Source organism: Canis lupus, chromosome 17 (genome assembly GCF_003254725.2).
Source record: "Canis lupus dingo isolate Sandy chromosome 17, ASM325472v2, whole genome shotgun sequence".
Classification (NCBI taxonomy): Eukaryota; Metazoa; Chordata; class Mammalia; order Carnivora; family Canidae; genus Canis; species Canis lupus.
Window position 1 is genome coordinate 61,134,968 of NC_064259.1, and position 72,089 is coordinate 61,207,056.

At 40.5% G+C, this 72,089-nt stretch overlaps 1 protein-coding gene and 1 pseudogene across 4 annotated transcripts; both read right to left on the bottom strand.

The window, feature by feature from the left end:
* Nucleotides 1–5,727: 5,727 nt before the first annotated feature.
* On the bottom strand, nucleotides 5,728–22,665 carry FLG (filaggrin). Of its 4 annotated transcripts, none has more exons than XM_049095751.1 (5): nucleotides 22,618–22,665; nucleotides 17,305–17,464; nucleotides 13,825–16,600; nucleotides 11,170–12,177; nucleotides 5,728–9,522 (listed from the first exon to the last, which is right to left on the bottom strand). In XM_049095751.1, exons 2-5 carry the CDS (start codon nucleotides 17,440–17,442, stop codon nucleotides 6,320–6,322), a joined length of 7,125 nt encoding a protein of 2,374 aa, XP_048951708.1. In that variant the 5' UTR covers nucleotides 17,443–17,464; nucleotides 22,618–22,665; the 3' UTR covers nucleotides 5,728–6,319. The 4 variants fall into 4 exon arrangements, with proteins under 4 accessions (XP_048951708.1, XP_048951707.1, XP_048951706.1 ...); XM_049095750.1 differs by having other exon boundaries at nucleotides 12,430–16,600; XM_049095749.1 differs by having other exon boundaries at nucleotides 5,728–7,236; nucleotides 7,363–9,522; nucleotides 11,170–16,600.
* A 48,032-nt stretch (nucleotides 22,666–70,697) lies between these two features.
* LOC112665038 (alcohol dehydrogenase class-3-like) lies at nucleotides 70,698–71,826 on the bottom strand (annotated as a pseudogene).
* Between the last annotated feature and the right edge of the window lie 263 nt (nucleotides 71,827–72,089).

Genomic DNA, 72,089 nt, shown 5'->3' on the forward strand with positions numbered 1-72,089 from the left:
AGAGAGGCAGAGATGCAGGCAGAGGGAGAAGCAGACTCCATGCAGGGAGCCCAATGTGGGACTTAATCCTGGGACTCAGGGATCATGCCATGAGCTGAGGGCAGACGATCAACTGCTGAGCCACCCAGCATCCCTATTATCTTGCATTCTATTTTTTAAAAATATTTTTATTGGAGTTCAATTTGCCAACATATAGCATAACATTCAGTGCTCTTCCCGTCAAGTGCCCACCTCAGTGTCCATCACTCAGTCACCCCCACCCCCCATCCACCTCCGCTTCCACCACCCCTAGTTCATTTCCCAGAGTTAGGAGTCTTTCATGTTCTGTCTCCCTTTCTGATATTTCCCACTCATTTTCTCTCCTTTCCCCTTTATTCCCTTTCACTATTTCTTATATCCCCAAATGAATAGGACCATATAATGTTTGTCCTCCTCCGATGACTTACTTCACTCAGCATAATATCCTCCAGTTCCATCCACGTCGAAGCAAATGGTGGGTATTTGTCATTTCTTTTTTTTTTTAATTTATTTTTTATTGGTGTTCAATTTACTAACATACAGAATAACACCCAGTGCCCGTCACCCATTCACTCCCACCCCCCGCCCTCCTCCCCTTCTACCACCCCTAGTTCGTTTCCCAGAGTTAGCAGTCTTTACGTTCTGTCTCCCTTTCTGATATTTCCCACACATTTCTTCTCCCTTCCCTTATATTCCCTTTCACTATTATTTATATTCCCAAATGAATGAGAACATATAATGTTTGTCCTTCTCCGACTGACTTACTTCACTCAGCATAATACCCTCCAGTTCCATCCACGTTGAAGCAAATGGTGGGTATTTGTCATTTCTAATAGCTGAGTAATATTCCATTGTATACATAAACCACATCTTCTTTATCCATTCATCTTTCGTTGGACACCGAGGCTCCTTCCACAGTTTGGCTATCGTGGCCATTGCTGCTATGAACATCGGGGTGCAGGTGTCCCGGCGTTTCATTGCATTTGTATCTTTGGGGTAAATCCCCAACAGTGCAATTGCTGGGTCGTAGGGCAGGTATATTTTTAACTGTTTGAGGAACCTCCACACAGTTTTCCAGAGTGGCTGCACCAGTTCACATTCCCACCAACAGTGTAAGAGGGTTCCCTTTTCTCCGCATCCTCTCCAACATTTGTTGTTTCCTGCCTTGTTAATTTTCCCCATTCTCACTGGTGTGAGGTGGTATCTCATTGTAGTTTTGATTTGTATTTCCCTGATGGCAAGTGATGCAGAACATTTTCTAATATGCATGTTGGCCATGTCTATGTCTTCCTCTGTGAGATTTCTCTTCATGTCTTTTGCCCATTTCATGATTGGATTGTTTGTTTCTTTGCTGTTGAGTTTAATAAGTTCTTTATAGATCTTGGAAACTAGCCCTTTATCTGATATGTCATTTGCAAATATCTTCTCCCATTCTGTAGGTTGTCTTTGAGTTTTGTTGACTGTATCCTTTGCTGTGCAAAAGCTTCTTATCTTGATGAAGTCCCAATAGTTCATTTTTGCTTTTGTTTCTTTTGCCTTCGTGGATGTATCTTGCAAGAAGTTACTATGGCCGAGTTCAAAAAGGTGTTGCCTGTGTTCTTCTCTAGGATTTTGATGGAATCTTGTCTCACATTTAGATCTTTCATCCATTTTGAGTTTATCTTTGTGTATGGTGAAAGAGAGTGGTCTAGTTTCATTCTTTTGCATGTGGATGTCCAATTTTCCCAGCACCATTTATTGAAGAGACTGTCTTTCTTCCAATGGATAGTCTTTCCTCCTTTATCGAATATTAGTTGCCCATAAAGTTCAGGGTCCACTCCTGGATTCTCTATTCTGTTCCACTGATCTGTGTGTCTGTTTTTGTGCCAGTACCACACTGTCTTGATGACCACAGCTTTGTAGTACAACCTGAAATCTGGCATTGTGATGCCCCCAGATATGGTTTTCTTTTTTAAAATTCCCCTGGCTATTCGGGGTCTTTTCTGATTCCACACAAATCTTAAAATAATTTGTTCTAACTCTCTGAAGAAAGTCCATGGTATTTTGATAGGGATTGCATTAAACGTGTGTATTGTCCTGGGTAACATTGACATTTTCACAATATTAATTCTGCCAATCCATGAGCAAGGAATATTTTTCCATCTCTTTGTGTCTTCCTCAATTTCTTTCAGAAGTGTTCTATAGTTTTGAGGGTATAGATCCTTTACATCTTTGGTTAGGTTTATTCCTAGGTATCTTATGCTTTTGAGTGCAATTGTAAATGGGATTGACTCCTTAATTTCTCTTTCTTCAGTCTCATTGTTAGTGTATAGAAATGCCACTGACTTCTGGGCATTGATTTTGTATCCTGCCACGCTACCGAATTGCTGTATGAGTTCTAGCAATCTTGCCCAAGACACAAGAGTCCAGGGCCAGATGGCTTCCCAGGGGAATTTTATCAAACGTTTAAAGAAGAAATCATACCTATTCTCCTAAAGCTGTTTGGAAAGATAGAAAGAGATGGAGTACTTCCAAATTCGTTCTATGAAGCCAGCATCACCTTAATTCCAAAGCCAGACAAAGACCCCACCAAAAAGGAGAATTACAGACCAATATCCCTGATGAACATGGATGCAAAAATTCTCAACAAGATACTGGCCAATAGGATCCAACAATACATTAAGAAAATTATTCACCATGACCAAGTAGGATTTATCCTTGGGACACAAGGCTGGTTCAACACCCGTAAAACAATCAATGTGATTCATCATATCAGCAAGAGAAAAACCAAGAACCATATGATCCTCTCATTGGATGCAGAGAAAGCATTTGACAAAATACAGCATCCATTCCTGATCAAAACTCTTCAGAGTGTAGGGATAGAGGGAACATTCCTCGACATCTTAAAAGCCATCTATGAAAAGCCCACAGCAAATATCATTCTCAATGGGGAAGCACTAGGAGCCTTTCCCCTAAGATCAGGAACAAGACAGGGATGTCCACTCTCACCACTGCTGTTCAACATAGTACTGGAAGTCCTAGCCTCAGCAATCAGACAACAAAAAGACATTAAAGGCATTCAAATTGGCAAAGAAGAAGTCAAACTCTCCCTCTTTGCCGATGACATGATACTCTACATAGAAAACCCAAAAGTCTCCACCGCAAGTATTTGTCATTTCTAATGGCTGAGTAATATTCCATCGTATACATAGACCACATCTTCTTTTCCATTCATCTTTCAATGGACACCAAGGATCCTTCCACAGTTTGGCTATTGTGGACATTGCTGCTAGAAACATTGGGGTGCAGGTGTCCCGGCATTTCACTGCATCTGTATCCTTGGGGTAAATCCCCAGCAATGCAATTGCTGGGTCGTGGGGCAGATCTATTTTTAACTCTTTGAGGAACCTCCACTCAGTTTTCCAGAGTGGCTGCACCAGTTCACATTCCTACCAACAGTGCAAGAGGGTTCCCTTTTCTCCACATCCTCTCCCACATTTGTAGTTTCCTGCCTTGTTAATTTTCCCCATTCTCACTGGTGTGAGGCGGTATCTCATTGTGGTTTTGATTTGTATTTCCCTGATGGCAAGTGATGCGGAGCATTTTCTCATGTGCATGTTGGCCATGTCTATGTCTTCCTCTGTGAGATTTCTCTTCATGTCTTTTGCCCATTTCATGATTGGATTGTTTGTTTCTTTGGTGTTGAGTTTAATAAGTTCTTTATAGATCTTGGAAACTAGCCCTTTATCTGATATGTCATTTGCAAATATCTTCTCCCATTCTGTAGGTTGTCTTTTAGTTTTGTTGACTGTATCCTTTGCTATGCAAAAGCTTCTTATCTTGATGAAGTCCCAATAGTTCATTTTTGCTTTTGTTTCTTTTGCCTTCATGGATGTATCTTGCAAGAAGTTACTGTGGCTGAGTTCAAAAGGTTGTTGCCTGTGTTCTCCTCTAGGATTTTGATGGAATCTTGTCTCACATTTAGATCTTTCATCCATTTTGAGTTATCTTTGTGTATGGTGAAAGAGAGTGGTCTAGTTTCATTCTTCTGCATGCGGATGTCCAATTTTCCCAGCACCATTTATTGAAGAGACTGTCTTTCTTCCAGTGGATAGTCTTTCCTCCTTTATCGAATATTAGTTGCCCATAAAGTTCAGGGTCCACTTCTGGGTTCTCTATTCTGTTCCATTGATCTATGTGTCTGTTTTTGTGCCAGTACCACACTGTCTTGATGACCACAGCTATGTAGTACAATCTGAAATCTGGCATTGTGATGCCCCCAGCTATGGGCATCTGGTCCAGTGTATCATTTAACACTCTCGTTTCTTTGGAGATGTTGTGCTTAGAAGACCTATTGAGTGTAGAAAGTGCTAGATTGAAGTCACCAAGTATAAGTGTATTATTATCTAAGTATTTCTTTACTTTGGTTATTAATTGATTTAAATATTTGGCAGCTCCCACATTCGGGGCATATATATTGAGGATTGTTAAGTCCTCTTGTTGGATAGATTCTTTAAGTATGATATAGTGTCCCTCTTCATCTCTCACTAGAGTCTTCAGTGTAAATTTTAGTTTATGTGATATAAGGATGGCTACCCCTGCTTTCTTTTGAGGACCGTTTGAATGGTAAATGGTTCTCCAGCCTTTAATTTTCAGGTTGTAGGTGTCCTTCTGTCTAAAATGAGTCTTTGGAGATGTTGTGTTTAGAAGACCTATCGAGTGTAGAAAGCACTAGATTGAAGTCACCAAGTATAAATGTATTATTATCTAAGTATGTCTTAACTTTGGTTATTAATTGAATGATATATTTGGTAGCTCCCACATTCAGGGCATTTATATTGAGGATTGTTAAGTCCTCTTGTTGGATAGATCCTTTAAGTATGATATAGTGTCCCTCTTCATCTCTCAGTACAGTCTTCGGGGGTAAATTTTAGTTTATCTGATATAAGTATGGCTACCCCTGCTTTCTTTTTTCTTTCTTTTTTTTTTAATTTTTATTTATTTATGATAGTCACAGAGAGAGAGAGAGAGAGGCGCAGAGACACAGGCAGAGGGAGAAGCAGGCTCCATGCACTGGGAGCCCGATGTGGGATTCGATCCTGGGTCTCCAGGATCGTGCCCTGGGCCAAAGGCAGGCGCCAAACCGCTGCGCCACCCAGGGATTCCCCCTGCTTTCTTTTGAGGACCATTTGAATGGTAAATGGTTCCCCAACCTTTTATTTTCAAGCTATAGGTGTCCTTCTGTCTAAAATGAGTCTTATAGACCATATAATGTTTGTCCTTCTCCGATTGAATTATTTCACTCAGCATAATACCCTCCAGTTCCGAGAGTGCATTTTCTTTATTGTTTTTCCTTTGTCAGGATATTTCAGCACAAATTCTCTGCTTTCATTAATCTTCATTGTAAAATAACTCCTAGTGCCTTTGGAAGAAGAGCCAGTGGTTAGTAGTTTCTGTTTACTAATCTTGGTTTGACTTGGCTAATAGACACTTGGGTTTAATGTTTGTCCTATTCATGTGAGCAAAGCCTTTTTTCATCCTAAAGGTGACTATGTGGGACAATGATTATGTTATTTAAATTCTTTCTTCTTTGGACTCCTCATTACTTTTGCATGGTGTACAATTAACATTTGGTCATATAGTTTTCCAGTGACAAAAAGATGTAATTTTGGCTATTGGGGGTAAGTCTTCCGGAGTCTATGAGAAATAAACACAAAAGGACAAACTATGGTATGTGCTTAATTGTTTATTTTGAAGCTTTATGCAATTCAGTTTTTTGATTTAATGAATCCACAATAATATAGAGTCCCATTAAAGAATAGTAGAGGAATATGGATCGACCCCTGATATTAACATCGCAGCTTTGGCCTCTAGAATGACAATGTTATATTTTTGACAAAGATTAATATACTAATCTACAAAGATTCTAAAATGTAACCTCTCAAAAGACAAATCCAAGCTTGAAAACTAACAACACCAAATACTGTGTTTTCTAAAACTACTGACACTGATTTTGCACATTCACCATCCTAACTGAAGATTTAAATATGAGAAATATGAAACTATCACCAAGGAAAGAAAGAGTGTAACTTACTTAAAATAAATGAGATAAATTCTTTGGAAGTATATTTGGAAATTACTTGAATTAAAGTTATGTGTGGGTTCATATTCCTACAATTTGGATTATTTTCTTATCAGATTATCATCATCATAATTAAAAATTTGTGACTGAAAAAATCCCAAACATTGAGAATTGTCATGTGAAAGGCAATATATTCCTGGGTGCATCTTACTCTGTTATATTGGATACCACAGAATCTTCTCAATATTCACAGAAGTCCTTGAATTCCACATGGCTGGAATCATGACTTCTACTACCATTCTGAGACTGAACAAACACTGAATCAGACGGCCCAGGATTTTCTCTCTGATCCTGAAGATACCCTGGATGTCTAGAGGTATCTAGAGAGTGCCCATGACCAGATCCCTGTCTTCTCCCAATACCAGGGTCTGACTGTCCGTGACCAGACTGAGACTGTCCATGATTGGTTCTGTGCCTCTGTTGAGACTCAGAGTGTCTAGCGCTGTCTCCTGCATGGCCACGGGCAGATCCCTGTTGGTTTCCTGAGCCAGATCCATACCGTCTCTCGGAGTCTTCTGTGAGTCCTTCACTGTCACTGTCCTGACTAATGCTGGACCCCCGGTTGCTGACTGGCCTGAATTCAGATGACGATTGTCCCTGCCTGGCCTGCGATGGCCTGGAGCCCTGTGCCCGAGTGGACGATTGCTGGTGGCGAGATCCTGACTCAGAATGTCCAAAATCGGCTGCCTGACCCTCATGGGAGCCTGAGTGCCTAGAGCTGTCATGGGCCTGGTCATGGCGGGGTCCTTGTCTCCCCCTGGTACTGGATTGGGACTGTCCGTGGGCAGAATCAAAGTGTTCTTGGGAGGCTACCTGGTAGAAATAAGATGCTGAGTGCTCAGAACTGCCGTGTGCACTACTGCCACGTTGTCTCCTCTGACTGGACCTGGACCGTTCCTGGACTGACCCTGACTGAGTCTCTGAGTCTAGTGATTGTCCTTCACTGTCGCTGGCCTGACTGACACTGGATTCCCGGTGTTTGCTGTTACCAGATCCATGTCCAGTTCGCGAGTGTCTGGAGCTGTCCTGTGACTGCTGATGGTGGCGCCCTTGTCTGTCTACGGTGCTGAGATCTGAGTCTCCATGGGCAGAGTCAGGCTGCCAACGGGTGGCCTGCTGTCCTTGATGTGACCCTGTGTGTCTGGCTCTATCTCCTGACTGCTCGTGGCGGCTTCCTTGTCTTTCCCTAGTGCTGGATCCCGAGTCTCGGTGGGCAGAGTCAGGCTGCCCACGGGTGGCCTGCTGTCCTTGGCGTGACCCTGCGTGTCTGGCTCTGTCTCCTGACTGCTCGTGGCGGCTTCCTTGTCTTTCCCTAGTGCTGGATCCCGAGTCTCGGTGGGCAGAGTCAGGATGCCCACGGGTGGCCTGCTGTGCTTGATGTGACCCTGCGTGTCTGGCTCTGTCTCCTGACTGCTCGTGGCGGCTTCCTTGTCTTTCCCTAGTGCTGGATCCCGAGTCTCGGTGGGCAGAGTCAGGATGCCCACGGGTGGCCCGCTGTGCTTGATGTGACCCTGCGTGTCTGGCTCTGTCTCCTGACTGCTCGTGGCGGCTTCCTTGTCTTTCCCTAGTGCTGGATCCCGAGTCTCGGTGGGCAGGGTCAGAGTGCCTGTGAGTGCCTGTCTGCCCTTGACGTGACCCCAACTGTGTGGATCTGTCAGTTGACTGACCATGGGTAGACCCACGTTGGTTTCTTGCCCCGGACCCAGAATCTCCACGGGTCGTTGATAATTCTCTACCTGAATCTTCTGAATGTCCTTCACTCAGGCTGGATTCCTGATGTCTGCTTGTCCTGGGTCCAGAGGACAATGGTCCGTGTTCAGAGCCTGAGCGTCCGGATCTGTCTGTTGACTGCTCATGCTGGGTTTCTCGTCTTCCTCCTGTGCTCGATCTTGACCGGCCATGGACGGAGTCAGCGTGTCCCCGGGAGAGTGACCCTGCACGATGGGACCCTGGAAGTCTAGAGGTATCTAGAGAGTGCCCATGACTAGATCCCTGTCTTCTCCCAGTACCAGTGTCTGACTGTCCGTGACCAGACTGAGACTGTCCATGATTGGTTCTGTGCCTCTGTTGAGACTCAGAGTGTCTAGCGCTGTCTCCTGCATGGCCACGGGCAGATCCCTGTTGGTTTCCTGAGCCAGATCCATACTGTCTCTCGGAGTCTTCTGTGAGTCCTTCACTGTCACTGTCCTGACTAATGCTGGACCCCCGGTTGCTGACTGGCCTGAATTCAGATGACGATTGTTCCTGCCTGGCCTGCGATGGCCTGGAGCCCTGTGCCCGAGTGGACGATTGCTGGTGGCGAGATCCTGACTCAGAATGTCCAAAATCGGCTGCCTGACCCTCATGGGAGCCTGAGTGCCTAGAGCTGTCATGGGCCTGGTCATGGCGGGGTCCTTGTCTCCCCCTGGTACTGGATTGGGACTGTCCATGGGCAGAATCAAAGTGTTCTTGGGGGGCTACCTGGTAGAAATAAGATGCTGAGTGCTCAGAACTGCCGTGTGCACTACTGCCACGTTGTCTCCTCTGACTGGACCTGGACCGTTCCTGGACTGACCCTGACTGAGTCTCTGAGTCTAGTGATTGTCCTTCACTGTCGCTGGCCTGACTGACACTGGCTTCCTGGTGTTTGCTGTTACCAGATCCATGTCCAGTTCGCGAGTGTCTGGAGCTGTCCTGTGACTGCTGATGGTGGCGCCCTTGTCTGTCTACGGTGCTGAGATCTGAGTCTCCATGGGCAGAGTCAGGCTGCCCACGGGTGGCCTGCTGTCCTTGATGTGACCCTGTGTGTCTTGTTCTGTCTCCTGACTGCTCGTGGCGGCTTCCTTGTCTTTCCCTAGTGCTGGATGCCGAGTCTCGGTGGGCAGAGTCAGGCTGCCCACGGGTGGCCTGCTGTCCTTGGCGTGACCCTGCGTGTCTTGTTCTGTCTCCTGACTGCTCGTGGCGGCTTCCTTGTCTTTCCCTAGTGCTGGATCCCGAGTCTCGGTGGGCAGAGTCAGGCTGCCCATGGGTGGCCTGCTGTCCTTGGCGTGACCCTGTGTGTCTTGTTCTGTCTCCTGACTGCTCGTGGCGGCTTCCTTGTCTTTCCCTAGTGCTGGATGCCGAGTCTCGGTGGGCAGAGTCAGGCTGCCCACGGGTGGCCTGCTGTCCTTGACGTGACCCTGCGTGTCTGGCTCTGTCTCCTGACTGCTCGTGGCGGCTTCCTTGTCTTTCCCTAGTGCTGGATCCCGAGTCTCGGTGGGCAGGGTCAGAGTGCCTGTGAGTGCCTGTCTGCCCTTGACGTGACCCCAACTGTGTGGATCTGTCAGTTGACTGACCATGGGTAGACCCACGTTGGTTTCTTGCCCCGGACCCAGAATCTACACGGGTCGTTAAGAATTCTCTACCTGAATCTTCTGAATGTCCTTCACTCAGGCTGGATTCCTGATGTCTGCTTGTCCTGGGTCCAGAGGATAATGGTCCGTGTTCAGAGCCTGAGCGTCCGGATCTGTCTGTTGACTGCTCATGCTGGGTTTCTCGTCTTCCTCCTGTGCTCGATCTTGACCGGCCATGGACGGAGTCAGCGTGTCCCCGGGAGGGTGACCCTGCACGATGGGACCCTGGAAGTCTAGAGGTATCTAGAGAGTGCCCATGACTAGATCCTTGTCTTCTTCCAGTACCAGTGTCTGACTGTCCGTGACCAGACTGAGACTGTCCATGATTGGTTCTGTGCCTCTGTTGAGACTCAGAGTGTCTAGCGCTGTCTCCTGCATGGCCACGGGCAGATCCCTGTTGGTTTCCTGAGCCAGATCCATACTGTCTCTCGGAGTCTTCTGTGAGTCCTTCACTGTCACTGTCCTGACTAATGCTGGACCCCCGGTTGCTGACTGGCCTGAATTCAGATGACGATTGTCCCTGCCTGGCCTGCGATGGCCTGGAGCCCTGTGCCCGAGTGGACGATTGCTGGTGGCGAGACCCTGACTCAGAATGTCCAAAATCGGCTGCCTGACCCTCATGGGAGCCTGAGTGCCTAGAGCTGTCATGGGCCTGGTCATGGCGGGGTCCTTGTCTCCCCCTGGTACTGGATTGGGACTGTCCATGGGCAGAATCAAAGTGTTCTTGGGGGGCTACCTGGTAGAAATAAGATGCTGAGTGCTCAGAACTGCCGTGTGCACTACTGCCACGTTGTCTCCTCTGACTGGACCTGGACCGTTTCTGGACTGACCCTGACTGAGTCTCTGAGTCTAGTGATTGTCCTTCACTGTCGCTGGCCTGACTGACACTGGATTCCCGGTGTTTGCTATTACCAGATCCATGTCCAGTTCGCGAGTGTCTGGAGCTGTCCTGTGACTGCTGATGGTGGCGCCCTTGTCTGTCTATGGTGCTGAGATCTGAGTCTCCATGGGCAGAGTCAGGCTGCCCATGGGCGGCCTGCTGTCCTTGGCGTGACCCTGTGTGTCTGGCTCTGTCTCCTGACTGCTCGTGGCGGCTTCCTTGTCTTTCCCTAGTGCTGGATCCCGAGTCTCGGTGGGCAGAGTCAGGATGCCCACGGGTGGCCTGCTGTGCTTGATGTGACCCTGCGTGTCTGGCTCTGTCTCCTGACTGCTCGTGGCGGCTTCCTTGTCTTTCCCTAGTGCTGGATTCCGAGTCTCGGTGGGCAGAGTCAGGATGCCCACGGGTGGCCTGCTGTCCTTGATGTGACCCTGCGTGTCTGGCTCTGTCTCCTGACTGCTCGTGGCGGCTTCCTTGTCTTTCCCTAGTGCTGGATCCCGAGTCTCGGTGGGCAGAGTCAGGATGCCCACGGGTGGCCTGCTGTCCTTGATGTGACCCTGCGTGTCTGGCTCTGTCTCCTGACTGCTCGTGGCGGCTTCCTTGTCTTTCCCTAGTGCTGGATCCCGAGTCTCGGTGGGCAGGGTCAGAGTGCCTGTGAGTGCCTGTCTGCCCTTGACGTGACCCCAACTGTGTGGATCTGTCAGTTGACTGACCATGGGTAGACCCACGTTGGTTTCTTGCCCCGGAACCAGAATCTCCACGGGTCGTTGAGAATTCTCTACCTGAATCTTCTGAATGTCCTTCACTCAGGCTGGATTCCTGATGTCTGCTTGTCCTGGGTCCAGAGGACAATGGTCCGTGTTCAGAGCCTGAGCGTCCGGATCTGTCTGTTGACTGCTCATGCTGGGTTTCTCGTCTTCCTCCTGTGCTCGATCTTGACCGGCCATGGACGGAGTCAGCGTGTCCCCGGGAGGGTGACCCTGCACGATGGGACCCTGGAAGTCTAGAGGTATCTAGAGAGTGCCCATGACTAGATCCCTGTCTTCTCCCAGTACCAGTGTCTGACTGTCCGTGACCAGACTGAGACTGTCCATGATTGGTTCTGTGCCTCTGTTGAGACTCAGAGTGTCTAGCGCTGTCTCCTGCATGGCCACGGGCAGATCCCTGTTGGTTTCCTGAGCCAGATCCATACTGTCTCTCGGAGTCTTCTGTGAGTCCTTCACTGTCACTGTCCTGACTAATGCTGGACCCCCGGTTGCTGACTGGCCTGAATTCAGATGACGATTGTCCCTGCCTGGCCTGCGATGGCCTGGAGCCCTGTGCCCGAGTGGACGATTGCTGGTGGCGAGACCCTGACTCAGAATGTCCAAAATCGGCTGCCTGACCCTCATGGGAGCCTGAGTGCCTAGAGCTGTCATGGGCCTGGTCATGGCGGGGTCCTTGTCTCCCCCTGGTACTGGATTGGGACTGTCCATGGGCAGAATCAAAGTGTTCTTGGGGGGCTACCTGGTAGAAATAAGATGCTGAGTGCTCAGAACTGCCGTGTGCACTACTGCCACGTTGTCTCCTCTGACTGGACCTGGACCGTTTCTGGACTGACCCTGACTGAGTCTCTGAGTCTAGTGATTGTCCTTCACTGTCGCTGGCCTGACTGACACTGGATTCCCGGTGTTTGCTATTACCAGATCCATGTCCAGTTCGCGAGTGTCTGGAGCTGTCCTGTGACTGCTGATGGTGGCGCCCTTGTCTGTCTACGGTGCTGAGATCTGAGTCTCCATGGGCAGAGTCAGGCTGCCAACGGGTGGCCTGCTGTCCTTGATGTGACCCTGTGTGTCTGGCTCTATCTCCTGACTGCTCGTGGCGGCTTCCTTGTCTTTCCCTAGTGCTGGATCCCGAGTCTCGGTGGGCAGAGTCAGGCTGCCCACGGGTGGCCTGCTGTCCTTGGCGTGACCCTGCGTGTCTTGTTCTGTCTCCTGACTGCTCGTGGCGGCTTCCTTGTCTTTCCCTAGTGCTGGATCCCGAGTCTCGGTGGGCAGAGTCAGGCTGCCCACGGGTGGCCTGCTGTCCTTGGCGTGACCCTGTGTGTCTTGTTCTGTCTCCTGACTGCTCGTGGCGGCTTCCTTGTCTTTCCCTAGTGCTGGATCCCGAGTCTCGGTGGGCAGAGTCAGGCTGCCCACGGGTGGCCTGCTGTCCTTGGCGTGACCCTGCGTGTCTGGCTCTGTCTCCTGACTGCTCGTGGCGGCTTCCTTGTCTTTCCCTAGTGCTGGATCCCGAGTCTCGGTGGGCAGGGTCAGAGTGCCTGTGAGTGCCTGTCTGCCCTTGACGTGACCCCAACTGTGTGGATCTGTCAGTTGACTGACCATGGGTAGACCCACGTTGGTTTCTTGCCCCGGACCCAGAATCTCCACGGGTCGTTAAGAATTCTCTACCTGAATCTTCTGAATGTCCTTCACTCAGGCTGGATTCCTGATGTCTGCTTGTCCTGGGTCCAGAGGACAATGGTCCGTGTTCAGAGCCTGAGCGTCCGGATCTGTCTGTTGACTGCTCATGCTGGGTTTCTCGTCTTCCTCCTGTGCTCGATCTTGACCGGCCATGGACGGAGTCAGCGTGTCCCCGGGAGGGTGACCCTGCACGATGGGACCCTGGAAGTCTAGAGGTATCTAGAGAGTGCCCATGACTAGATCCCTGTCTTCTCCCAGTACCAGTGTCTGACTGTCCGTGACCAGACTGAGACTGTCCATGATTGGTTCTGTGCCTCTGTTGAGACTCAGAGTGTCTAGCGCTGTCTCCTGCATGGCCACGGGCAGATCCCTGTTGGTTTCCTGAGCCAGATCCATACTGTCTCTCGGAGTCTTCTGTGAGTCCTTCACTGTCACTGTCCTGACTAATGCTGGACCCCCGGTTGCTGACTGGCCTGAATTCAGATGACGATTGTCCCTGCCTGGCCTGCGATGGCCTGGAGCCCTGTGCCCGAGTGGACGATTGCTGGTGGCGAGATCCTGACTCAGAATGTCCCAAATCGGCTGCCTGACCCTCATGGGAGCCTGAGTGCCTAGAGTTGTCATGGGCCTGGTCATGGCGGGGTCCTTGTCTCCCCCTGGTACTGGATTGGGACTGTCCGTGGGCAGAATCAAAGTGTTCTTGGGGGGCTACCTGGTAGAAATAAGATGCTGAGTGCTCAGAACTGCCGTGTGCACTACTGCCACGTTGTCTCCTCTGACTGGACCTGGACCGTTCCTGGACTGACCCTGACTGAGTCTCTGAGTCTAGTGATTGTCCTTCACTGTCGCTGGCCTGACTGACACTGGATTCCCGGTGTTTGCTGTTACCGGATCCATGTCCAGTTTGCGAATGTCTGGAGCTGTCCTGTGACTGCTGATGGTGGCGCCCTTGTCTGTCTATGGTGCTGAGATCTGAGTCTCCATGGGCAGAGTCAGGCTGCCCACGGGTGGCCTGCTGTCCTTGGCGTGACCCTGTGTGTCTGGCTCTGTCTCCTGACTGCTCGTGGCGGCTTCCTTGTCTTTCCCTAGTGCTGGATCCCGAGTCTCGGTGGGCAGAGTTAGGATGCCCACGGGTGGCCTGCTGTCCTTGACGTGACCCTGCGTGTCTGGCTCTGTCTCCTGACTGCTCGTGGCGGCTTCCTTGTCTTTCCCTAGTGCTGGATCCCGAGTCTCGGTGGGCAGAGTCAGGATGCCCACGGGTGGCCTGCTGTCCTTGACGTGACCCTGCGTGTCTGGCTCTGTCTCCTGACTGCTCGTGGCGGCTTCCTTGTCTTTCCCTAGTGCTGGATCCCGAGTCTCGGTGGGCAGAGTCAGGATGCCCACGGGTGGCCTGCTGTCCTTGACGTGACCCTGCGTGTCTGGCTCTGTCTCCTGACTGCTCGTGGCGGCTTCCTTGTCTTTCCCTAGTCCTGGATCCCGAGTCTCGGTGGGCAGGGTCAGAGTGCCTGTGAGTGCCTGTCTGCCCTTGACGTGACCCCAACTGTGTGGATCTGTCAGTTGACTGACCATGGGTAGACCCACGTTGGTTTCTTGCCCCGGACCCAGAATCTCCACGGGTCGTTAAGAATTCTCTACCTGAATCTTCTGAATGTCCTTCACTCAGGCTGGATTCCTGATGTCTGCTTGTCCTGGGTCCAGAGGACAATGGTCCGTGTTCAGAGCCTGAGCGTCCGGATCTGTCTGTTGACTGCTCATGCTGGGTTTCTCGACTTCCTCCTGTGCTCGATCTTGACCGGCCATGGACGGAGTCAGCATGTCCCCGGGAGGGTGACCCTGCACGATGGGACCCTGGAAGTCTAGAGGTATCTAGAGAGTGCCCATGACTAGATCCCTGTCTTCTCCCAGTACCAGTGTCTGACTGTCCGTGACCAGACTGAGACTGTCCATGATTGGTTCTGTGCCTCTGTTGAGACTCAGAGTGTCTAGCGCTGTCTCCTGCATGGCCACGGGCAGATCCCTGTTGGTTTCCTGAGCCAGATCCATACCGTCTCTCGGAGTCTTCTGTGAGTCCTTCACTGTCACTGTCCTGACTAATGCTGGACCCCCGGTTGCTGACTGGCCTGAATTCAGATGACGATTGTCCCTGCCTGGCCTGCGATGGCCTGGAGCCCTGTGCCCGAGTGGACGATTGCTGGTGGCGAGATCCTGACTCAGAATGTCCAAAATCGGCTGCCTGACCCTCATGGGAGCCTGAGTGCCTAGAGCTGTCATGGGCCTGGTCATGGCGGGGTCCTTGTCTCCCCCTGGTACTGGATTGGGACTGTCCGTGGGCAGAATCAAAGTGTTCTTGGGGGGCTACCTGGTAGAAATAAGATGCTGAGTGCTCAGAACTGCCGTGTGCACTACTGCCACGTTGTCTCCTCTGACTGGACCTGGACCGTTCCTGGACTGACCCTGACTGAGTCTCTGAGTCTAGTGATTGTCCTTCACTGTCGCTGGCCTGACTGACACTGGATTCCCGGTGTTTGCTGTTACCGGATCCATGTCCAGTTTGCGTGTGTCTGGAGGTGTCCTGTGACTGCTGATGGTGGCGACCTTGTCTCTCTGTACTGGTAGATACTGAATCTCGTTCTGTGGATTTGGACTGCCTTTTTTTGTTGGTTTTCTTGTGATGTAACCGAGGTTGTCTGGATCTGTCAGCCACCTCATCCTGTGTAGGCCTCTGCTCTTTTCCTGATGTTTTTCCAGACTTTCTGTGATGTTTTGTGAAATCTGTGTTTGAATCTATCAGATGTCCTTCATTGTCACTGGTGTGTTCTGTACTGGATCCCCTTTGTGTCCCTGCCCTTAACCCAGAATATTGTTTTCTATGTCCAGTTTCTGAATGTGTGGATCCATCTCCTGATTGCCTCTGCTTGTTTTCTTGTCTTCCTCTTCTGCTTGATTTTGAATGCCTGTGAAATGAGTCAGTATTTTCCCAAGAAGAATTCTCTCTATGAGGAGACCCTGATTGTCTATATGTGTGTGTAGAGTTTCCTTGAGTTGATCCATGTCTTCTTCTTGTACCAGAGTCTGACTGTCTATGGGTAGACTCTGAGTGTCCATGATTTTTTCTCTGCCCTCCATGAGACTCAGAGTGTCTAGAGTTGTTTCTTGCATGGCCATGTGCAGATTCTCCTTGGTTTCCTGGGCCAGATCCATATTGTCTCTCAGAGTCTTCCGTGTGTCCTTCGCTGTCACTGTCCTGATTTATACTGGATTCCCAGTTTTTCACTGACCTAAATTCAGATGATGATTTTCCTTGTCTCGATTGTGTTTGTCTGGATCTGTTTGTTTGAGTGGATGGTTGATAGTGGTGAGATCCTGAGTCAGAGTGCCCAAAATTGGCTCCCTTAGTGTCATGGGAGCCTTCATGTCTAGAGCTGTCTGGTGTCTGTTCATGTTCCTTTCCTCTTCTTCCTTTTAGGCTCTTGGATATTGTCTTCTTACCTTTTCTTTCATTTCTTCCTGCTTGATTAGAACTTTGAATTCTTTCTTCTTTTTCTTCTTCTACTTCGTCTTCCTCTCTGTCGTCTTCTTCATCTTGTGTGTGGTATGCATATTTTTTTTGGTTTTGCTCTGATGCTTGGGGGTTCTGTCTCCTGGTCAAATCATAATATGCTTGAGCCAACTTGAATACCATCAGAAAAAACTCTGAGAAGTCTATTTTCTTGTCATGGTCTAAATCAAGTATATGCATGAAGATGTCAGCAGTGTCTGGGTCATCTGGATTCTGTACATGTGAAAGATGGAAGGAGGTTACAGGAGAATGACAATTGGTCACTTGAATAATTTACACTATTTTGGCAAACATGAATTTTGGTAAGTAAATGTTGGACACTATGTGTTTTTTTTCTGTAATAATATTCTACTTATGGTGAGTTAGGATGGAACTCTATGTATTTTACTAAAAGTCTATATATAAATGCTGGTTTGTAAAAAAAAAAAAATAAAAATAAATGCTGGTTTGTTAAAACTAAAATATTTGGTTGGTCATCTGCTTTGTTTTCTTTATACGTCATGATGTTATGAAGTCCATGAGTTCGTTGTCTCTTAAATATACTTGTAAACATTCTTGATGTTAAGAAACAGAATATGAAGATATTCTTCAATATATGAAGAATACTTATTTGGTGTTAATTATCTTATCATTAAATATTTATATTTATTTCACAGAAAATGTGTGTTTGTGTGTTGTGCATTATGCACATGTGTGCATGTATATTAAAGATATTAAGAGAGGTAAACAAATTCTATTTGTTTTGAAATAAGATTAGGTCTTTTTCTATTCTAGAAGAAATAATTCATAAAATTCCAGAAGAAATTCCAAAATTTCTATTCTAGAAGAAATAATTCATAAAATTTCACAGTTATTATTTGTCATATTGTTGCAGAACAAGCGTGATGTACCCATTCGTTCCAGCAGATATCCCTTACCTTCAGGATTGGCCGAAACTCCATTTCCAGGAGCTCCTTCAGTTCTTCTCTGCTTAGTGTATCAGTTTCCTTATCTGTTGTTGAGTAGTCATGGAATAGGTCAATAATGGCAATGATATTTTCCAGGAGAGTAGACATCTTTTTGGAAGTTAAGGTGAACCTGGAAAGAAGAAATAAAAATGTACTTCTTGTATATCTTTCCTTTTTATAGGTCTTATTAATTATTATAATGAACTTCCACATTTAATAAAAAGATTTATTTATTTTAGAGATAGAAGGGGAGAGAGGGAGCGAGAGGTAGGGAGGGGTAGAGGGATAGAGAGAGTCTTACACATATTCTGCACTGAGCATGGAGCCAGACACTGGGCTCAATCTCATGACCATGAGATCATGAACTGAGCCAAAATCAAGAGATGGATGCTTAACTGACTGTGCCACCCAAGTTCCCCAATTCCATATTTTTAAGCCCATATATTCCTCTATGTAATCTATCTTTACAAATAGAAGAGTGCCCAGAAAAGCTCTCTACTATCTAAATAGTGAAAATCAACACAGGGTTCAACTGAATTATTAAACTACAAATTCTTGGACTTAAACCCATTCATAGCAGTATTTATGGTCTTACAGACTCAGTGAGCTATTGGTAATGCCATCACTCTTATTGATCTGACCATGACCCATAGCAAGATTTTATTTTTTAGTTTAATTAAAAAAATTTTAAACTTGATTATGGTTAACACACAATATTATAGTAGTTTCAGGTGTATGGCATAGTGACTCAGCCTCTCTATGTGTTATGCATAGCAGGATTCTAGAGAGGCCCGCTGGTTAGAAGCAGGAAAACTTATTCATATAAATTTGCTGAAAAAGAATTCTCCAGAAGCTGATTTACTAAATGATCAGTATGTTCAGAGATAATTTTCGGAAAGCTAATTTGCCAAATGGCTGAGACAGTCAATGAATGTTCATACAATTTTTTTTGACATTTCATGAAGTATGCAGTATTTTTAATTGGGTAGGGTGGCTTTAATAGCTTTTCAATATTATAAAAAATTTTCCATTGACTGGCCTTCATTTTGCCACGTAAGGAATGCATTTAAGGAATGTTCAATTTATCTAATTGGTGAAAAAAGAAATTACTCAACATGTTAATAATTTTAAATAAGCATTTATTTTATAAAAGCATTATAATGATTACTTTAGACTTTAGGAGTTACAAAACCAGGCAAAAGTAAAATGACATAGGAAATAATAATGTGAAAGACATGACTGTTATAGAGCTAAATGCATGTATGAGCCTTGGATTGTTTTATCAGAGGAGATAGGTATTAATTTATTATTAAGATTGTTAAACCTATATTTTGATGAATTTTTGGTAACCACTAAGAGAATAGAATTTATAACTTCTAAACCATTGAAAGGAAAAGAGGAATTTAAAAAATGCAATCAATACAGTAGAAGCCAGAAAAGAAGAAACATAGAAAAGGCAGAAAGTATAAAATACAAGAGTAGGATTACATATAATTTTATCATGAATTACAATATATGTGTGCATTGATCAGACTGGCTGGCTAAAAGGTTGTAAAGATTGAATTAAGAAATATAGTTGTACGCTTTTTATAAAAATCATACCTAAGATTTCAGATTTTTTTTTTTTGGCACAGTGGAGGCACTGTCATTTACAGTGATATTCCAGACCTTGGACTTATCCGTAATTGCACTGTCCCCACAATCTCAGTCTCAGGGATTCCACTCTCTGACTTTCTCTTATACCCTGATCTCCGTTTTTAAAAAATATTTTATTTAAATTCAATTTGCCAACATATAGTATAACACCCAGTGCTCATCCCATAAAGTGCCCTCCTCAGTGCCCATCACCCAGCTACCCAATCCCCCACCCGCCTCCCCTTCCACAAATCCTTTGTTTCCCAGAGTTAGGAGTCTTTCATCGTTTGTCTCCCTCTCTAATTTTTCCCTACTCAGTTTCCCTCCTTTCCCTTATAGTCCCTTTCATTATTTCTTATATTCTATATATGAGTGAAACCATATGCTTGTCCTTCTCCAATTGACTTATTTCACTCAGCATGATGCCCTCCAGTTCCATCCACATTGAAGTAAATGTATACTCTGATTTCAGTTATTCTTTGGCCTCCCTGTCTATTTCTGCATTGTGTACTTATTTCTCTTTTTATTTTAATTTGTTTCGATTTATTTTGGTTGGACACTTGGTTAATCTCCATCATTGCTCCTGGAATGTACCTTGTCCGCCTCTTTCTTGTGTCAATGATACAAGAGTGCTCCAAGGTATCACTGATACCTTGCCCCACTCTTTCTTGTATCTAACAGTGACTTCCTTTCCTTTATCTCAGAATATGTCCTTGATTTTTATTTTTGAGAACTTGGAAGCCAATGAAAAGAGTTTCTTCATTTTCCCAGTATCTGATCTCTCAGCCTAGTGCATTTGTATCCATATACCTTCACCCTCATTGCCGTTGTGTGGATATGCATACAGTCTGTGCTCCTGTCCTCTGGTTCAGCCCTGGAAACAGTCATTCTTGCCTATTCAAACACTTTGCTTTTGCTTTTGCAGCTGTCTTCCTTCTCTACTGGATATATTTGTGTATTCATACTGATGTGCTTCCTTTTCAATGTTTCCCCCCCACCCCGCCCTACATCTACCTTTAGGTACTGATTTATCTTTTCTCTTTAATGGCAGTACTCCTTCAAAAGCTATGCCTATACTTTTTTATTCACTTCCTATTTTCTTTTACTCAGATTGTCTTTCTCTCTAAAAAAAATCCACAAAACCTCACATGAAGATACAAAATGTCCTTCACTTTGGCAAATTCAACTATCCATTTGCATTCCACAGATTGCTTGTCATATCAGCAGCATTTGAGCAGCTGATTGTCCTTCAGAGGCCTCATACTTGTTGCTTTCTTTCCCAAGCTTACTGCCCACTTTCTCCTAGTCTCCTCTTCTAATCCATAATGTTGCTGTGCTCTGAAATTCACTCATAGCTTCTTTTTTTCTATTTATACTCCGTTGGGGGGGGGGGGTCTCATCTAGCCCTATAACTTTAAATCCTAAATATAGACAGATAATTCTCAAGTTTATATGTCAAGCCACAGACTCTTCCCTAGGCTTCAGATGTGTATGTTTAAATGCCTACACAGTATTTCTTCTTGGCTAATAGAGATCTCAAACCTAGTTGTTCAAAACAGAGTTCTTGATTTCCAGCTACTTTAAAATGTGGAGGGCCAAGACTAGCCAAGACAGTCTTGAAGAAGACAAAGATACTAGTTATAAAAATGTATTATAAAGGAAGACAACATGGCATCGGTGCATGGCTAAACAGATGGATCAGTGAAAGGTAATAGTTCAAAATCAGACCTGTATCATTATGCATATTTGATTTATGATGAGGATGTGATGCAGGTCAGTAGGAAAAGAGTAGTCTTTGAATAAATGGTGTTAGGTTAAATAATAAAACAAATTAGTTCCTAGGTAGATTTTACATGTAAAAGGTAAAAGAAAATAACATACAAGAATATCTTCAAGACCTTGAGGGTAGAGAAATACTTTTAAAATAGAATTCAAAAAGTGTTAACCATAAAGAAAAATATTGATAAATTGGACTGCATTCAAAGTAGGAATGGCTGTTCATTCAAAGACCCTGTTAAAGGCGAGAAGGGAAAAACACAGAGTGGGAGGATATGTATAATACATTTGACTAATTAAGGGATTATTGTGATTATAAAAATAACTCCTATAAATCAGTACAAAATATACAGATAACCCAATAGAAAAATGGATAGATAACACAGGAATTTTACAGAAAAAGGTACCCCAGTGGCTAATAAACATACCAAGAGCTCTCAATTTTATTAATCATCAGGGAAATGTAAATTAAAATTACAGTGTGAGACCAAATTACACCCATAAAAATTACTAAAAAGACAAAAAGGAAAAAGAAACTTTACAATACTAAATATTGGTGAGAATGTGGAGAAACTGAGTCTGTCATGTGCTGCTAGAAGGAGCATAAACTGTCAGTACTTTCAAAATTTGTTTAGCAGTATCTAAGACTCAGAAATTAACTCCTTAGGAATATTTTCAGTAGAAATATATGTAATAAAAAATATGTACCAAAAATCATGTACAAAAATGTTCATAGCCCCACCCCATTATTTATAATACCTTCCCAAATAGAAACAACCCAAATATCTACTAACAGAAAAATGGATAATTAAGTTGTGGTTTTTTCATATAATAGTCAAGGGTAGAGTGGAGAAAAGCTTAGACTAGAATGTTAGTGGTAGACAGGGAGACAGATGGATTAGGCATATCTTAGAGGCAGAGTTGATGGGAAGGGTGATGGATCAGTGTGGGGTAGGGATCGTGGATAACCTCTAGATTTTGGCATGAGTAAAGAATTACTTCTTACCATTCTTACTCCAATGATCTCTCACCTAAACTGCAGTGCCCCCTGCTGCCACTCTTGCCTTCCTATTATTTTATTTTTCCACAAAGCAGCCCAGAATGATTAAAAAAAACACACACATTAGATTATCTCATTCTTGCTGCTGAATACTCTTCAGTGACATCTCATGTACTTAAAATAATATACACACTCTACTATGCCTCTTTTTACATAGTCAACTCCATCTAGCTCTCTGATGTCACCATACACTACTGTCCCTTTTGTTAAATATGCTCGAGGCACATAGCTTCTTTTTATTCTTCTAAACAAATTGAAATGTTTGGAATTTTGCTCTTTGCCTTCACTGGTTCTTTTTGTCATTAAGATCTCAGCTCAAAAGATAATTCCCCAGAGAGATCTTCCCTAGGCCATCCAATCTAAAGTTCTATCCTGTTATTACTTTGCTACATCACTCTCTTATTTCTTTATTGTTCTTAGCACTATTTGAAATTCTTGTTCATTTATTGCTTACTGGATGTCTCCCCCCCTAGTAAATACAAGCTCCTAACAGTAGGGAGTTTATGTTGTCACTGTTCTATAATCAGCCACGAACAACACTTGGCAAATAGAAGGCAACTAGTATATATCTGTTGAAAAAATGAGGAAATGGAAAATCCAACAATGTAAAGAGAGTGTTGAGTAGCTTCACAGAAAATACATTTATGTTCTCATTTTCCTTGTATATCAAAATAAGTTTTTAGTAACAGTTCCACTAAAAGTGAAGAACCCCTAACATCTAGAACATTTTGCTTTGGAGTATATATACCTTCCAGATTTCTACCTTTCTTACCCCAAAGCAGGCAAAGTTAGATGTATTCCCTCTTACTTACTTCTTTCACCAGAAGAGCAAGTAGAACGTAGCCTGAAGGAGCTTGCTGGGTGCTAAAGTCTGAAATAGTAGCCTTTTTATAGTAAGTCCATCTAGGGAGGAGCCATCCTCTGTAGGATGGTCTGATTCATTTCTAACCAAACCCAGATCCACCCGTATCTCCACCTCTATTTCTCTAACAATGTGTTTACTTCCCAACTTCCTCACGTACTCATCTGTACTTGTTTTCCCAAGTTCCAAATTCAGGTTTACACAAACCCAACATATTGAAGATTTTATGGAAAATTTTCTTATAGGTTCTTTGTGTATTGCATCCACACTGTCTACCTTTTTTAATAACCACCACTTTGACTTGGTAGGTTCTTGATAAATATCTATGGATAAATATATGTTCTTATCTTTGTCTTTAGAGGGGTGGAATATACATTTATGAGAACTTCAAATTCAGTTTGTGGTAGGAAAACATCACAAGGGCCCACCTTGATGTCCCTTTTTATCTATGAATTCTCTGGATACTGGGGGAGCTTGCTGTGAAATGAATATTCGTCTTCCAGAAATTATGAGGAAATGAGAGGAAATAGGCAAATTTAATTTAATTTTTCAAAAGAAATAAAGAAAACGAAGTCTTGAGTTAGAAGCAGTGATCAGCAGAAGCTAGCATGACCCTATCAGGCAAGAACCATTGGTCTAACTTTACATTGTTTTCAAGGTTATTACCTTGGGGTATCAAGAGATACACTCTCCAACTACTCTTCCTATAGGCTGAACTGTGGGTTTTCTAATTTATTCTCATAAATATACAAGAGACTCCTATCTGTAGTTCATCTCTTGCTTTCCAGACTTTTACGTTGAACAGACTACATCTCCATTTGGATGTCCCCTAGTTAGCCTCTGCCAGTACATTCAAAACTGAAGTGGGTGGGGGATGGGGTAACTGGGTGATGGGCATCATGGAGGGTGCTTGATGAAATGAGCACTGGAGTTAAATGCAACTGATGAATCACTAAACTCTACCTCTGAAACAAAAAAACTAAAAACACCCCCCCCCCCCGCCCCTCCAAATCTGAGCTCAGTATATTTGGCCTATACCAAAGTGTAGTATCCTCCAGAAGTCTACATCCTGGTTAATGACATCCCATCCACTGAGTGTCTCAAACTATATTAAGTCACTTTTCACTTCTCACTCTCCTTTACCCTTCATTTGCATGCCAGTTCTCTCTAGACTTAATTTTGCATGTGTAGATCTGTTCTCTGTTTATAGAGCTGCAGTTTTGTTCTGGACCTTATCATCTTTCAGTTGGATATTTGTAAAGTGTCATAGACAGCCCCTCTGCTTTAGGCTGCCTGATTCATCTTCTAATCTTATGTCATTCCCTCCTCTTGCCTGTAGAATTCCAGAGTTTTTCTACTTGACCTAGAGGCCCCTTCACAATAGGCATAAATCCGTATCTTTCCAGCTGCCTGTCTTACTGTTTGTATTCTATGGAAAAGGTACTCTGGACTGATCAACATTGCTTGGATGATCCCCTAGTGGTCCACCACTGTTTAAAAGCTCTACCGCTATCCTTACTACATGCAGAGTCCCTTAATCTTTGCTTCTCAGCCTTCAAGATCCTCCAGGACCATTTCTTCCTTCGTAAATCCTTACCTGGCATATTCAGATAGATCAGTTTCCCATGCACTCTGTATTTATCTTTCTTATGGCATTGGTAATATTTTATTATAATTATTTACTTATGTGTCTGCACCTCTCCCCATCTCTACCCCATTTTGTATTTCTTCTCTCACCATAGTATTTTTTTTAAAATATTTTATTTATTTATTCACGAGAGATGCAGAAAGAGGCAGAGATGTGTCTCTGCCAGTCAGAGGGAGAAGCAGGCTCCCCCAGGGAGCCCAATGTAAGACTCAATCCGAGAACCCCAGGATCATGACTGGAGCTGAAGGCAGGCGCTCAACCACTGAGCCACGCAGATGCTCCTGAGTGGGTCTGAATAATCTTTTGTGTACTATAAGAATTTCTGGGGCATGATAAAATAAGAAATGCAAGGTGGTGGCCAATTTTGTTTGGAGCCAATGAGACAGAAATGTGTCTGAGTTTTGAAAACTTTGTTTAATGCCTTTATTTCTAACCTTAGTAGACCTCAGTTCTTTCTTTTGTGGAACATTAGTTAATGTCCACAAAATACAGATACTCATTTTCCCCCATCTCTTTTTGGGGTGAACTGTCTTTTCGTGCCAGTAGTCATTGTGTCTTTTTCTGTCACCATGCTGTAATAATAAAAGTAATCTATATTGCATGCTCATTTTGTGCTGAGGATATGCTGAGATTTTGCACGTATCATTTCTAATTATCAGAACAACACTGTGAGGTCATTATTATTATACCTATTTTTTGAGATGAGGAAACTGATAGTGATAGGGTGCATATAGTTATCCAGTGTGTAAGTTACAGAACCAAGAGTCAATCCCAGGTCATTCTGACTCCAACTCCCACATTATTTCCACTACCTCATGCAGCCGTGGGTGTGGAATTTTCTCCTTTTTTGTTAGGCTTATTTACTTTTTTAGTGTTTTAAGCATCAGTTTCTTTGAAAGTGCCCAAGTCCTGGGAGAACTTACTTGTGGAATCCATTGCAGGGGGAGCAGAAAGACTGCTGTGACATGTGTATAAGGTGGAGTCTAGAGAGTGGCAAGGATGGGGCAAGTTGGGATCTGAGATTTTGGTGACAGAGACCCAGATCTTGCAGATTCATATCAATATGGAGGGCAGTCTAGTGGTCTGCCCCAGGACTGTTTTCTTGACCATGGTTATGATCGTTATATTTTCATCAATTGCTTAGATGAAAATGTAGGCAGCTGGCAAACAATTTTGGGGTAGACTGAGGCCCAAGAAGATGTTAGCATGTCACACCACAGCTCAGATCTAATAGAAATGAACTCTGCTGCAATAAAAGTAAAATTCTGACTATGGATCTAAATTAAACTTCACAAAGATGGAATAGGAGTCATAAGTAAAAGTGGGGTACTGTGACAGGGAAGTGTGATATTGTAGTCAGAAACGTAATGCTATTTTAGGCTGCATTAAAAGAAGCACATTAGTTGAAACAGAGTAAGTGGTTGTGGTCTTCACTCAGCACTTTCCAGATTGTTGCTGTAGCTTTTTGTTCAGTTCTGATGATCACTTTTCAGTAGGGATGTGGACAATTTGTTATGTGTTCTGAGTAAAGTAAACAGGATGATTGGTCAGGTAGGTGGTAAAGGGAACTAAGTGAGAAGCAGATAGGAGATGAGTGTCTGTCTTCAGTTATAAGGGTGGCGTTAATAGAATTAGGATTATACGTGGGTTGTATAAAAAAGTCAGATAAATGGGTAGAAACTGTAGAGAAGCATATTTTGGCTTTATATAGGAAAGAACTTTTTAATTGAATTGTCTAAACAAGGGGAGAAATCTTTAGAGATACTGAGTTCCTTATCATTGCCTAGAGAATTTTGAATTATCCAAGAAGTTGGCAGTTAAGTAGTCTAGCCTCCTCATACTGTAGTTGACTAGAAGGGCCAATGTTGGAAAGTCAGGACCCAGGCCTCTAATTCAAGACTTTTCACTCTAAATCCTCTTTTAACCTCAGGTTACATCAGTTACAGGAGATGAGCATGAGACCAGGGGTATCTTGGATGGGGGTTAAGTAGAGGAATATTGGGTGAATGTCTGATAAATTCCTCTTTCAACCTAAGAGCTATGATTTTATTTATTTATTTATTTATTTATTTATTTATTTATTATTTTATTTTTTTTATTGGAGTTCAATTTGCCAACATATACCATAACATCCAGTGAAGAGCTATGATTTTATTATTCAGGTTGGTTTCTTTGCCTGACTTGATCCAGATGACTATTTGATCAGTGAAGTTTAATAGCTGTAGGGATAACAGAATTATCAATTACACTTTATAGTGTGAACAGGAAGATAGCACTTGGCTTTCCATATCCTCCTTTCTTCCAACATAGCTGATTCGTCTTGCATATTAGCTTTTTACTTTTGGAATCCCAAAGAATCCCCCCCCCCAAGCATTCAAAATCACTGACCATGAAACAGTGAACTCTGAGATGTGGGGCATCATCTCTATCTTCACAGAGAATTTATAATTTGTTTCATTGTTATCAGATGATGAAATGGTTTCAGAGGCATTTTAGGTACTCACAGTTACATATTGTGGCTGGCAGAATATGTTAAGGGGTGAAGAAAACTCCCCCAAAGTCAGGAGTTATTGACAAATCACAAATTACAGGATTTCAATGACAATCTTTCAATTGGTTGTCCCTCCCTTTTCCTATCCAAAAAGCATTGTGTTGCCATATGGCCTCTGGGCTGCTGATGTGGGTCAGATTGTCACAATTCAAGGGAACAGCCCTTTGAGATGGGTGACAAGCTGTGGGAGTGAAGGGGAGTTGGAATTTGTGGTTAGATGATTTCCTGCAGGAGCTGTAGTCATCTCCTGGGAGGTGCTGTTTGGGAACTTTTCCATGTTGAATATCGTCTTGGATTCCTTGGCATGGTAGTTGCTGTGTTCCTGTTTAGCCATACACTATGGGTCAGAATCTGGCAAGACTACCTCTATGTGTAGCTTGTATTTGCGAGGACAGTGGAGAAGGAAAGAAAGGTTGATACCAAAGGAAAATTTCAAGTTGCCTTCATTGACCTCAGAGTCTGCTTTCTTTAGCTTCTTCTGTGGTGTGTGTGTGTGTGTGTGTGTGTGAGAGAGAGAGAGAGAGAGAGAGAGAGTGAGACATAGAGATAGAGAGATGGAGAGACAGATGGAGAGAGGGAGGGAATGGATATTGGAGTGGGGGGAATGAAAATGAGAAAGAGCTTTTTCCAGACACAAGCAAGCCATTTAAAAAAATTTAATTCCAGGATAGTTAATATATAGTGTTCTATTCATTTCAGGTATACAATGTAGCGATTCAACAGTTCTATACATTACTTAGTACTTATCAAGTTAAGTGTACTCTTTTTTTTAAAAAAGTTTTATTTATTTATTCACGAGAGACACACAGAGAGAGGCAGAGACAAACGCAGAGGGAGAAGCAGGCTCCCTATAGGGACCCTGACGTGGGACTTGATCCCAGGACCCCGGGATCACGACCTCAGCCAAAGACATATGCTCAACCTCTGAGCTACACAGGTGCACCTTAAGTATATGTACTCTTAATATAAGCAAGTCTTTTTATGCTGGTCTGAATTGCCTCACAGCTTTTTGACATAGTCATGCCCAGGCACTCACGGACAGTTTTCTGAGGTATGGAGAAGACATAGTGTGTGTGTGTGTGCACGTGCACGTGTGCACACGTATAACACCTGGTATTCCAGCTACTGAAGATGCAGAAATCACACACACACACACACACACACACACACACACACAGTATGTGTGAAAGACAGTCACAGAGTAAGCAATGATTAAGGACAGGTCTTTTGAATAGTGGGGAAATCTTTGGAATGGTCATATCAGCAATGACTAGGATCAGCTGTAAAGGATGGGCCATCACCATTTCTCATCCCATAGAAACAATAAGTTGTGGTGACAGAGTGATATAGCACTAGAAAATGGGGGAAAAAAGACCTAGGAGCAAGCCAGGATGGAGATGTTATAGTCTTTCTGACCAGACTTTACCAGTCATTTGTTCACATAGGGTCTAATATAGGCCAGTAATTTCAAGTGAATGCGGAAGATCAGGAGGGCTAGAATTTTTTTAATTTTTTTTTTAATTTTTATTTATTTATGATAGTCACAGAGAGAGAGAGAGAGAGGCAGAGACACAGGCAAAGGGAGAAGCAGGCTCCATGCACTGGGAGCCCGATGTGGGATTCGATCCTGGGTCTCCAGAATCGTGCCCTGGGCCAAAGGCAGGCGCCAAACCGCTGCGCCACCCAGGGATCCTGAGCTAGAATTTTTAATAAGCACTTATTCCCCTTCTTACCTGCTCCCTTTACATGTAAGAATAGACAGACAAATGGGTAGACTAGAGTGTATTCTGGAAGGAAAACTTTTGCAGGTGTCAGGGAAGTTCAGATTAAGTATTCGAGATCATTCATTCCTTCAACAAATATTCATTACTAGCTGACTACTCCCCAGTCACCACACTTGTCACCAGCCTGTATCAGTAAAATCAGGCTCCCTGTCCTCAAGGAGTTCATAACCTAATGAAGAAAGCAGACAATATGACATGTGTTATAATATAGATATTTATAAATTACTATAGAAAGATGAGGAAGCAACTCATTCTCCTCTATTTTTAAAATTTCCCCTCAACCTTATTGAGGAATAATTGACAAATATAGGTGATAGTTATATATATATATTGAAGTTATATAATGTGATGATTTGATAAACAGAACAGTTACCAAGATCAAGATAAATAACACGTCTATCACCTCATGTATTTTCTCCTATTTACTTATAACCTATTCCCAGTGACCTTCAAGTATATGATGCTATATTATTAATTATAGTCACCATGTTGTACATTAGATACTCAGAACTTATTCTTTTTATAACTAAAAATTTGTACCTTTTGACCTACATCTCTCCATTCCCTGCCACCCCTCTCCCCCAGTTCCTGGCAACCACCATTCTGTCCTCTGTTTTTATGAAATTGACTTTTTGAAAGATTCTATATGTAAGTGATACTATACAGTATGTGTCTTTCTCTGTCTTGATTTTGTTACTTCGCATAATATTCTCCAGGTTCACCTATTTTGTTGCAAATGGAAGGAGTTCCTTTTTTTAATGGCTGAATAATATTATATCATAAGTTTATGCCACATTTTCTTTATCCATCCATCTGCTGAAGGACATTTAGGTTGTTTCCATATCTTGTATATTATGGATAATACTTCAATGAACATGAGAGTACAGATATTTCTTGGAGATACTAATTTCATTTCCTAGGAATTGCGTGGGGTTGCTTGATCATCTGGTAGTTTTATCTTTAATTTTTTGAGGAATTGCCATAATGTTTTCCATAGTGGCTGTGCCAATTTACATTTCATACCTATATAAAAATTCTCTTTTTCTACATCCTCAGTAACATTTGTTATCTTGTCTTTTTGATAATAGCTATTCTAAAAGGTGTGAAGAGATAGCTTGTTGTGGTTTTGATTTGCATTTCCTGATGATTAGTGATGTTGAAACTTTTCATGTACCTGTTGACCATCTGTATGTCTTCTTCAGATCCTTTGCCAATTTTTAAATTGGATTATTTGCTTTTATTTTTGCTTTTAACTTTTATGAACTCTTTATTGTTTTAATATTAACTCCTTATTAGATATATGGTTTGCAAACATTTTCTCCCATTCTATAGTTTGCCTTTCAGTTTATTACTTGTTTCTTTTGCTGTGCAGAAGCTCTTTAGTTTGATTTAGTCCTGCTTGTTTATTTTAGCTCATTCCCTTTTAGAAGATCCAGAGGAGGTGATATTTGAACTGATCTTTAAAGAGTGAACTTTTGGATCGTAGAGGAGAAAACAGAGGAAGGTGGACATGGAAGACTATATGGAAAGGCCTCAAAAGCCATGCTAAATGATGTGGATGTTATCTTATTTATACTGGAAAGTAACTACAAATTTTTTAAGTAGAAAAATGAGTGACAGGACCAGATTTTTATTTAGCAAAAATAACTCTACTGAGAATATAAATGGTGAATAGAGTAGTACTGCAAGGATGCAGGCAACTTGAGAAAAGGAGGGAGAAAATGAGGTTTCAGACCAAAGTATTGGCAGTGGTATTGAAGGGGAGAGATATTCAGAAGTGGAGCTTGACAATGCATTGGACAATGGAGACTGAGAGAGGGTACAGAAAAAGGAGCAATAAGTCAGAGTCTTGGGCAGCAGCTGGTGGAATCAGACCGGTTAGGAAGAGGCAATCTCAATAGAGTAGGGTCTGACAGGTGGACAGAACTCAATGATTAAGAAACCAGGAACAGGAGATTTAGATGGACAAGGGATGGGTAGTTGGTACCAACAACAGGACCCTAAAGTTCAACTTTCAGGATTTTAATTTTGGAGTAGAGAAGACAAAAAAATAAGGAAGAGTTTCTATTATGAGACACTCAAGGACAAAGAACCAGACAGGGATCTTGTTATATAACTGAGAGGCATCAAAGACAAGTTATCAGCACAGGTGATCTAATGTTGATACTGAGGTCTGGGAAACTTCCATCCTTAAATTCCTTCTGCAGAAGGTCAGTACTTAGATGGGTGATGGGGAATCTGTACTTCTAGTAGTTGAAGACCTCCCATTTGCTCTGTACCCACTTTTTATCAACTTAGACTTTAGTGCCCCCACCCTTTGCAAGTCTCCTGGTTATTTATCCACAATTTCCTACCTATCCCTTGTAATTAGGCAGATGATTGATTGATAATCCCTATAAGTATTGGTGTAGCTAGCTCCAGACTGACTACACAATACATACACCAAGGCATAGCCAGGGAAATATCCAGGATGGTGTATGTGGCTTAGCTGCAGGACCAACAGGGCTGCATAATCAAATCATTTGGGAACTGATGGGTTCAGAAGTGAACATCAGAACCAGTCTGGAGTTATACTGGCATATTATTTACAATTTCTGCTTATAGCGAAAGTTAGAAACAGTCATGCAGGTCTCTAAAGTATCTTAAGAGTCATTGAAACCCAAGCCTCCAAAGTCTTTAAAGTATGACTATGAAACTAGTGATACTCTTCTTTTTAACGTCCTAGATTTTCATCAGTGGTGATCTTGTTGAAGTAGAAGTAAACTCTTGCCTCACCAACACTTCTTCTTTATCAGCATTGCCTTAGTATTACCAGGTTTTCTCAGTCTTTTAGAGGATTCATTTCAGGGATTTATCTTTTTCAGGATATCCAGGTAACTTAGGACAAAGTCTCCTGGGCAATTTCAGATAGCTTTTTGTAGGATCCCACCTAGTTTATTATCAAATCAGCATATCAGTCTGATACCCATATATTTTGTCTGCAGTTTTTTTCAGGATGACTTTTTTTTTTTTGCTGTCCTATGGAATTCCTTGAGAAATTGAGGTAGTTTTTGTTTTCAATTTTTGTTTAATAACTTTAATCCATATTTCCCTGATTGTACTTCTTATTTATTATTTATTAATTTTTTATTTAAATTCTAGTTGGTTAACATATAATGTAGTATTGGTTTCAGGAGTAGAATTTAGTGATTCATCACTTACATACAATACCCAGTGCTCATCACAAGTGCCCTCCTTAATACCCATCACCCATCTAGCCTATCACCCACCTGCTTCCCTACATCAACTCTGTTTGTTCTCTATCATTAAGAGTCTCTTATAGTTTGTTTCCCCGATTCTACCTCTTTAACTTATTCTATAATTTTTCTTTCTTTAAAAAATGTTTATTTATTTATTTGAAAGAGAGAGAGAGAGAGAGAGAAGGAGAGAGAGAGGAGAGAGAGACAGATGAGTAGAAAAGGACAAATAGACTGCATGCTGAGTGTGGAACCCAATGTAGGACTTGATTTCATGACCTTGAGATCATGACCTGAGCTGAAATAAAAAATCAGGTTCTCAAGGGCGCCTGGGTGGCTCAGTGCTTGTGCATCTGCCTTCAGCTCAGGGTGTGATCTTGGGGTCCTGGGATTGAGTCCTGCATCTTGGGATTCTGCCTATGTCTCTGTCTCTCTCTCTCTGTGTTTCTCATCAATAATTAAATAAAATCTTTAAAACAAAAGTTGATTCTCAACCAACTGAGTTACCCAGGCACCCCCATTCTATCTCTTTTCTAATTAGAACATCAATTACTCTTGCAAAGTGTACTCTGGCAGCAATTAATATATATTTATGTTTAGAACAATTCACAGAAAACTGCTTGCAGTTCTTTTTTACAGATTTAATAATTCAGCCAATTGTTTTATTTTCCCCATGAAATTCCAAAGTATAAGAATTTTTTAGGTGAGGTATATGAAATGATTGGATTCAAATAACACTGTGGTCACAGTATCAGAGCCCCAGTTAATGCCAAGATCACAAAATCCATGGTATAGTGTTGAGAGCACAGTGTTGCAACAGAACAGACTTGCCTCTGATTGTTGGCTCCTCCAGTTATCTGGTCTGTGACTGAGCAAATTTCTTAACCTCCCTGAGCCTGTTTCCTCATCTTTAAAGTAAGGATGATAATGCATACCTTGCATGGTTGTCAAGGTTATTAAATGAATTCTATACAATGGTCTGGCACTATGCCTGAAATTATAGCAGGTGTTCAATAAATGGTAATTACTAATATTATGTGATTATGAAATCTTATGGAATTAGAACCCAATGCATTCTTTTTTAAAGGCATCCTTATTTTAATTTAATTTTTGCATGTGTACGGTTTCCATCAATAGAGAAGAGCAGAAAATATATATCTTTTTTCTTTTTCAAGGACTTCTTCCAAAGTTGACCCCCCTTTCCCTGAGATTATGGAAGTTACTGAAGGTTCTTTAGGGAGGAATATGACCTGTTGTGTTCCTTTACTAACTCTAGGAGATTGAGGAGAAGATTTTCATCTATTTTAGGAAAAGAGTAGCTTTAGACAAATAGTGAATAATAAATGTAAATACCAAAAAGTTGCTGAAAATTACTCCAGATGCTTTTTGTATACATTCTACCTTCTACAACAGTCCTTGATTTTCATGTGGGTGTTTACCCACTGCCCACTTTTACTCCATGTGGTTGTGGTGGAGTGGAGGGCCTGCTTTTGACTTGAAGGGTGAAGAATACTACTTGGCTATTACTAGGCGGTAGTGAGTGGGCATATAACCTGAGTTGACTAAGGCAGAGTAGATTTCAGGACACTTGTGGGAACTGCCATGAAGGAGAAATCATTCCATACTCCCCCACCCTTGAGATTTGAGCCCAGAAATGTGTAGGTTGAGCTGCTGCAGCCATCTTTTGAGTGTATGCCAACAGTCTGCCTGAAAATGGAGTCAGCCGAGAGAAAAGCAAAGCTGAGAGACTGAGGGACTCATTCAACCCTGATGATACCCTTTGAGCCTCTGACTGAGTATTGCCTGCAAGTTCCATCCAGAACTTTTTGAATTATGTGAACCAATACATTCGCCTTTTTATTTATCAAAGTTTGAGTTGAATTTTTCTATTACTTCAAATGAAAGTGGAACTAACTGATAGAATTGCTAATTGCTTTTTACTGTGTTCCACATTTATAGTAATTGTTAAAAAACACCAAGATAACCAGGGTATGTCAAGGAAAGGGTAGTAATAGAGAGAGGGGAGAAGGGGAATGAACAAACCTTCCCCAAAATTCTTTCATGGCTCCCCTTTTCCTACAAATACTGAACCAATATCAATCACATTATGCTTTATTTTTTGATAAATTCATCTGGGAGCAAGAAAAATGGTCTGTCTGGGGATGTTGGAGGCCTGTTTCTAAGACCTTCTGCCAAAATAGGACTGTGAGTCTATGGCTGTGACTGTGAGTCAAGTATGAGAACTACCTGGATGTCTAAGCATGGTTCTTGCTTTAGAAAATTATTTAACTGCCCCTTTGTCTAACTTTCCTTTTATCTTCTCAAGCCAGAGATCCAGAACTGATTTGTTCTTAGGTCTTCTATTCTCTCCCAGCACCCAGGACACCAACGCCTATTTTAAAATTCTAGTTGTAGAGATTTGAGTAGACCATATTACTCACTTCATTGCATATTTTATTATTAGTCTATGCAGATTCTTTTTTGGAGTGGCTATTTGATTAACTATTTACATTCTTCACACTCATTCCTTTATACCTTTTCCACCAGACAATTGTTCTAATTGTAATATAGCTTGAAATCTGGAATTGTGATGCCTCCAATCTTGTTTTTCTTTTTCAACATTACTTTGGCTACTGAGGGTCTTTTGTACTCAACCCTAATGAGTTTACCGTGTATCTCTTAATTTGTATGGGTTCCTTAGAATATGCATAATCAAGAAATCTAGGAATAAACCTAACTAAAGAGGTAAAGGATCTATACTCTTAAACCTCTTGAATACATATGGAAAAAAATCAAAGAGAACACACACACACAAACAAAATTCCATGCTCATGGATAGGAAGAACAAACATTGTTAAAATGCTTATACTACCCAAAGAATCTACACATTTGATAGAATCCCTGACAATATCAGTGAGGGTGACAAAACATGAGAGATACTTAACTCTGGGAAACGAACAAGGGGTAGTGGAAAGGGAGGTGGGCGGGGGGCTGGGGTGACTGTGTGATGGGCACTGAGGGGGGCACTTGGCGGGATGAGCACTGGGTGTTATGCTATATGTTGGCAAATTGAACTCCAATAAAAAAATCAAAAAACAAAACAAAACAAAAAACAAAAATACCACCAGCATTTTTCACAGAGCTAGAACAATCAATCCTAAAATTTTTGTGGGGTCACAAAAGACCCTCAGTAGCCAAAGTAATGTTGAAAAAGAAAAACAAGATTGGAGGCATCACAATTCCAGATTTCAAGCTATATTACAAAGTTGTACAGGCATAGAAACAGACACATAGATCAATGGAACAGAATAGAAAATCCAGAAATGGACCTCCAACCTTATGGTCAATTTATCTTTGACAAACCAGGAAATACTATCCAATGGAGAAAACATAGTCTCTTCAAAAAATGAGGGAAAACTGGACAGCAATGTACAGAAGAATGAAACGGTGTCACTTTCTTACAGCATGAACTCAAAATGAATGAAAGACCTCAGTGTGAGACAAGAATCCATCAAAACCCTGGAGGAGAATACAAGAAGCAACCTCTTTGACCTTGGCCACAGCAACTTATTATATTAGACACATTGCCAGAGGCAAGGTACACAAGAGCAAAAATGAACTATTGGGACCTCATCAAGATAAACAGATTCTGCACAGCGAAGGAAACAATTAACAAAATTAAAAGGCAGCCTACAGAATGGGAGAAGGTTTTTGCAAATGACATATCTGATAAAAGGTTAGTATCCAAAATCTAGAAAGAATTTATCAAACTCAACACCCAGAAAACAAATAATCTAGTTAAAAGATGGGCAGAAGACATGAATAGACACTTTTCAAAAGAAGACATCCAGATGGCCTACAGACGCATGAAAAGATGCTGAACACCACTCATCATCAGGACAATACAAATCAAAACTGCAATGAGATATTACCTCACACCTGTCAGGATGGCTAAAATTAACAACACAGGAAATAACATGTATTGGTGAGTATGCAGAGAAATGGGAACCCTCTTGTACTGTTGGTGGGAATGCAAATTGGTGCAGCCACTCTGAAGAACAGTTTGGAGATTCTTCAAAAAGTTAAAAATAGGCCTATCCTTATAACCCAGGAATAGCACAACTAGGTATTTACCCAAAACATACAAAAATACAGATTTGATAGCAAGACTTACCAAAAAGAAATGAGAAACGACTCAAATAAATAAAATTATGAATGAAAGAGGAGAGATCACAACCAACACAAAAGAAATACAAACAATTATAAGAAAATATTATGAGCAATTTTATGTCAACAAACTGACAATCTGGAATAAATTGATAAATTCCTGGAGACATAAACTACCAAAACTGAAACAGGAAAAATATAAAACTGATTAGGTTCATAACCAGCAAAGAAATCAAATCAGCAATCAAAACTCTTCCAACAAACAAGAGTACAGGCCCAGATGGCCTCCCAAAAGAATTCTACCAAACATTTAAAGAATTAGTATCTATTCTTCTGAAACTGTTTCAAAACATAGAAATGGAAGGAAAGTTTCTAAATTCCTTCTATGAGGCCAGCATTACCTTGATCCCCAAACTAAAAAATCCATCAAAAAGGGGAATTACAGACCAATATCCCTGATGAACATGGATGCCAAAATTCTCACCTGGATACTAGCAAATAGGATCCAACAGTACATTAAAAGGATTATTTACCATGACCAAGGGGCACTTATTCTTGGGCTACAAGGGTGTTTCAACATCCATAAATCAATCAAAGTGATACATCATATTAATAAAAGAAAGGACAAGAATCATATGATTTGCTTAATTGATGCAGAAAAGGCATTGAGAAAAAAAAAGAGCATCCTTTCTTGATTAAAACTCTCCACCATGTAGGGACAGAGGGAATATACCTCAATATCATAAAAGCCGTATGCAAAAACCCACAGCAAATATCATCCTCAACAGGGAAAAACTGAGAGCTTTCCCTGTAAGTTCAGGAACACAACAGGGAAGTCTCTCACCACTGTTGTTCAACATAATACTGGAAGTCCTAGCCTCAGCAATCAGACAACAAAAAGGAATAAAAGGCATCCAAAACAGCAAAGAAGTCAAACTTTCACTCTTCACAGATCACATGATACCCCATGTGGAAAACTCAAAAGACTCCACCCAGAAACTCCTAGAATTTCTAGGAGGAATTCTTCACACAGGAATTTAGCAAAGTGGCAGGATATAAAATCAACAGAACATGAAGACACCTAACTCTGGTAAATGAACTAGAGGTGGTGGAAGGGGAGGAGGGCGGGGGGTGGGGGTGACTGGGTGACGGGCACTGAGGGGGGCACTTGACGGGATGAGCACTGGGTGTTATTCTGTATGTTGGCAAATTGAACATCAATAAAAAATAAATTTATTATTTAAAAAATGCACAGAAGTGGGTTGCACTTCTATATACTAACAGTGAGGCAGAAGAAAAAAAAAATCAAAGAATCAATCCTATTTACCATTGCACCAAAATGCATAAGATCCCTAGGAATAAACCTAACCAAAATGGTAAAGGATCTGTATTCTGAAAACTATAGAACACTTAAGAAAGAAATGGAGGAAGACACAAATGGAAAAACATTCCATGATCATGGGTTGGAAGAACAAATATTGTTAAAATGCTTATGCTACTCAAAGCAATTTGCACATCCAATGCAATCCCTATCAATATACCATGGACGTTTTTCACAGAGTTGGAACAAATAATTCTAAGATTTGTTTGGAACTAGAAAAGATCCTAAATAGCCAAAGTAATGTTGAAAAAGAAAACCAAACCGGGGGCACCATAGTTCCAGAATTCAAGCTGTATTACAAAGCTGCAGTCATCAAGACAGTATGGTACTGTCACAAAAACAAACACAGAGATCAGTGGAATAGATTACAGAATCCAAAATGGACCTCATCACTATGGTCAACTAATCGACAAAGCAGGAAAGGGTATCCAATGGAAAAAAGACCGTCTCTTCAACAAATGGTATGGGGATGATTGGGCAGCCACATGCAGAAGAATGAAACTGGAACACTTTCTTACACAATACACAAAAATAAACTCAAAATGGATGAAAGGTTTAAATGTGAAAAAGGAATCCATCAAAATACTAGAGTAGAACACAGGCAGCAAACTCTTTGACATCAGTCCCAGCAACTTTTTACTAGACAGGTCTCCAAAGGCAGGAGAAACAAAAGCAAAATGAACTACTGGGACTTCATCAAGGTAAGAACTTTTGCGCAGCCTAGGAAACAGTTAGAAAAACTAAAAGGCAGCCTACAGAATGGGAGAAGATACTTGCAAATGTCTTAAAATATACTTGCAAATGTCTTAAAATATAAAAATAAAATATCCAAAATCTATAAGGAACATATAAAACTCAACACCCCCAAAATAAATAATCCAGTCAAGAAATGAACAGGAGATATGAATAGACATTTCTCCAAAGACATAAAAGTGGTGAACAGACACATGAAAAAATGTTCAACGTCACTAGCCATCAGGGAAATACAAATCAAAACCACAATGAGTTACCACCTCACACCTGTCAATGGCTAAGATTAGTAACTCAGGAAACAACAGGAGTTGATAAGGTTGCAGATAAAGGGGAGCTCTTACACTGCTAGTGGGAACACAAGCTGGTATAGGCACTCTTGAAAACAGTCTGGAGGTTCCTCAAAGAGTTAAAAGATACAGCATAATACCCTCCAGTGAAATAAGTCAATCGGAGAAGGACAAACATTATATGGTCTCATTCATTTGGGGAATATAAATAATAGTGAAAGGGAATAGAGGGGAAGGGAGAAGAAATGGGTAGCAAATATTAGAAAGGGAGACAGAACATGGAAGACTCCTAACTCTGGGAAACGAACTAAGGGTGATGGAAGGGGAGGGGGGCCGGGGGTGGGGGTGACTGGGTGGGGGGCACTGAGGGGGCCACTTGACGGAATGAGCACTGGGTGTTATTCCGTATGTTGGCAAATTGAACACCAATAAAAAATTGTTAAAAGATAAAAGTTAAAAGATACAAAAGATCCAAATGTAGTCATCCAAAGGGGCATCTGCCCCCTAATGTTTATAGCAGCAATGTCCACAATAGCCAACACACACACACACGCACACACACACACACACACTGGAATATTACTCAGCATCAAAAAGAATGAAATTTTGCCATTTGCAATGACATGGGTGGAGCTAGAGAGTATAAAGCTAAGCAAAATAAGTCAGAGAAAGACAATTAATTACCATATGATTTTACTCATATATAGAATTTAAGAAACAAAACAAATGAGCAAATGGGGAAAAAAGGAAGAGTTAAGAGCCAGACTCTTAACCATAGAGAACAAACTGATGATTACCAGAGAGGAGGTAGATAGGGGATGGGTGAAATAGGTGTTGGAGATTAAGGACGGCACTTGTAATGAGCATTGGGTGTTGATTGGAAGTATTACATCACTATATTGTACACCTGACATTAATGTTACACTGTATGTTAACTAGCTGGAATTTATATAAAAAACTTTAAAATATACCTTTTGTAATTGCTTACTGCTGGTGAGATAGACTGAGGTGGACTTTTAATTTTTTATGTTGACCTTGCTGATAAACTGACTGAACTATCTTATTAATTTTAATAATTTGATGATTCTATTTTGTTTTGTTTTTAAGCTAGAGGATCATATCATTTGCAAATTATGATAGTCTTTTCTCTTTTTTCTCCCCCAATCAATATACTTCTTATTTCTTTTTCTTCTTCTTTTGATAGCCACACATGGTTTTATTATACAAATTCTTTTTTTAAGGAGTTTATTTATTTTTTCATGAGACACACAGGGAGAGGCAGAAACATAGGCAGAGGTAGAAGCAGGCTCCCTGTAGGGGAACCTGATGCGGGACTTGATCCCAGTATCCCAGGACCATGACCTGAACTGAAGGCAGACACTCAACTGCTGAGCCACCTAGGCGCCTCTTATTTTACAAACTCTTATAATTTGTGTAATATTTAAATGAATTTAGTGAACAAATGAAGCATAATAATTATTAAGATAAAGAGGCAATTTAAAACTATGAAAACCTTAATCATTTGGAGGTAGGAAATTATAATCGACATGTGACAAAATTCAGTTTAATAAATCAGTAATGGTCGGGATCCCTGGGTGGCGCAGCAGTTTGGCGCCTGCCTTTGGCCCAGGTCGCGATCCTGGAGACCCGGAATCGAATCCCACATCGGGCTCCCGGTGCATGGAGCCTGCTTCTCCCTCTGCCTGTGTCTCTGCCTCTCTCTCTCTCTGTGACTATCATAAATAAATAAATTAAAAAATAAAAAAAAATAAATCAGTAATGGAGACTAGACATAGGGGTGGTGGAAGGGGAGGAGGGCGGGGGCGGGGGCGGGGGTGACTGGGTGGCGGGCACTGAGGTGGGCACTTGACGGGATGAGCACTGGGTGTTATTCTGTATGTTGGCAAATTGAACACCAATAAAAAATAAATTTATTATTAAAAAAAGAAAAAGTAATCCCTTATTTAGATTCATGAATAAAGATTTGTAAGTATTTGCACTTCTGTACCAACAAAGATTGGGAAAAAAAGATTATTTGTCATTAAAATGTCAAAAATGTTTGATATTGACACTTAGGAATCCACAGACTATCTTATTCTACATTTAAAATGGAAGATTTAATGCTATATATTGGCAAATTGAGCTCCAATAAAAAATATAAAAAAAAATAAAATGGAAGACTTATGGCACATTGAAATGATTAAAATGATTTAACTTTTGCTCCATTTCGTTTCTTACAAATATTCCTTCTTAAAAATTAAATTAAATTTAGTTTTTAAATTTAAATACAATTTGCCAACATATAGTCTAACACTCAGTGCTCATCACATCATGTGCCCTCCTTAATGCCCACCACCCAATTACCCCATCTCCCCATCCACTGCCCCTTCAGCAACCCTCAGTTTGTTTTCCAGAATTAAGATTGTCACATGATTTATCTTTCTCTTTTTTTCCCCATTCAGTTTCTCTTCCTTCCTTATTGTCCCTTTAACTGTTTCTTATATTCCACACATGAGTGAGACCTTATGATAATTGTCTTTCTCTGACTGACTTATTTCACTATTTCACTCAGCATAATACCCTCCAGTTCCATCCATGTCGGTGTAAATGGTGGGCATTCATCCTTTCTGATGGCTGAGTAATATCTCATTGTATATATAGACCACATCTTCTTTATTCATTCATCTGTCAAAGGACATCATGGTTCCTTCCACAGTTAGGCTATTGTGGACATTGCTGCTACGATATGCCGAAATGCTGCTATTGGGGTGCAGGTGCCCCTTTGAATCACTACATTTATATCTTTGGGATAAATACCCAGTAGTGCAATTGCTGGGTCATAGGGTAGCTCTATGTTTAACTCCTTGAGGAACCTTCACCCTGTTTTCCAGACTGGCCGCACCAGCTTGCATTCTCACCAAGAATATTCTCTTCTATCTCATTTACTCTACTTATTAGAGCATTCAGTTTAGACTACATGTCAGAGTATTTTCAATTTTAGTCTAATTAGATCTCATTTCTTCACTAAGAGATTCTCTAGAGTCTTTTATGCTTTTTCCAAGCCTAACTAATAACTTTATAATTGTTATCCTGAATTCCATTTCCGACAGTTTACTTAAATCCATATCCATTAGATATGTGGCAGAAAGTATTACCTCTAGTTCTTTCTTTTTTTAAAAAAAGATTTTATTTATTTATTCATGAGAGACACAGAGGGAGATGAGAGAGAGAGAAAGAGAGAGAGAGAGAGTTGGAGAGAGAGAGAGAGAGAGAGAGAGAGAGAGAGGCAGAGACATAAGCAGAGGGAGAAGCAGGCTCCATGCAAGAAACCTGATGTGGGACTTGATCCTGGGACTCCGGGATCATGCCCTGAGCCAAAGGCAGAAGCTCAACTGCTGAACCACCCAGGCATCCCTGGTTCTTTCTTTTGTGGTAAATTCCTCTTTCTAGTCATTTTGTCTGTTGAAGAATGGCTGTATGAGTGAGCAGAGTCAAAAGTGTCAACCATGGCCCCAGCAAAATACACACTAGACAATTCTGAAGAGGTCGGGAAGCAGAAAATAAAAGAAAAAGCAAAGGAGAGAGAGAGAGAAATTATGGAGAAAACGGGGAGGAAGAGAGAATATCATTTCCCAGAGGGGACAAAACACGGTGATCTATTTGGTTTTGAGGGTATTTTCATTTATTTGTTAAAAGATACTAAATTCCAAAATTATAAAAAAGCAAAACATATATATATATACAAAAATAAAATTGAATACAGTAAAAAGAAGCCAAAAATGAAGAATATATCTATAACATGTAATTGTAAGGTATGAGATTCAAAAAAGAAAAGACTTAAAAACACAGTTAATAAAATAAGAAATTAGATGAAATGAGAAAAAAAGGAAAAAAATTGGAAAATTTTAATCTGATAAACAAATAATAAGAAAAGACCCCCTCAGGTTCTGTATACTATTTCCCCAGCCCTGGAGTCTTCCAGACCTTCTTGGTCAGTAAACTTGCTGTTCACCTGGTCTTCTGGGGGAGTGGCCTACTGCACTGATTCTCAGATGTCTGTACCTGGGAGGAATTGTACCTCCCCTTGCCAGGGGGCCACACTCTGTAAACTGTCTGTTGTGTGAGGCTTTTGTTCCCTGAGGGCTTTGTGGTCCTGTTTATAAGGCAAAAAAATTAAAATGGCTGCATCCCAATCTCCAGCCTGGGAACTGAGAGATGGCAGTGTGTCCCAAACTCTGCAGACTCCTGTGGTGTCTGCCCACACAGATCCTCTTCAGAGGCAGGCAGAGGGACATTGATTTGTGTAATTTGTAGGGTTCTGGTAGGGAGAGCCTCTGCCTGCTTTTGTGTGCACCTGCTTCACCCTTCCTAAAGGAAGCAGAGGGTTCTGTCTGTTGGAGGGCCCTGGCATGGGGAGTATTCACCCAGTCAACTGTGCACCTCTTCTGCCTCTCCCAGTGGAAGGCAGAGGTTTCTGCATTCCAGTCCTGCAGGGACCCAACACAGAGGGCAGTCACTCAATTCAGCAGTGGTTCTCAGTTTATGGCAAAGCAAACTGAGCCTCTTCTCAGGCTCACTGACCTAAACTCATTTCCCCACTCCATGCTTTGGAACTCTACCGGCTCAGGCACCCCAGTTCTTTCTGTTTCTCTGGGAATATTGAAACCCCACTGTTCTTCCTGTGATTCTGCCCCACTACACCACTGAGCACCTTTCGGGCAAGGAAGTCTTAGGAGCAGATTTCTAAAGGTCCTCGCTTTGAGCTCCAAGGGCTATATCATCACTTTCTTGTAGCTAGTTTACCAAGGCTCCCTCCCTCCCATTTATCTTCTAATATATGCCTGCCATTTCTCTTCTCCACACTCCTACCTTGTGAAAAATGCTTACTTTTCTATTTGTAGATTTCCAGCCATTCTTTCTTTGTATCTGAGGGTGAATTCATAGGTATTCATGATGGTTTGATAGTTATCTAGCTAAATTAAGGGGACCAGATGAAATGAGGACCCCTACTCTTCTGCCATCTTGCCTCTTCCTCGCTTTTCTTTTTGATAAGTCTGGATAAGGGTTTATTAATCTTACTAATTCAAAGAACCAGCTCCTAGTTCTCTTGATCTGTATATATATATTCTGTATCATTGATTTCTGTTCTAATCTTTTTTTATTTCTCTTCTACTGGACTTGGCTTTATTTGCTGTTCTTTTCCCAGCCCCTTTAGATGTAAGGCTAGATTGTATATTTGAGACCTTTCTTATTTCTCGAGAAAGGCCTGTATTGCTATATACTTCCCTCTTAGGACCACTTTTGCGGCATCCGAAAGGTTTTGAACTGTCATGTTTTCATTTTCATTGTTTCCATGTATGTTTTAAGTTCTTTAATTTCCTGTTTGACCCATTCATTCTTTAGCAGGATGCTCTTTAACGTCCCTGTATTTGTGTTCCTTTCAACTTTTTTCTTGGATTGAGTTCAAGTTTTAAAGCGGTTTGTGGTTTGAAAATGTGCATATTATAATCTCAGTCTTTTTGTACTGTTTGATTTGCTTTCCTCAAGCCCAGCTACTATCTTAATAATCATTTTAGTTCAGACATCCTACTTATCTCCATATTGATTAAATCCTTGGCCATGAGTGTTACCTCCTGTTCTTTCTTTCATGGTGTATTTCTCTATCTGGTCATTATGTCCAGAAAAGAGTAGAATAAAGAGAGAAGACAAAATACCACCACCAACAACAGAAAAAAAATTAAACCAGAGGAAAACAAATATAAGACAAAATAAGAAAAAAATGAAACCAGAAACAAACAGAACAAAACAAAATACTAGATCCTGGGTGTATTTTGGTCTGCTTGTTCAAAGAAACTAGATCCCAAAGTAAGAAAGAAAGGAAAGCTTATACATATATGAAAATAAAGTAAAATTAATTTAAAGGAAACCTAAGTTTATATATGTATATATATGATGTATATGTAAAAATAAAAATTAGAACAAAAAATTGAAAAATCATAAAATAGTGAAAAAAATAAACCTAAAAGACAAAGAATAATAAAAAACTGCAAATGTTGTATTTTCTTTTTTCTAAGTGCTGACGTTTGGCAGTTCTCTATGTTGGGTAAACTTGGTGCTAGCCAGTTATTTCTACTGGTGCTTTGTGTGAGGGTCCTGTTGTGCTGATTCTCAGGTATCCTTCCCCTGGTGGAATTGTACCTCACTTGACAGGGTGCCAAGGTCAGTGTTGGTGGCTTTGATTCCACTTTGTGGCACTATTTGTCCCCTGAAGACTCTCAGCACCAATGGGGGGGGGGATGAAAGTGGCTGTGTCCCACCCTCTAGCCCCAGAGCTAAAAGTTTGTGCTCCCCCCACTCTTCAGTGAGCCCTCACAGAAAAGCAGTCAATCACTTTTGCTCCCTGGTTTCCATCTGATCTCTGTGTTGACCCAGCTTATGACTGAGCAGGCACTCGACTGAGTTTCAATTGGCCAAATTTTGTGGACTCCTGTGGTACTGACCTGCACTGTTCCTCCTGGGGGAGGGAGGGGTTCTCCTGATGTTTCTGCCTTTTGCTGGGCCCCTGCCTGGAGAGTAGTCGAGGGACCATGCAGTGGTTTGCAGTTTATGGCAACACCAAACAGGAAGCCAGCACCTAGGCTCACTGTTTTCAGCTGGCTTCCCTGCTCCCATACCTGGGAACTCTGCCATATTCAGGCACCCCCATTCTTCTTGTGACCCCAGAGATCCTGAGACCATGCTGTCCCACCTGGGATTTCACCCCACTCTGCCACCTGAGCACCTTTAAGTGGGACATCCCCCACTGTAGCAGACTTCTAAAAGTTCTGATTTTTGTGTTCTGCTGCTGATACTTTGCAGTAGCCTCCTTAAGCTGGCTCACTCCCCTCACAGTATCCTTTGACATAGTGCCCCTGATTTAAGTCTCTGAACTCCTTACCTCCCAACAAATGGTTGCTTTTTCTATTTGTAGAATTGCAGCATTTCTTTTTTCAGATTGCTGATTGATTTTGCAGAAGTCCCCATAATTTGATGATTATCCGGCTGAATTCCAGGGACCAGATGAACTTAAGGTCCTCTACTCCTTTGCCATCTTAATTTCTTCTGCAGTGGTATTTTCACTTTTATTTTCCATGTATTTAAAAAAAATAATTTCCTGGTTGACCTATTCATTCTTTAGTAGCTTGTTCTTTAACCTCCATATATTTGTGGTCCTTCCAAATTTCTTCTTTGGTTGACTTCCAGTTTCATAGTGTTGTGGTCTGAAAATATGGATGGTATGATTTCAATGTTTTGTCCTGATTGAGACCTGATTTGTGACCCAGTATGTGATCTATTCTGGATAATGTTCCATGTGCACTTGAAAAGAATGTGTATTCTTCTGCTTTAGGATGAAATTCTCTGAATATATCTATGAAGTCCATCTGGTCCAGTGTGTCATTCAAAGTCCTTATTTCCTTGTCGATCTTCTGCTTAGATGATCTGTGGGAAATGACAGTCTATTATTTAGATGGTGCTGGAAAAATTGGACAGCCATATGCAAAAGAATGAAACTGGATCACTAGTCTATAGCATACACAAAAATTAAATCTAAATGGATGAAAGACTTGAACATAAGACCTGAAACCATAAAACTTTGAGAAGGAAACCTAGGCAGTAAGCTCTTTGACATGGGTTTTGGTGAGGATGTTTTGAATCTTACAGTGAAAGTAAAAGCAACAAAGGTAAAAATAAACAGATGGGACTACATCAAACTAAAACCTGCACAACAAAAGAAACCATCAACAGAATGAAAAGGCGAGCAATTGAATGGAAGGGAATATTTGCAAATCATATGTTTGATAAGGGTTGATAGCCAAAATATGTAAATAACTCATACAACTCAATAGCAAAATAACAACGGATTAAAAAATGGGTAGAAGATCTGAATAGCCATTTTCCCAAAGACATACAAGTAGACAACAGACATATAAGAAGACGCTCTACATCAGTAATGATCAGACAATGAGATTTTCCACTCACACCTGTTAGAATGAATATTATAAAAAAAAACACAAGAAATAACAAGTATTGGCAAGGATATGGAGAAGATGAAACCCTTGTGCATTGTTGATGGAAATGTAAATTGATGCAGCCACTATGGAAAAAAGTATGGAGGTTTCTCAAAAAATTAAAAGTAGAACTATTGTATTATCTAGCAATTTCACTTTTGGGTATTTATGCAAAATGAATACATAAACTTAAAAAGATATATGCACCCCTATGTTCATTGCAGCATTATTCACAATAGTCAAGATAAGGAAACAATCTAATGTTCACTGGACTAATGAATAAATAAATGTGGTGGTTATACACAATGAGATATCATTCAACCATAAAAAAGAATGAGGGGAGCTAAGATGGCAGTATAGTGGAGGACGCTAGGCTTGCCTTGTCCCTCAAACACAAGTATAACTATCAAATCATTTTGAATACCTAAGAAATCAACCTGAGGACTAAAGGAACAAACTGCACAACCAGAGGGAGAGAAGAGGCCACATTCCTACCTGAGGAAGGTAGGAAATGGTTTGGGGGAGAAATGGATCACAAGTGTTACAGAGGGGAGGAAGCCCTGGTCATGGAAAAAAGGGAGAGAGGATGAGGAACACACAGGGGAATGCACAAGGAGAACACTTCCCTAAAGCCATTGGCTGGGAAAATGAGAAGGGCTGATTTTCATGAGTTTTGCAACCAGCAGGGCTCAAAGACTGGCATTTTAGAGGTCTGCAATCTTCACTGGGATAGAGCCCTAATGGCCATGCACTGTTCCTGAAGAGAAGGTAGGCAAACATCCCAGAGGCAGACATCATGATCTGAGGAATACCTAAGGTGCACAGGGAGAGACTGTTGAGTCTTCTTGGAGCACATCTGTGAGAAGGGATGTTCACAGAGTTGTCTCTCAGGGGACAAAAGAGTAGGCAGGTGCCATTTTTCTCCCCTGCCCCCAGAAGCTCAGAGACACCTGCTGAGGGAGGCTAAATTGGACACTGGCTGTTTAGCTTGTTTTGCTCCAAATCCCATGTTTCTGCACTCTGGCACAACTGCCCTTGTCAAACCTGCATTAGTCTCAGTGTAGTGAGACACTCTCCCAGGAGAAGGTTCAGCTCAGGTCCCTGCCATGCCAGGTAACTAAAGTTTGGAGTTTTAAAAGTCAACAGGGCTTGGCTGGGATAAAGCCTGAAGTGCACTGTGTAGTTCCAGGCAGGCAAGGAAACCGAAGGAGACAGTGTGAAAACAGCAATCTGAAAACTGCCCGGGGCATATGCAGGGGAAATTATTCACTCTTCTGGGAATGCTTCCCTGAGAGCAACAAGCACTGACTCCCCTCTTGGGGGACAGAGTAACTTGCTGGCATCCTTTCCCTTCTGCACCCCTCAAGACAAACCAACCCAATACAGCAATTGCACTGGCTACCTAACCTGCTTACACTGAGTCCCATCTCCCAGTACTTTGCTAATACTGCTTTTCTTGGGCAAGAATGTCTAAGGACCAGTGAAGTAGGCCATTTCCCACAAAATCAGTAGAAACCTCTGCACTCACCATATCTACTGACCATAGAGTCTTATAAGCCTTCAGTTCTTTTTTTTTTAAGCCTTCAGTTCTAATAGAAGTAGCTTCAAGTCTTGTTTAACAAGCAGACCAGCACACACCTGGTCAAAACTCAAATCAATGGGACACCTGGGTGGCTCAGCGGTTTAGCGCCTGCCCTCAGCCCAGGCCATGTTCCTGGAGTCCTGGGATCAAGTCCCACATTGGGCTCCCTGCATGGAGCCTGCTTCTCCCTCTCTCTGTGTCTCTCATGAATAAATAAATAAAATTTTAAAAAAAACTCAAACCAAACTTCAATAATAAAACAAAACAAAACAACAACAATTAAAACCCCTCACAACACCGTGGCCAAGGTCCAAACAGTGCCCACTGTAGGCAAGGAGAACCTGTGCAGACAACTCATCTGAGGGACAGAACAGTCAAAACACAGCAGAGTACATGTAGCACACACCAGAGATACTCCTTGAAGTGCTAGGCTCTGGACACTACATGACCTCTTCTTCATAAAGCCATTACTTTCAAGAGTAGGAAACAACAGGCTTTTCTAATGCAGAAAAGAAGACAAAGACCTAGACAAAAAGCCAAGATGGAGGAATTCACTCCAAAAGAAGAACAAGAAGAGGTCACTGTAAGAGATCTAATCAGAACAGATATAAGTAATATGCTTGATGGAGAATATAAAGCAATAATTGTAAGGATACTCTCTGGGCTTCGGAAGAGCATGGAAGGCAGCAGGGAGACCTTTACTGCAAAGATAAAAGAGCTAAAAAAATGAGGCAGAAATGGAAAATGTGTGACTGACATTTGAAACTAAGTAATGACCAGAAGAATGGAAGAAGCAGAGAAATGAATAAGTGATATAGAAGATAGAATTATGGAAAATGATGAAGCTGAACAAAGATAAAATTATGGATCACAACAATACATGTAGGAAACTCAGTAACTCCATCAAATATAATAACATTCTTATCATAAGAGTCCTAGAAAAATCAGAATAAGAAAAGGGGGTAGAAGGTTTATTTAAGGAAATAATGATAGCTGAAAACTTCCCTAATCTGGGGAAGGAAATAGATATCCAAGTCCAGGAAGCACAGAGAATGCCATCAAAATCAACAAAACAGGTCAACACCAAGACATACTGTAGTAAAATTTGCAAATTATAGTGATAAAGAAAAAAATCCTAAAAACAGCAAGAAAAAAATCCTAAAACCATAAAGACAAAAGAAGGCCCTAACTTAAAAGGGAAGACCATAAAGCCAGCTACAGATCTCTCCACAGAAACTTGGTAAGCCAGAAAAGAGTAGCATGACATATTAAATGTGCTAAGTGGGAAAATTCTGCAGCCAAGAATACTTTATTTAGCAAGGCTATCATTCAAAATAGAGGAGAGAGAAAGTTTCTCAAGCAAAAATTAAAGGAGTTCATTACCACTAAACTGGCCCCCAAGAAATAGTAAAAGAGATTCTTTGAGTGGGAAGGAAAGACCAAAAGTTATAAAGATAGAAAATAACAGAGAAATATCTCTAGAAACAATGACAAAAAAGTAACAAAATGGCACTAAATTCATATCTATCAATAATCACTCTAAATGTAAATGGACTAAAAGCTCCAATCAAAAGACACAGGGTGTCAGAATGGATTAAAAAAAGAGACCCATCTATATGTTGCTTACGAGAGACTCATTTTAGACTCCTGAAGATTAAATGTGAGGGGATGGAGAAGCATTTATCAAGCTAATGGATATCAAAAGAAATCTAGAGTAGCCATACTCATATCAGACAAGCTAGATTTATTTATTTATTTATTTATTTATTTATTTATTTATTTATTTATAAATTTATTTTTTATTGGTGTTCAGTTTGCCAACATATAGAATAACACCCAGGGCTCATCCCATCAAGTGCCCCCCTCAGTGCCCGTCACTCAGTCACCCCCACCCCCACCCACCTCTCCTTCCACCACCCCTAGTTTGTTTCCCAGAACTAGGAGTCTCTCATGTTCTGTCTCCCTTTCTGATATTTCCCACTCATTTTTTCTCCTTTCCTCTTTATTACCTTTCACTATTTTTTTCCTCTTTAAAGATTTTATTTATTTATTCATGAGAGACATGGAGAGAGAGAAGCAGAGACATAGGCAGAGAGAGAAGCAGGCTTCTCATAAGGAGCCCAATGCAGGACTTGATCCCAGGACCCTGGGTCACTCTCTGAGCCAAAGGCAGATAGATGCTCAACCACTGAGTCACCCAGGTGCCTCTCAAAACCAGTTTCTGACTACAGTTCAATAATAGCTGAGAAAAGCAATTAATTGCTTTAAGGTATAAAACATTTACTTTTAGGCAACATTATATATCAAAAGCAAAAATTAATAAAGAAAAATAACAATAAGGCAAGGTATAATCATTAGAAAATTGCAACATGCACAAAAATATTTAAAATTGTTTCCTTTTTAAGAGAGAAAGGGGGAAAAAAAAAAAAAAGAGAGAAAGGGGGAGAGAGAGGGTGAGCAAAGGGAGGAGCAGAGGGAAAGAGAGAGGGACAATCTCAAGCAGACTCCCTGCTGAGCACAGAGCCCCACATGGGGCTCAGTTTCACAACACTGAGATCATGACCTGAGCTGAAATCAAGAGTTGGATGCTTAACCCACTGAGCCAGCCACTCAGGTGCCCCTGAGATTGTTTTCTTTAAATAAGTAATAACATGATATTTCTGTGAAATAGTATTCAAACACTATATGTGAGATATACAAAGAGAAACGTAAAACAAAAACAGACATTAACTTTGATCCAGATAAATACTGACTAGAAATAAAGAAAAAATATTTTTTAAAAATTATCTTTTTAAACTTAAATTTGTTAATTAACATACAATGCAATATTGGTTTCTGGAGTAGAATTCAGTAATTCGACATTTGCATACAACACCCATTGCTCATTGCAAGTGCATCTTTATACCTATCACCCATCTAGTCCATCCCTCATCCACCGCCCTCAAGTAACCCTTAGTTTGTTCTCTATCATTAAGAGGCTTTTATTTTTTTTAATTATTTTTAAAAATAAATTTATTTTTTATTGGTGTTCAATTTGTCAACATATAGAATAACACCCAGTGCTCATCCCATCAAGTGCCCACCTCAGTGCCCAGGGGGTCACCCAGTCACCCCCACCCCCCGCCCACCTCCCCTTCCACCACTCCAAGCCCGCTTCCCAGAGTTAGGAGTCGTCCATGCTCCGCCTCCCTTTATGATATTTCCCACTCATTTTTTCTCCTTTCCCCTTTATTCCCTTTCACTATTTTTTATATTCCCCAAATGAATGAGACCATATAATGTTTGTCCTTCTCCAATTGACTTATTTCACTGAGCATAATACCCTCCAGTTCCATCCACGTCGAAGCAAATGGTGGGTTTTTGTCGTTTCTAAATTTTTAAAAATTTTTTATTTATTTATGATAGTCACAGAGAGAGAGAGAGAGAAAGAGAGGCAGAGACACAGGCAGAGGGAGAAGCAGGCTCCATGCACCGGGAGCCCGACGTGGGACTCAATCCCAGGTCTCCAGGATCGCGCCCTGGGCCAAAGGCAGGCGCCAAACTGCTGCGCCACCCAGGGATCCCCGTATTTGTCGTTTCTAATGGCTGAGTAATATTCCATTGTATATCTACACCACATCTTCTTTATCCATTCATCTTTTGATGGACAAGGAGGCTCCTTCCACAGTTTGACTATTGTGGACATTGCTGCTATAAACATTGGGGTGCAGGTGTCCCAGCGGCGTTTCACTACATCTGTATCCTTTGGGGTAAATCCCCAGCAGTGCAATTGCTGGGTCGTAGGGCAGATCTGTTTTTAACTCTTTGAGGAACCTCCACACAGTTTTCCAGAGTGGCTGCACCAGTTCACATTCCCACCAACAGTGCAAAAGGGTCCCCCTTTCTCCGCATCCTCTCCAACATTTGTTGTTTCCTGCTGTGTTAATTTTCCCCATTCTCACTGGTGTGAGGTGGGATCTCATTGTGGTTTTGATTTGTATTTCCCTGATGGCCAGGAATGCGGAGCATTTTCTCATGTGTGTGTTGGCCATGTCTATGTCTTCCTCTGTGAGATTTCTGTTCATGTCTTTTGCCCATTTCATGATTGGATTGTTTGTTTCTTTGCTGTTGAGTTTAATAAGTTCTGTAGAGATCTTGGATACTAGCCCTTTATCTGATATGTCATTTGCAAATATCTTTTCCCATTCTGTAGGTTGTCTTTTAGTTTTGTTGACTCTCTTTTGCTGTGCAAAAGCTTCTTATCTTGATGAAGTCCCAATAGTTCATTTTTGCTTTTGTTTCTCTTGCCTTCATAGATGTATCTTGCAAGAAGTTACTGTGGCCAAGTTCGAAAAGGGTGTTGCCTGTGTTCTCTTCTAGGGTTTTGATGGAATCTTGTTTCACATTTAGATCTTTCATCCATTTGAGTTTATCTTTGTGTATGGTAAAAGAGAGTGGTCTAGTTTCATTCTTCTGCATGTGGATGTCCAATTTTCCCAGCACCATTTATTGAAGAGACTGTCTTTCTTCCAGTGGATAGTCTTTCCTCCTTTGTCGAATATTAGTTGACCATAAAGTTGAGGGTCCACTTCTGGGTTCTCTATTCTGTTCCATTGATCTATGCGTCTGTTTTTGTGCCAGTACCACACTGTCTTGATGACCACAGCTTTGTAGTACAACCTGAAATCTGGCATTGTGATGCTATGGTTTCCTTTTTAAATATTCCCCTGGCTATTTGGGGTCTTTTCTGATTCCACACAAATCTTAAAATAATTTGTTTCAACTCTCGGAAGAAAGTCCATGGTATTTTGATAGGGATTGCATTAAACATATAAATTGCCCTGGGTAACACTGCACATTTTCACAATATTAATTATTCCAATCCATGAGCATGGAATATTTTTCCATCTCTTTGTGTGTTCCTCCATTTCTTTCAGAAGTGTTCTGTAGTTTTTAGGGTATAGATCCTTTACCTCTTTGGTTAGATTTATTCCTAGGTATCTTATGTTTTTGGGTGCAATTGTAAATGGGATTGACTCCTTAATTTCTCTTTCTTCAGTCTCATTGTTAGTGTATAGAAATGCCACTGACTTCTGGGCATTGATTTTGTATCCTGCCACACTGCCAAATTGCTGTATGAGTTCTAGAAATCCTAGACAAGCTAGATTTTAAACCAAAGCCTCTAACAAGAGATTAAGAAGGGCACTATATCATAATACAGGGGTCCATCCAACAAGAAGATCTAACAATTGTAAATATTTATGATCCCAAATAAGGAGCACCCACATATATAAAAGAATAACAAACATAAAGGAATTCATTGATAATTATAGAATAATAGTAGGGGACCCCACATATGGACCAATCCGCTAAGCAGAAAATCAACAAAGAAATAATGGCTTTGAATGAAACACTGGACCAGATGGATTTAACAGCTATATTCAGAACATTTCATCCCAAAGCAAGAGAATACACATTCTTTTCTAGTGCATATGGGACATTCTCCAGAATAGATCACATACTGGGTCACAATTCAGAACTCATCAAGAACAAAAAGATTGAGATCATGCCATGCATACTCTCTGACTGCTATACTGTGGAACTTGAAGTCAACCAAAAGAAAAAAATTTAAAATACCACAAATACCATGGAAATTAAAAAACATCCTACCAAGGAATGAATGGGTCAACCAGAAAGTTAAGGAAGAAATTTTAAAATACATGGAAACAAATGAAAATGAAAATAGAATGGTCCAAAACCTTTGGGATTGAGCAAAAGTGGTCACATGAGGGAAGTATATAGCAATACAGACTACCTCAGGAAGTGAGAAGAATCTCAAATATGTAACCTAACCTTACACCTATGGGAGCTGGAAAAAGAACAAGAAAATGAAACTTAAAGGCAGCAGAAGATGGGGAATAATAAATACTAGAGCAGAATTAAATGATAGAGAAACTAAAAGACCAGTACATTAGATTCCTTGGAAGAATCAATAAAAATGATCAACCCCTAGCCAGACTTATCAAAAAGAAAAGAGAAAGGATCCAAATAAATGAAATTATGAATGAGAGAGGAGAAATCACACCTAACACCACAGAAACGCAAACAATTGTAAGAGAATATTATTTAAAAATTATATACCAACAAATTGAACAATCTGGAAGAAATGGATAAATTCCTAGAAACATACAAACTACCAAAATCAAAGGAGGAAAATAGAATCAGTAATAAAACTCTCACAACACACAAAAGTCCAGGGCCAGATGACTTCCACGAAATATTTGAAAAAGAATACCTATTCTTCCTCCAAAGAAAGAAAGAAAGAAAGAAATGGAAGTAAAACTTCCAAACTCATTCTATGAGGCCAGCATTACCATGATTCCAAAACCAGACAAAAGCTCCACTCAAAAGGAGAATTATAAGCTTATATCCCTGATGAACATGGATGCAAAAATTCTCAACAAGATACAATATGGAAAGAGCCCAGATGTTCATTGACAGATGAATGGATGAAGAAGATGTGGCATATATATAATACAAGAATATTACTCAGTCATCAAAAAGAATGAAATCTTGCCATTTCCAATGGCAGGGATGGAACTATAGGGTATTATGCTAGGTGAAATAAGTTAGAGAAAAACAAATATGATATAATTTCACCCATATGTGGCATTTAATAAACAAAACAGAATAACATAGAGCAGGGAAGAAAAATAAAATGAGATGAAAATAGGGAGGCAAACTATAAGATATGCTGAACTCTAGAAAATAAACTGAAGGTTACTGAGGGGTGGGGTGGTCGGTGAGGGGAAGGGATAATTGGGTGATAAGCCTTAAGGAGGGTACTTGATGTAATGAGCCCTGGGTGTTACATGCAACTGATGAATCACTAAATTCTACCTCTGAAACTAAAAAAAAAAAACAAAAAAAAAACAAAAAGACTCTCTTGTGGAACACTGAAATATTTCCAAGGACAGTTTAATCAACTGTAGAAACCTCCTGGTGGTTTCAGGGGGAAAGGGTATAAACAACTTTGTTCCCTATCTTTCACAGATTTGAAATATGGCATTAATTATGGCTGTCACAGACATCTCATTATGTTAAAAATTATTACATTCTTAAAGATTTCAGAACGGCTTTAATTAAAGAGGCCAGTTTAAGCATGTTTTTTGCTTATGTTTTAAAATGTACTTTGTGTGTTCATGTGCTTTGTTATGTCCCCAAATTATAAACAGTAATTTAATAGTTCAAAAGTAAAACAAAACAAAACAAAACAAAAACAAAAGACAAGATACTAGCAAATTGAATCCAACAGTACATTAGAAGAATCTTTCATCAGGGTCAAGTGGATTTTATTCCTGGGTTGTAGAGGTGGTTCAATACTCACAAATCAATGTGATACGCCACATTAATAAAAGAATGGATAAGAACCATATGATCTTCTCAATAGATGCAGATACAGCATTTGACAAAATACAGTGTCCATTCTTGATAAAAACCCTTCGCAAATTAAGGATATATGGAACATACCTCAACATCGTAAGCCATATGCAAAAGACCCACAACTAATATCATCCTCAATGGGTAAAAACTGAGAGCTTTTCCTCTATAGTCAGTAACAACACAGGGTTGCAAACTCTTACCAGTGTTATTTAGCATAGTAATGCAAGTCCTAGGCTCAGCACTCAGACAACACGAAGAAATAAAAGACATCCAAATCTTCAAGGAAGAAGTCAATCTTTCACTATTTGCAGATGACATGATACTCTATATGGAAAACCCTAAATGCACCACCAAAAAAGTTTTAGAACTGATAAATGAGTTTGATTAAACTTTGATAAGGAAGACATGGTATGTATATGTAGATAGATAGATGATAGATAGAGATGTATAATGGAATATATTTATATAAAGATATATCTATATAATGGAATATGACTCAGCCATCAAAAAGAATGAAATATTTCCATTTGCAATGATATGTATGGAGATAGAGTGTATTGTGATAAGGGAAATAAGTCAGTCAAAGACAAATACCATATGATTTCATTCATATGTGGGATTTAAGAAACAAAGCAGATGGGGAAGGAAGAAAACAAAAAAAGAGAGGGAAGCAAGCCATAAGAAACTATTAACTGTAGAGTGCAAATTGAGAGTTACTAGAAGGGATATGTACAGGTGATGGACTAAATGGGTGTTGGGGACTTGTGGTGAGCACTGGATGTTATATGTAAGTGATGAATCACTAAATTCCACTCCTGAAACTAACTGATATTTAAATAAAAACTTGAAACAACAACAAAAGAACTGATACATGAGTTCAATAAAGTCACAGGACATAAAATCAATATACATAAATCTCTTAACATTTCTATATATCAATAATGAAGCAGCAGAATGAAAAATCAAGGAATAAATTCCATTTACAATTGCACCCAAAATCATAAGGTACATAGGAATAATCCTAACCAAAGAGGTAAAAGATCTGTACTCTGAAAACTATAGAATGCTTATGAAAGAAACCGAGGAAGACACAAAGAAATGGAAAAACATTCCATGCTCATGGGTTGGTAGAATAAATATTGTTAAAATATCCATACTACTCAAAGCCATTTACATATTTAGTACAATCTCTTTCAAAACACCACCAGCATTTTTCATAGGGCTATACCAACCCCAAAGTTTGTATGGTAATCAAAGCAATCTTGATAAAGAAAAGCAAAGCTGGAAGCATCACAATTGCAGATTTCAAGCTATGTTAAAAAGCTGTACTGATCAAAACAGTATGGTAATAGATAAAAACAAATATATTAATCAATGGAAAAGAATGGACAACCCAGAAATGAACTCATAACCAATGTTTGACAAAGCAGGAAAGAACTCCAATGGAAAAAAAAATAGTCTCTTCAACAAATGGTGTTGGGAAAACAGGACAGCCACATGCAGAAGAATGAAACTGGACCACTTTCTTACACCATACACACACAAAAATAAATTCAAAATGGATGAATGACCTAAATGTGAGACAGGAAACCATTATAATCCAACAAGAGAACACAGGCTATAACCTTTTTTATATTGCCCATAGTAACTTCTTACTAGATAATGTCTCCTAGGGCAAGGGAAGCAAAAGCAAAAATAAACTATTGGGGCTTCATGAAGATAAAAAGTTTCTTCACAGCAAAAGAAATAACAAAACTAAAAGGCAGCCTATGGAATGGGAGAAAATATTTACAAATGACATACATGATAAAGGTTAGTGTCCAAAATGTTTAAAGAACTTGTAAAAAAAAAAGAACTTGTAAAATTTAACATCCAATTAATTAATCAGTTAAAAATGGGCAGAAGACATGAATAGACATTTCTCAAAAGAAGACATACAAATGGCTAACACCATGAAAAGATGCTCAACACCACTCATCACCAGGGAAATATAAATCAAAACTACGATGAGCTATCAAAACCTCATACCTGTCAGAATGACTAAAATTAATAACACAGGAAACAACAGGTGTTGGCAAGGATTTGGAGAAAGGAGAACCCACTTACACTGTGAAGGGAATGCAAACTAGGTTCTGCCACTCTGGAGAACAGCATGAAGATTCCTCAAAAAGTTAAGAATAGAATTACCCTACAACCTAGCTAGTGATTGTACTACTAGGTATGTAGCCAAAGGATACAAAAATACTGATTTGAAGTGATACATGCATACTGATGTTTATAGCAGCATTATTGACAATAACCAAAGTATAGAAAGTGCCCAGTGTTCATTGACGAATAAATGGTAAAGAAGAGATGTTGGAATATTACTCAGCCATAAAAAGAATGAAATTTGCCATTTACAACATGGATGGAACTAGAGAGTATTATGCTAAGCAAAATAAGTCAGAAAAGGACAAATACATTATATTTCACTCATATGTTGAATTTAAGAAAAAGAACAGATGAACATGGGCCAAAAAAGAGAGACAAACCATGAAACAGAGTCTTAACTATAGAGAAAAAACTGAGAGTTGATGGAGGAAGGTGGGTGGGTAATGGGTTAAATGGGTGATGGGTAGTAAGGAAGACACTTGTGATGAGCACTGGGTGTTGTATGTAAGTGATGAATCACTACACCTGAAACTAATATTACACTGTATATTGACTAACTGGAATTTAAATCAAAATTTGAGAAATAAAAGAGTGAAATATTGACATTTTAACAACATGGATGAACTTGAGGGCATTATGCTAAGTGAAATAAGACAAATACCTTGTTATCTCTCTTATATTGGAATCTAAAAATGAAAAAGGCCAAGATCATAGACACAGAGAACAGATTTGTGGTTGCCAGAAGTGGAAGCTGGGAGTGGGTAGTGGAAAAAATTGATGAAGGGGCTAAAAAAAATGTTCATTTATGGTCAAGATTCATGAATAGGAAACATTCTCAGTACTTCCCTATGATTGGGATGACCTACTGCCCTTATTTATATGTAAGAATTTTTGGTAATGGCAATGAAAAAAAAAAAAAAAAGAAAACCCAACAAGGCAATAAAATTTAGAGAAGACACTGATATTCAGGAAAATGCAAATTAAAATAATGATGATAGATTCTATTTTTTTATCTATAAGATTGATAAAACTTCCAAAGTTGATAATATGAACTTTCGACCCAGTGCGGGGAAAAGGGAACTTTTGTATACCTCTAATAGGAGTGTAAATTGATCGTTACTTTAGAGGTCAATTTGGCAATACCTGTTAAATTTAAAATTGAATTGTACACACCCTATGTACCAGTAATTCCACTTCTAGAACTCCACCCTAAGGAAACACATGCATGGACAAGGAGACAAGGGTAAGATATTTATTGCAGCATTGTTTATAATATTGAAAAACTCAAAACAACTTAAATGCTCAACATGCGGGACTAGATCTTGAACCAAAGGCAGGCGCCCAACCACTGAGCCACCCAGGAGTCCCAAAATATTGTAATTTCAAAAAGGAAAAATGTATTTATATATTATTTCATAATTAAAATTAATTTTAAGAACAGTTTCTATTACTCTAGTATTTTTTGTTGATAGAATGCATTGTATGTACTGATGATTCACACAGTATTTTTATACTTATGTCTAATAGAGGGTAGGATGATTTTGATGTGAGTTTTATTTATAGTAGTAAATTGACTCAATGTACAGCATGCTTGCATGTTTATGAAATATGAAAAATAAGAAAAAACCTTTGAGACTACTTAAAAAGCTGGGCTCTCATGTTGAATTTTCTTTTAACGTCAGTCTATACCTACATAAATCCATTTCTCTTTGGCTCTATTTCCAAAAGGACAGAATATAGTGTAAATTTCACTGGGTTGCAGCTTTGTTCTGATTAAATAGTTCATACATATTAGTTGTATGAGATTGGGATTTACTTCCCCCAAATGAAAAATAAGGCGGTTATCATGGGGTCCCTAGCCTGGCAATATATATGAATAGACCTTAACAGGGTCCATGAAATCCCTGAAATTATAGGAAAAAATTGTGTATAGGTAGGTATATGTATTTTTTAGATTCAGAAGCAATTTAGGAGAGAGAAGCTTAAATGGTTCTGAAGCAACAAAAATGACCGAAGGTGCAGAGCCATTGATCCTGACACTCTTCATTGACCTTTTCAGCTGTGAAATTCTGTTAAAGGTAATCATTGAGACACTTTCATACTGTTCTTTTCTATTTCCAGTCATCAGACTCTTAAAACAGAGACAAAAACAGTTAAGTTTCATTAACTATAAAGACTAATAATACCTAATTCTCAAAGTTAATAGGATTATTAAATGAATAATCCCCACCCAAATAAATGGAATAATCCCTGTAAAGCCTTTAACCAATCTGCACAAAATAAGCCAACAGGTAATTTTTTAAAAAAGGAATTTGATTTCCAAGATCAATAAATAAGGTAGGCTTGTGGATTTTTAGCTCTTTGAAGAACTGTGATCAACTGTGCAACAGTTAATGTTGGGGCTGGAAAAGTTGTGAAAGATGAGCTCTGAAAATAAGAAAACCAGTTGAAACCCAATAAAATGAGAATTTAGCTTTTTCTAGAATCTGAAAAATGGGCATTCAATCAATATTAGTTTAGCCTAAAGCTTGTCTTCATTTTCTAAAATTTCCTCATTTTCCAGTTCTTTGTTATATGGTTTCACTCATACAGGGAATATAAAAAATAGTGAAAGGGATTATAGGGGAAAGGAGAGAAAATGAGTAGGAAAAATCAGAGAGGGTGACCAAACATGAGAGACTCCTAACTCTGGGAAACGAATAAGGGGTAGTGGAAGGGGAGGTGGGCGGGGGGAATGGGGTGACTGGGTGATAGACACTGAGGGGGGCACTTGATGGGATGAGCACTGGGTGTTATAGTATACATTGGCAAATTGAACTCCAATAAAAAAAATGTAGCAACCAAGAATAGAGTTATGCTTTAGGAGTACTTGCTAAAATTTTCTATGGCAGCGGTTCATAAAATGTGATCTTGGGGCATATATGGAGTCAAACGGAATTCTTTTCATTCTAATACCAAGACATTATTTGTCTTTTTTTCATGGGCATTTTTTCACAAGTGGATATAGTAGAGTTTTACAGAAGCAGAGTATACCAAACAAAAATTATTAAAAAGTAATTCTAATCCCTGTTGGGTCTCTTAAAGTACATAAAACATTTAAATTATGAGTCCACCATAACACCACTTAAAAATTCCTTCTGCTTTCCAGTTCTCGCTTATTCCTAGCTGGCTCCAAAGTCTTTTTCTTTTTTTTTTTTTTTAATTTATTTATTTATGACAGTCACACACACAGAGAGAGAAAGAGAGAGAGGCAGAGACACAGGCAGAGGGAGAAGCAGGCTCCATGCACCGGGAGCCCAACGTGGGACTCGATCCCGGGTCTCCAGGATCGCGCCCTGGGCCAAAGGCAGGCGCCAAACCGCTGCGCCACCCAGGGATCCCCCAAAGTCTTTTTCTATGTATAATTTGGGTTTTCTTAGTGCAAGTATGAATTGCTTTGTATTTTATTTATTTATTATTTTTAAAATTCTTTTAAAATTTTTATTTATTTATGATAGTCACAGAGAGAGAGAGAGAGAGGCAGAGACACAGGCAGAGGGAGAAGCAGGCTCCATGCACTGGGAGCCCGACGTGGGATTCGATCCCGGGTCTCCAGGATCGCGCCCTGGGCCAAAGGCAGGCGCCAAACCGCTGCGCCACCCAGGGATCCTTATTTATTTATTTTTAAAAAGATTTTTATTTATTTATTTACTTGAGAGAGAACACTTAACCAACTGAGCCACCAGGCACACCTTACTTTATTTTTTAAGGATTATTATTGGTTTATTTTAATTTAATTAGTTAATTATTTATGTAAATTCAATTTGCCAACACATAGTATTCATCCAGTGCTCATCCTTAATGCCCATCACTCAGTTACCACATCCTCCCACCTACCTCCCCTTTAGCAATCCTCAGTTTGTTCCCCAGAGTTGAATCTCTCATAGTTTGTCTTCTTCTCTAGTTTTTCCTCAATCAGTTTCCCCTCCTTCCCTTATAGTCCCTCAAACTCTTATATTCCACGTATGAGTGAAACCATGATAATTGTCTCCTCTGACTGACTGACTTCACTTAGCATAATACCCTCCAGTTCCACCCATGTCAGTGTAAATGGTAGTTATTCATCCTTTCTGATGGCTAAGTAATATTCCATTGATGTATAGACCACATCTTTTTTTATAAATTCATTTTTTTATTGGTGTTCAATTTGCCAACTTATAGAATAACACCCAGGGCTCATCCCATCAAGTGCCCCCCTCAGTGCCCATCACCCAGTCACCCCCATCCCCTGCCCACCTCCCTTTCCACCACCCCTAATTCATTTCCCAGAGTTAGGAGTCTCTCATGTTCTGTCTCCCTTTCTGATATTTCCCACTCATTTTTTCTCCTTTCCCCTTTATTCCCTTTCACTATTTTTTATATTCGCCAAATGAATGAGACCATATAATGTTTGTCCTTCTCCAACTGACTTATTTCACTCAGCATAATATCCTCCAGTTCCATCCAGGTCGAAGCAAATGGTGGGTATTTGTCATTTCTAATGGCTGAGTAATATTCCATTGTATAGATAAACCACATCTTCTTTATCCATTCATCTTTCAATGGACACCGAGGCTCCTTCCACAGTTTGGCTATTGTGAACATTGCTGCTATAAACATCGGGGTGCAGGTGTCCCGGCATTTCATTGTATCTGTATCTCTGGGGTAAATCCCTAGTAGTGCAATTGCTGGGTCATAGGGCAGATCTATTTTTAACTCTTTGAGGAAACTCCACACAGTTTTCCAGAGTGGCTGCACCAGTTCACATTCCCACCAACAGTGTAAGAGGGTTCCTTTTTCTCCCTTTTCTCCTCTCCAAATGTTGCATCCTCTCCAACATTTGTGGTTTCCTGCCTTGTTAATTTTCCCCATTCTCACTGGTGTGAGGTGGTATCTCATTGTGGTTTTGATTTGTATTTCCCTGATGGCCAGTGATGCGGAGCATTTTCTCACGTGCTTATTGGCCATGTCTATGTCTTCCTCTGTGAGATTTCTGTTCATGTCTTTTGCCCATTTCATGATTGGATTGTTTGTTTCTTTGCTGTTGAGTCTAATAAGTTCTTTATAGATCTTGGATACTAGGCCTTTATCTGATACGTCATTTGCAAATATCTTCTCCCATTCTGTAGGTTGTCTTTTAGTTTTTAGAACACATCTTCTTTATCCATTCATCTGTCAAATGACATCATGGCTCCTTCCACAGTCTTGCAATTGTGTACATTGCTGCTATGAACATTGGGGTGCAGGTGTCCTGTCATTTCACTACACCTGTATCTTTGGAGTAAATACCCAATAGCGCAATTACTGGGTCATATGGTAGCTCTATGTTTAACTTCTTAAGGAACTTCCACACTGTTTTCCGGAGTGGCTGCACCAGCTTGCATTCCAACCAACAGTGCAAGAGGGTTCCCCTTTCTCCACATCCTCACCAGTATTTTTTGTTTCCTGTCTTATTAATCTTCACCATTCTCACTGGTGTGAGGTGGTATCTCATTGTGGTTTTGATTTGTATTTCCCTGATGGCAAGTGATGCGGAGCATTTTCTCATGTGCTTGTTGGCCATGTGTATGTCTTCTTTTTTTTTAATTTTTAAAAATTTTTTATTTATTTATGATAGTCACAGAGAGAGAGAGAGAGAGAGAGAGAGAGAGAGGCAGAGACACAGGCAGACGGAGAAGAAGGATCCATGCACCGGGAGCCCGATGTGGGACTCGATCCCGGGTCTCCAGGATCGTGCCCTGGGCCAAAGGCAGGCGCCAAACCGCTGCGCCACCCAGGGATCCCTGTGTATGTCTTCTTTGAAGAAACAGCTCTTCATGTCTCCTGCCCATTTGTTGACTGGGTTCTTTGTTTTTTGGTGTTGAGTTTGAGAAGTTCTTTATAGATCTTGGATACTGGTCTGATATGTCATTTGCAAACATTTTCTCCCATTCTGTAGGTTGCCTTTATTCTGATGTATGATTTGCAAACATCTTCTCCCATTCTCTAGTTGTCTTTTAGTTAGTTGATAGTTCCCTTTGCTGTGCAGAAGCTTTTTATCTCGATGAGGTCCCAATAGTTCATTTTTGCTTTTGTTTTCTTTGTCTTTAGAGAGGTGTCTTGCAAGAAGTTGCTGCAGCTGAGCAGATGACATGTGGAGAACCCAAAAGACTCCATCTCAAAATTGCTAGAGCTCATACAGCAATTCAGCAATGTGGCAGGATACAAAATTAATGTACAGAAATCCGTTGCATATCTATACACTAACAACGAAACTGAAGAAAGATTGAGAAATCAATCCCATTTTAGAATTGCACCAAAAGTCATAAGATACCTAGGAATAAACCAAACCAAAAAGATCAAGAACCTGTGCTCTAAAAAATAAAGAACACTTGTGAAAGAAATTGAGGAAGACACAAAGAAATGGAAAAACATTCCATGTTTATGGATTGGAAGAATAAATATTGTGAATATGCCTATGCTACCCAGAGCAATCTACACCTTCAATGAAATTCCTATCAAAATACCATGGACTTTCTTCACAGACTTGGAACAAATAGTCCTAAAATTTGTATGGCACCAGAAAAGACCTCAACTAGCCAGAGGAATATTACTCAGCCATTAGAAATGACAAATACCCACCATTTTCTTCAATGTAGATGGAACTGGAGGGTATTATTCCGAGTGAAATAAGTCAATCAGAGAAGGACAAAAATTATATGGTCTCATTCATTTGGGGAATATAAATAATAGGGAAAGGGAATAGAAGGGAAGGGAGAAGAAATGGGTAGGAAATATCAGAAAGGGAGACAGAACATGAAGACTTCTAACTCTGGGAAACGAACTAGGGGTGTGGAAGGGGAGAAGGGCCGGGGGTGGGGGTGAATGGGTGACGGGCACTGAATGGGGCACTTGATGGGATGAGCACTGGGTGTTATTCTATATGTTGGCAAATTGAACACTAATAAAAGATAAATTTATTATTAAAAAAAAGAAAAAGAAAAGGAAAACAAACAAAGCTGGGGGCATCACAATGCTGGACTTCAAGCTGTGATCATCAAGACAGCATAGAAATGGCATAAAAACAAATACATATCAATGGAACAGAATGGAGAACCCAGCCAGTATGGACCCTCAACTCTATGGTCAACTAATCTTTGACAAAGCAGGAAAGACTATCCACTGGAAAAAGGACAATCTCTTCAATAAATGTTTGAAAAATTGGATAGCCACATGTAGAAGAATGAAAATGGACCATTTTCTTACACCATACACAAAGATAAACTCAAAATGGTTGAGATATCCTAATGTGAGACAAGAATCCATCAAAATCCTAGAGGAGAACACAGGCAGCCACCTTTATATTTTATTTTTAATGGATTTTTTATTTAAAAGAATGCATACATATCATCTACAAAATAAGCAATACAGAAAATTATAAAAGAAAACAGCAACAAAATCACCACCAATTCCATCATATGAAAAGAATCAGTGTTAACTTTTGGGAAATGTATTTCAGACATCTTTCTTTGTAGGTATATAGTTGGACAGAGAGTTAGGCAAAATTCATTTTATAGCATCTCATATTATTTGTATAATTTTAAATAAAAATAAGTCAATCGGAGAAGGACAAATATTGTATGGTCTCTTTTATTTGGGGAATATAAAAAATAGTGAAAAGGAATAAAGGGGAAAGGAGGAAAAATGAGTGGGAAATATCAGAAAGGGATACAGAACATGAAAGACTCCTAACTCTGGGAAACGAACTAGGGGTGGTGGAAAGGGAGGTGGGCAGGGGATGGGGGTGACTGGGTGACGGGCACTGAGGTGGGCACTTGATGGGATGAGCATTGGGTGTTATTCTATATGTTGGCAAATTGAACACCAATAAAAAATAAATTTATTAAAAAAGGAAAAAAATTAAAAATAAAAATTTTACAGCTTTAGATAGTATCAAGTTTTATTCATATTTGACTTGTAATAAATTTTTCTGAAGTGAAAATAAAGCAAGTTTATTTGACATACTGTTTGTAAGATCTGTAAGGATAAGAGGAAAAGAGCCTGAACAATATTGGGATTATAATAAATGCTTTTTTATCAGAAAGCACATTTATTATAAAGTTACAGTAATTAGTGCAGAATAACACTGGCATTGACATAGACAAAAGACCAATGGACTGAAATAAGAATCTAGGAACAGACTGATTTGTGACAAAGGTGAAATTTCAGTGTAACGTGGAAAGAATGGTCTTTTCCATTAACAGGTGAATTGGACATGTGGAAAAAGGAAATCTGACCTTCATCTCACACAATACACAAAATTGGTCCCAGATAGATTGAAAATTGAAACATGAGAGAGTATAATATGATTTTGTACTAGTCAAATAATTTTTAATTTGGACATATGAGCACTAACTGTTGAGGAAAAGTTTTTTTTTAATAATAAATTTATTTTTTATTGGAGTTCAATTTGCCAACATACAGAATAACACCTAGTGCTCATCCTGTCAAATGCCCACCTCAGTGCCCGCCACCCAGTCACCCTACCTCCTGCCCTCCTCCCCCTTCTACCACCCCTAGTTTGTTTCCCAGAGTTAGGAGTCTCTCATTTTCTGTCTCCCTTTCTGATATTTCCCACTTATTTTTTTCTCCTTTCCCCTTTATTCCCTTTCACTATTAATAAATGCTTTTTTTTAATATAATTTTCCAAACAAACTTTTTTTTTTTTTAGAGAGGAGGGGAGAAACAGAAGGAGAGAGGGAATCTTAAGCAGGCTCCATGTGGAGCTCCAGTTTCATAACCCTGAGATCATAACCTGAGCAGAAATCAAGAGTTGGTTTCTTAACTAACTGAGCCTCCCAGGTGTCCTTAGATTTTCCAAATTTTGATAATATTAATTGGTTCTCTACTATGAGAAATGAAGAGATCACTACACTTATACTTTTTCTCTCTCTCACTCCTCTTTCTCATTTTTGGTGGATATTATTTTTACTTTGTTAGGAGTTATTTTTTAAGTATATCTATTTTTTTCTACATTCAAAAATCTCTCAGATTTTTGACTCTGTTTTCTCTATCTTGCCCATATTTCATATTTGAGAAGTATTTTCATGGATGCTACTTCTGTGAACATTTTGGTATTCCTAAATACAGTCTAGTTAAATTTAAAAGCTTCATCAGTAATTTTTACTGTTCTTGCTGTTCAAAGTTGCTTTTCTTTTGAGCAAATAACACATCCCAAGAATGAGCAATGAGAATCATTAGCAAGAATTTCATATATTTAAATACTTGAAAAAATGTTTTTAGCATACAGAATGTCATACTGATGATTTTTTGCTTTGTCCTCTGAGGACTCTTCCTCCAGATCATTGTGAAGAAATTAAAATTTTTTACCATATTTTCCATTCTATTCTAAATTATATATAAATTCAGAGTATCTCAATAGAAGCTCAAATACCCCCATTTTAATGTCATGCTTTATTCTTAACAGAAATGTGTACAAAACAGAGAAAAGCCTTAATCAGTCATTAAAGGGGGTGTCTGTATGACCAATATTTCAAGTGGTCTCCTTGTTTGGAGAGGGCTGCCCGACCTTGGGCAATGCACCATGTTAAGTTTTGGGTTGGGTAATTTCTTTGTTTAAGTGGAAGAAGGGCTTGCTTTATTTTTTTCTTTTTTTTTTTTTGATGTTTTGAAATTCCTAACTTTTTTTTAAAATAAATTTATTTTTTATTGGTGTTCAATTTGTCAACATACAGAATAACACCCAGTGCTCATCCTGTCAAGTGCCCACCTCAGTGCCCGCCACCCACTCACCTCCACTCCCCGCCCCCCTCCTCTTCCACCACCCCTAGTTCGTTTCCCAGAGTTAGGAGTCTCTCATGTTCTGTCTCCCTTTCTGATATTTCCCACTTATTTTTCTCCTTTCCCCTTTATTCCCTTTTACTATTTTTATATTCCCCAAATGAATGAGACCATATAATTTTTGTCCTTCTATGGTTGACTTATTTCACTCAGCATAATACCCTCCAGTTCCAACCACGTCGAAGCAAATAGTGGGTATTTGTCATTTCTAATGGCTGAGTAATATTCCATTGTATACATAGACCACATCTTCTTTATCCATTCATCATTCGATGGACACCGAGACTCCTTCCACAGTTTGGCTATTGTGGACCTTGCTGCTATAAACATCGGGGTGCAGGTATCCCAGAGTTTCACTGCATCTGTATCTTTGGGGTAAATCCCCAGCAGTGCAATTGCTGGGTCGTAGGGCAAATCTATTTTTAACTCTTTGAGGAACCTCCACACAGTTTTCCAGAGTGGCTGCACCAGTTCACATTCCCACCAACAGTGTAAGAGGGTTCCCTTTTCTCCGCATCCTCTCCAACATTTGTGGTTTCCTGCCTTGTTAATTTTCCCCATTCTCACTGGTGTGAGGTGGTATCTTATCGTGGTTTGGATTTGTATTTCCCTGATGGCAAGTGATGCAGAGCATTTTCTCATGTGCTTGTTGGCCATGTCTATGTCTTCCTCTGTGAGATTTCTGTTCATGTCTTTTGCCCATTTCATGATTGGATTGTTTGTTTCTTTGCTGTTGAGTTTAATAAGTTCTTTAGAGATCTTGGAAATTAGCCCTTTATCTGATATGTCATTTGCAAATATCTTCTCCCATTCTGTAGGTTGTCTTTGAGTTTTGTTGACTGTATCCTTTGCTGTGCAAAAGCTCCTTATCTTGATGAAGTCCCAATAGTCCATTTTTGCTTTTGTTTCTTTTGCCTTCATGGATGTATCTTGCAAGAACTTACTGTGGCCGAGTTCAAAAAGGGTGTTGCCTGTGTTCTTCTCTAGGATTTTGATGGAATCTTGTCTCACATTTAGATCTTTCATCCATTTTGAGTTTATCTTTGTCTATGGTGCAAGAAGTGGTCTAGTTTCATTATTCTGCGTATGGATGTCCAATTTTCCCAGCTCCATTTATTGAAGGGCTTGTTTTAAGTGCAGCATGTGTTCTTAGAAAACTTTAAGGAAAGAATACATGTAGAAGTTGAGGAGTTTGGATATTTATTTCCTTACGCCTTCTGGATCTGCTCTGGACACTCAACAATACCTGAATAGGCATTTCCTTCCTGGTCCTTACACTACCTTATCTCCCCTGCCAGTCTGCCAACCCTAGCAGGGCTTCTCCGGTGGGCCTGGTCTCTAACTCCCTTTCCTGCCTTCAGTCTTGCCTGGCCCAGCCCAGATCCCTGTAGCGTGGAGATGCCTTGCGGCCCTTGGGTCAGGTTCTGCTCTTCTGTGGGACCTGATATTTTTCAGATCTTTGCTATTAAAGTAATAAACCAAAAAAAAAAAAAAACTCTATCCAGGGATCTAAGTGAATGAAACCAGCTTCAGGGCAGGGAGACACTCAACAATGATGGGAACTCTCATGAACTGACTCGCATGTGTCCAGTCCAGAACGAGATGACAACTATTCAGATCTGGCTGACCCAGGGTTTAGGGATATTGGGCTTGAAAGAAAACAGGAATCCAGGTACTGTATTTGGATTATCACCTCCTGATTCCTAAAAATTTTTAACTAATATATATTTTCAATAGTGTGAACCAGTGGTTGGTGTGCAGGCCAAATGCACATACCAGTACACCTGCTAGTCAATTTTGAACTTCTGGTTTCTATATGTGACCAGTGACCTGACCTAAATTTAATACCAATCAAGTTTGCTCTTTCTTCTTTTTTTCATTTTTTTACTAATAAATTTATTTTTTATTGGTGTTCAATTTGCCAACATACAGAATAACACCCAGTGCTCATCCTGTCAAGTGCCCACCTCAGCGCCCGTCACCCATTCACCCCCACCCCGCCCTCCTCCTCTTCCACCACCCCTAGTTCATTTCGCAGAGTTAGGAGTCTCTCATGTTCTGTCTCCCCTTCTGACATTTCCTACCCATTTCTTCTCTTTTCCCTAATATTCCCTTTCACTATTATTTATATTCCCCAAATGAATGAGAACATGTAATGTTTGTCCTTCTCCGATTGACTTATTTCACTCAGCATAATACCCTCCAGTTCCATCCACGTTGAAGCAAATGGTGGGTATTTGTCGTTTCTAATGGCTGAATAATATTCCATTGTATACAAAAACCACATCTTCTTTATCCATTCATCTTTCGATAGACACCGAGGCTCCTCCACGGTTTGGCTATCATGGACATTGCTGCTATAAACATCGGGGTGCAGGTGTTTACTCTTTCATCAAAGTCTCTCTCTCTCCCTCTCTCATTTCACTTCCTATACTTGTTATCTCTACTTGGTAACTCAAGCCAGACATGTAGACACCTTTGTCTCATTCAATCACTGTATAACATCTAGACCCAAATCTTTTCAGAAATATGTTCTGTATCCAGCCCCTCTTATGGACCCCAGGTAAACTCTGTCATCTTTTACCTGAATTACTATAGTAGTTTCCAAACTGGTCCTCATGCTTCCAGTCTTTCTCCACTGCCACAAAAAAAATCTTTCCAAAATGAGTATATGATCATGTGATTTTGATAATTCATTGCCTTGCAAGGCATATAAGGTTTGTTTTGACTCAGCCTCTGTCTATCCTTCTGGCATAATTTCTTGCCATGCTACCATTTACAACCTGTGTCTTAGCTATGTGGAATTATTTTCAGATTGCCTGAGCTGACCATGGTCTTTCTTACTTTAAAACCTTACACATACATCATATTATTTTTATGCAGAAATTACTTTTATTATGTTAGAATATTCCTTAATGTTTTGGCAATTATTCATGTGAAGGAGAGTTCAGAAAACAGATTTATGACTGTATTAGCCTTGTCCTTGATTAGAGATTTATGAATTATACAAAAAATATTATTCCCTAGAGAAGGTTACTCTAAAAGTAGTAGTAGAAAAGATCTAAGAGACTGTGAACTTAGAAGAGCATCTCCCTGCTTGTCTGGCTGTTCCAGGTGGACCATAAGACTTCAGTACAAGGATGGACATGTTTTCTTTGTTGAATTTAAAGCTTTACAACAGTTCGAATGCTCTTTCTTGCATGCAATAGGTCAAAGGCTTATTAATTTGGTCAAAAGACAGACTGTGAGTCACAAATTCATCAACTTTTATCTTTCTGGACATATATTCAGACACCAACTTTGGGACACTTTCTACACTCTTCCATCCTCCAAAGGCAGTGCCTTTCCATACGCACCCTGTTACCAGCTGAAATGGATGAGTGGCGATTTCTTCACCTGAAGCAGCTACTCAGCTATGACGCTGACACCCCAGCCTTTGTGGCAGGCCTCTAGTGCTGCTCTTATGACTTTCAAGTTACCAATACACTCAAAGGAATAGTCCACTCCCCCATCAGTCATTTCAATGAGCACTTCCTGGATGGGTTTACTGAAGTCCTGGGGGTTAACACATTCAGAGGCTCCAAACTCCTTGGCCCTTGAGAATTTATCTTTATTGATGTCCACACCAATGATCTGGGATGCACCAGCCACCTTACAGCCCATGATAGTCACCAATCCAACTCCTCCTAGGCCAAAGACGGCACAAGTAGAGCCAGGCTCCACCTTGGCAGTGTTCAGAGCAGCACCATAACCAGTTGAAATGTCACAACCGAGAAGGCAGACTTTATCCAAAGTTGCTAAAGGATCTATTTTAGCAACAGAGATATCAGCCACAACTGTCTATTCAGAAAATGTGCTGGTTCCCATATAATGTAAAATTGTCTTTCCTTTGCAAGTAAATCTGCTAGTACCATCTGGTATTAATCCTTTCCCCTGTGTAACTCTTATCTTCTGGCAAAGGTTTGTTTTAGGATTTAGACAAAATTTGCATTCTCCACACTGTGGGATGTAAAGTGGGATGACAGTGTCACCTGCCTTCAGCTTAGTAACTCCTTCGCCAACACTTTCCACAATTCCAGCACCTTCATGTCCCAGGATCACTGGAAAACTCCCTTCAGGATCAGCCCCACTCAGGGTGCAGGCATCGGTGTGGCAAACTGCAGTGGCCATAATCTTAATTCGAACTTCATGAGCCTTTGGGGGTGCCACCTCTACCTCTTCTATAGAGAGAGGCTTTCCTGCCTCCCAGGCAACTGCAGCCTTGCATTTGATAAGCTGGTTTGCCATGTCCTCTGCTTCCCACATACTTCATATTTATATATGCCTAGAGTAGTCTTCCCAAGTAACCCTGGATCACTCCTGCCCATTTCTCTTCTTAAGAATTATTTGAATCCTTCACTTTCAATCAGCCAGCTAATCACTTCACTGCACACACAGTCTCTTGGTCATGTGTATTACAGCACTTTCCATGACATTCATATCCGTTGCTTTCTCATATATTAGTCTCCCTGATGAACATGTAAACCCCTAAAGGACAGGGACAGTGTCTTTCTC

What these genes read in the sequence shown, in the direction of transcription:
- FLG (XM_049095748.1), bottom strand. Translation starts at nt 17,442, where the DNA reads ATGTCTACTCTCCTGGAAAATATCATTGCCATTATTGACCTATTCCAT. An exon ending in AGTTTCGGCCAATCCTGAAG is followed by an intron (nt 16,601 to 17,304) that starts GTAAGGGATATC and finishes TCACATGTACAG; the next exon opens with AATCCAGATGACCCAGACAC. An exon ending in AGGACATTCAGAAGATTCAG is followed by an intron (nt 9,523 to 11,169) that starts GTAGAGAATTCT and finishes CAGAAGATTCAG; the next exon opens with GTAGAGAATTCTTAACGACC.